Here is a 60,948-nt window from a genome sequence, read left to right on the forward strand (position 1 = left end):
AGAAGACAGGGCCACTTACATCATGATGTAACCTAGCCCTAAATGTTTCCAGTGAGGGAAGTTCCATTATACCCTTGACTGTCCTACCAACTGCTTCATTTTCTTGCTGTAACTCTTGCAGATAACCACACTGTGCCCAAGCTGGCTTTGAGTCAAACCCTCCAAGACTGAGACAAAATGCTCAGCAACTTTCCAGTGTCTTTCAATGGTTTTGTTGAATATTTATTAGACTATGAAATAGCATAGAGTTCCATAGGTAGGGAACTGTGGGCAAATAGCCCTCCCTGAGCTTGATTTTGTTAGTCTTCATTTGCTACTGTCTCTTAATCTCCCTGTGCTGCATGGAAAATTCGAGCTAAACATATCCATTCACTGTGAACTCTCTGAGATCTACAAATGAAGGTGCTAATTTAATCATTTACTGTTATTTCTCAGCTGTAGATATATGAATTAAAATATGTTTTTTAGATCTATTGAACATACTCTGATAAAAGATATACTAAACCAAGTTCCTTTTCTCACCATGGCGACTGAACATAAGACAAATTAGATCAAAAGTGCCACCTAGTGACAAAACCCTTGAAACGTTTTAGAATACATCAAAACAGTTCTCTTTTTCCTGAAATTTTAGCTGAACATGCTGTGAAGAAAACAGAAGCTTGCTCAGAGCCATACTAATATTTCTGTAGATATGCAGGATACCTTTACTGGAAAGAGGTATATACTTCCTCTTTCTTCTCTTTCTTTATTTAATTTCTTTTTCATATTTATAGTTGTTTCGGTTGCTCCCACCATCCCATTCTGCCCATCTTAAAGTTTTGTACTCTCTGAAATCCAAAGTTTTGGCCTATGTAAATTTATCTGATATGTACTTTGTACAAGATCGATTCACTGTTCACTACATTTCTCACAAAAAAAAGATAGTTCGGAAAAGTAGCTGCATTTCATGGTCAGGCACAGTTTTATGGCTTCAAGACATCTGCCAAAACAGACAGATCTTAGAAAGTCAATAAGAGAGAAGCAGCTGTAAGCCGACACACATTAGTCTTTCTGCTTCTACTCCCTCTCTCTGTCCTCCATGGGAAGCCACTGCACCTCACCATCTCAAGATCATTTCTGCACATTAGTGCAGCACTAATTAAGCATTAATTAAGCACATTTCTGCGCTATATTTCATTAATCTTTAAGTCCTGAGGTATGGCCATGAGGAGCAGGAAGGGATGTCTAAGTGCTCCAACATGTTTTCTGTTTCAGGTTCCCAATATGAGCACATTTGGGCTGGTCTTTCATCATCTTTCATTGATTCTTATTTTGCTTGTTAATTTCTAAAGACTAATTCCTGCTCTTTTTGTAGAATACTGTGAAAATTAAAAAATGGTAAAATGCAAAACAAGTTTTAAATCTTCACTGCACAACTCTTACTAAACAATTCATTATACCATACAATACTTCTAAGTAACTATAATAGATATGTAAATATCAATAATACACCTATAAATATCTATAACAATTTACAATACAAAAACCACAGGAAAAATGAATAATTTATTACTCCAGAAAATGCTTGACTAGGAATAGTCAATATTTCATGTCTGCTATTATTGTTCAAAGAGCAAAATTAATGTTGCCCTCTATTTGATGTGGAAAAGAATTTTAATATGTTATAATGCAGATATTTCACAAATTATATGATCTAGCAATGATTTTCCAAAGAATACTCCATACACACTGGAAATTAGGCAGGGAATAAGAATCCACTTTTTAATTCAACTGAGTGAGTTTTCCTACTATAAAGACTGCTGCCATGAATTACATTCATTCTTTTCAGTTCCTTAGTTTTCAGCATCTGAGATGCAGTTTTCAGCACAGCCAAATAATCTTTTTTCACAAAATAAATAAAGCTTATACTAAAAGCTTATAACAAATTATTCCCTTTTGCCCTTCTGTGGAAGCACAGATCTTGCTGGTCTCTGTACATCTTCATCATTAAGAATTTTTAATTTCTCTGGGCAGAAGCAATGAGAGGTATCATGTCTTCTTCCTAGAAGCTAGCTCAGGTCACTTCCAAGACATGTTTCAGTCTCAGACATAAGGCAAAGCAACAGCAATGACTGAAAACACAATGCAACACCAATTTAATGGGAAACTAGTTTTGTCTGGTTTACAATCTTATTAAAATGACTACAATGAAGGCTGTTACAAGCTGAAGAGTCCACTTCAGCAGCTCTGCAGCCTGCCTTATTTTACGATGAACAAATTGCCCTCCAGACTATCTCTGCTTGTATAAAGTGTGCCTGAATGCGACTATAAATTTCTAAAATGAGGGATCTTATTTGTACAGTCTCAGGGCAGACTAATGTTGCCATTCAGCACATCATCAGTGGTGCTTGCCCCTTGCAAGATTTCTGCCAATCTGTTGTGAGATTATGATCTGTATTGATTTTCACTATAACTAAATAGCTGAATATAAGACTCTGCAAGAGACACTAACCATTAATCTAAATAACAACTAAAGTAACTAAAGTGTATAAACCAGGGCAGATTTAAAGTAGAAGGCCAATTTTTTCTTTAATGAGACTGAGAGAGGTTTTGTGGTGGTTTTTGTTTGTTTGTTTATTGTTTCATTTTGGTTTTGGTGGTTTTTTTTTTTTTTTTTCACTATGGAGGGAGAGGAGAAGGGGAGAAGGGAGATGAAATAAAGGTGATGAACTGCCTCTCATTTATGGCAAGTTACTTATTGATATCAGAAAGGCTAAGCAAGATAGCACTTATTAACACTGATACATTTCTATGAGTATAAAGTTCTCATTTAATTACATATTACACTGGTGAATAATTGCACAGAAAGGTCATGTGTTACTTTATGAAGTTTCTCTTAAATGAAGTCATAAGGACTACATATAGCTATCACAAACTCACTCATTCTCCACATAAAATCTGTCCCTGTTACTTACTTTTAGCTATCAGGAATTTGCTGTGGATGAACAGAAAAGTGATGCAAAATTTCATTGAAGAATATCTGCTCTAGATTAAAATATATTACAGTAAGATATTTTATCTGGTCAAAAGCTAGCCATGAAGTATACCTGCTGTCACTGAGACCCCTTACCCCTTCCACAGGAAGAGCTAAGTTTCCTTTGGCAATTTGCTGTCACGAGGTCCATCTCTAAGAAACAAAATATGGAGCTCCAGAGCACTGCAGAGCAAAGCTAGTGCTATTCCTCTTCATTACTCCAATAGCTGGAAAATCTCACAGCAGAAAACAAACAAACAAAACAAAATGAAAGAAAATTAAAAAAAAAAAAATAAACAAAACAAAGAAAAAAAACAACTTACAGACTTGCATTTTGTGCGCATTTGGAAAAGAAGCTGCTGACAACATCATTATAAGAAAGCATTAAAGGTTATCAGATTGACATTGCATGTACTCTTTAGCAAAAACAAATCTAGCTTTTTTTTGTTTATTGGCAGGTGAGGATTTCAGATGATCTCCCAATGGATCGTTAATTGAGAGTTTCAGTCTCTGTTAGCACACTGAAGTATTTCCTTTGTTTCTTCAGCAGATCTTTTCTAGCAGTTTTCACTGCTTCCCCATGAGGACAGAACCACATTTGAATGCCAGAAATGTGGTTGGTTTTTTGTTTGTTTGTTTTGGCTGCATTTATTTTTTTTGGCTGCTTTCATTTTTTTTTCCTACTCATTCCCAGTCCCTTATTTAAGTCTCTGCGTTTTTGACAGCATGTCTGAGAATTGCTGACCTTTCAAACCAGGCTTGGATTAAACAGAGCATGACGACAATTTTAGCCCCCGCCTTTATCTCCCTTTCTACTTCTGCATGTTGTCTACTTCTGCCTTCTCTCTCCACCCTTTCTCCCACTGCATGCCAGACTTTGTCTTTTGGCATCCTCAATACCTACAGCCAGCATGGGGGCTCCCAAAGCAGGAGGCCTCAAGCACTGTGCATCACTCAAGACCATGTCCCTGAGAGTCCACTATGAGGAGAGGGGAAGGCAACGCTCTACTTTCCCTAGATGTGCCTGCAGCACCACCATTCCCTCTAGCCTGTTGTTATATCTAGATTGTTTTCATCCCTGCTTTGAATGTGTATTTTTTAAAAATGAACAGAAAAAAAAGCCCAACACCTTTTGAATACAGCTGTGGCACTGCATGTCCCAGGAACACTCTGACTGCAGGGGCTCTTTTTATAGTTAGATACAATTTTTTGTACCAGTTTTCATTTTTGTTCAGTGTTAGTTGCAAATAAAACATCAAAAAATGAAATGCTGAACTCATTTACAGCAGCTTGATGACTATTTTTCCATTAATTTAACACTCTGAATTTCATGATGTCATTTATTCCTAAAGACTCTGCTGCTGTTGACTTCCACAACACACTGACTGTGGTTGTGCAGCAACCATGAACAGAGATTTACAATGTATTTTCAGCAATTAAGGTAATGTATATGATTAGAAAACAAGGTCATAAAGTTCATCAAAGACAAAAGCAAAAGACAAATGTACCTTTCTTTATGATCCAGTGTGAAATACTACTTACAATAGAAAAAAATAATAATTTTTTGACTGCTGTTTCTCATATTAGTGTTAATTCAGGCCATGAAACATATTTGTTACTAGACTAAAAATAAGGAAAAAAAAAAAAAAAAGGAGAGATAAAGGAGAAAAAGAAACAGGAGAGAGCTGTCTTGATGTTTTTAAGGTGAAACAAATCAAATTATTCTGCAACTAAGGGAGTTTCTTCAATTATCACTGAACTTTTTGACTGGTAATGCCAGGTCAGATTTTCCTTGCCTTCTAATAATTTATCTTAATCAACTTTCATGTAAGTTATTTTTGCATAAGAGCAGAAGTCCCTGCCATCACTGAATTAAACTGTAAAACCCTGGCCTCACTGAACAAGTCCCACAGAATATTATATACTATCAAGATCAAAAGAAATTAATGGTTCAGGTATATTCTTTTTTTTTTTTTTCAGCCAAATCAATGACCAAAGAGTTTATTTTTACTACTGTTTTTTATTTACTGTAAAGTTTGTTTATTCTTGTTTTTCCGCTTCTTTAATCAAGTCTTTTATGTTTCAAGCTAACATGAAACACCATTTAAAAAGCATTAATACACGTCATCGCATTGCTCCTGGAGTTGTTGTTCCATGACATCACTTCGAGCCAGTAGATTACACTCACACTATGTAGTTTTTTCTAGAATCCAGTCTAGATAGTCAACAACTTTTGTATAGACTCCTGGCTGCCTGGGGCGAGCGCACCCTTCACCCCAGCTGGTGATGCCCACAAGATACCACACCTCCTCATGTTTGCATGACAGTGGTCCTCCCGAGTCTCCCTGTGTCACAGAAGAAAAAGACAAGAGTACACAAGGAACAGCTCTCATCAGTATTTCTCTCTCAAAGAAAGCCTTGATAAAAATCAGTATCATTCAGTGTTAACACCAGCATAACTGCCTATTACTTTCACTTATACCTGCTTCAGAGAGTGTCGACGTTTTTCTATTTATCTAGTAAAATTACTTCTAAATACTTTCCAATCATTGCAAATTATTTTCATTTTCCTTTAAGGTTCAAAACTGTTGGGGTTTTGCTCATTTGTTTGTTTGTTTTTGACTTATCTATATTCACTGATTTAACACCCAACAAAGACCACATCAACAAATGAGAAAAATAGTAAATTTGACAATGCTTTTTCTTATAACTTTGTTTTTGGTATGTAAATCTCAGTTCTGTATGTTATCTTGTTTGACTGACTCTGTCCTCCCTGGGATAAAACACATTTGTTTTCCTATTTCAAATTGATCTTTGGGTTCTTTATTGTAGCTGTTATGAACTGTTGGGACAACAACAAGTGTATTATTTTCTTATAACATCACCCCCGTGTTCTGTTATGCTGTATCAGATAAAGATTAATTGTCATTGCGGAAAAATTACTTCCCAGCTCCAAGAATTATTATTCCTGAATACTCAATACTGATAATAGAAACAGTGCATAAATATAGAACACAACTGTTAAATGTTTAAATTGAAAAAATATCTTACTAATCAGACAATATTTATTTTGATTATAATTAACTCAAAATATTTGAGTTAATAGAATTGCATGAGTTTACACTCAAGCAGAGAATTTGGCTCACTGACCTCACACTGCTGTGACATTTTCAATTCTTATAATGAACATCCCAGTCTGTTCAAGCTGTCTTTAGCCTTCCATTCCCCTTATCCAGCACCCTCCCTTCTGGATGATTATGGATAGTGGATGCTTTAAAATAAGCTTCATATAAAGAAATAAAAACATCACATAGGAAATCTGTGTTACTGGAGAAATGTTTTGAAATATTACATTTGCTCTCTATGGATTTCCCATATTTTAAAGGAATACTGTTTTGTTTCCTAACTGGACAAGAGTGAGAATTTGTACTTTATTCTCTCCTTTATTTGCTCTTCACCATTATTATTTTTTAAGGAAAAGTGATATAATTCTTAGGAAAACAATGAATTTTGTCTCAATACTTAACTTGAAACACAAAGTGGGAAGTTAACTTTGTTCCCTTTGTAGGAGACACTAGAGAAGGAATGTATGTGTCTCTCTCTATATACTCAGTATTTTTATCTGGAGACACATAAAATCTATCCCTGAGGATTTCGATGTCACATAAGAAGCGTTCTCCATGTAACTTGATTATCAGTGCTTTCAGCAAGCAAAAGTGATATGTTAAACAGCTATATTTATAAATATATTTTTGTTATGAAAATTAAACATGTTATTATGGTATCCAATTATATATTTGAACATATGTTTGGAATACATTACTATATATGACTTCTTTCCATTACCTTGCAAGCATCCCTTCCACCTTCATCATAGCCAGCACAGATCACATTGTCATCTAGTCTGCGCTTCCGGTATCTTGCCTGGCATTCCTCTTTTGACATTAGGGGAACAGTAACTTTCTGAAGAATATCTTCTACAAGACCTATGCAATAGGTGGTATGATCAGACAAGTGTCCAGTTCTAGCAAAGTAAAAGTTAAAATTGAACTCTAGAAATCTCCATACAGTGACATTGCAAAGTCAGAGGTCAATTGTTTTTAGTGTGCAATTAGACGGTCATGATGATATTTTCCCTTTTTTTGTATGTGTGTTAGTAAACAATGTTGACTGTTTTTGTTTGTTTTTGGAATGTTTTTAAAACACCATGTTACCCGAGTATGACTTATGACCAGGAAAGGTTCAAAACTCTTGTGTGATTTGCTGTGAACCCCTATATGAGTATCTTTTCAGAACTTGGAGTCTTGGAGCCTGTATTCCTACTGAAGACATTACTTTGTACTATTTATAATTATTTCTTAGTAATGTATTACAATAGGGTTGCAATACAATAAGATTGTAATACCTCCCAATTTCCAAATCTGTGCTGCTCCACAGTCTACAAGATGAAGGAATTTCCATGTAGAGCAAATAAAAGTATTTGAGAGCAGCCTTTTATTACAAATTAACAGAAGAAATTATCCCAGACAATATCTGCCATATTTTTTTTTCAATTTCACATTGAAATCTAACTCTCAAACAGGAAGGTGTGGAAAAGAGGGAACTCAGTTTAAGTAGGCTATATGTAATAACAGACTTTGATAACTAACAGCTATTTGGCAAGCCTCCAGGTAAGGTCAGAGTAATTCAACCATATCTACTATCAAATACTATCAAAACACAAAGGTCATTGTTATTGTTCATAAACAACCTTCAGAATCATAAAAGTAACATACTTCTACCTCTGATTCTACCTCTGATTGTTGAAGTCATATGAATAAAATCACATCAAAAAAAAAAAAAAGTTTCAGTTATGTGCAGACTGTAATTCAAGATCCCACAGTTCACCATTAAATCTATTATCTATATCTCAATATGTGAATTATCTGTATTATTATTTTATACTATTATCTCTATCTCACCTCATAACTTGAAGTATCTTTGTAAGCATAAAAGACAATGTGAAACTAGCTAACTTGTAGTGCTCATCTACCTACCACAGGAAAGCCTGAGAAAACAATGTAGAGAATCAAACTAAAGGAGTAGTTATATTCATGTTCGTTGATTCTGATGACTGTTATGGATTCACATAAACAAAGCTGTGAGCAAATGCATGTTCTTTGTGTAGCTTGTGATCACAATTCCTGGATTCAAGACTCAAGAGGGTATTTTGGGAGGTGTGGTTTTGTTTGTTTGTTTAAACACAATTTTTCAAATAAAAGAGCACACTTTAAATATTTATCTGTACCTCTTTCCTTTCTGTAACCCCATCCAATTACCCAACAGTCAGTATAAAGTATGTTAGCTTCTTCTTTTGATGGCAGGCAAATAGGTAGTTGAAGATCTAAAATATAATTTAAAATATTAGTTTGGCTAGTAGAGACAGATACAATATTAAGGTTTTATGGGCATCTCCATAGCCCCTGAAGATAGCCTACATGTTATGCTTTGTACCTTATAGTAGATATCTCCCCCGTCATGTGAATAAAAGCCACACAATTTCTTTTCAACTCCAACAGAATGAGATTCTCCATAAAACCCAGTAATATTAAGGGAAATCATCCCAGTTTTAATGAACTGCCACACCAAAACCAGCCTATATCATCCTGCACATTTTCAGAATACCTCTGAAATACACTACATACCAGTAAAATTCATAGGTTTATCAAGTTTCAGTAAAGCAATGTCATATCCAGTCTGTGCATATGTATACCGAGGGTGAATAATAATCTCTTCCACTTTGAAGAAAGGTGTATCCTCTTTTATTTCTGATTGTTTTAAAATACCAGCATAAACACGCCAAATGTTGGGATTCTGACGACTGAGGAAAAAAAGGCAAACAGTCAGTCTGTGGCACAAAGATTTACACTTATTCAGAGTTTGTGTGCAGCTGCCAACATCCTCTGTCCCTCCCAAGTATAACGTGAACAGCACGGAGGTCACTCTTCCCATTTGCATTTTCACACTCTCAAGTCTAAAAAGGTTTGTCTTCTACTTCCATTCCTTCCACTTCTCGTTTCTTTTGTTCCACTTTCTAGTTATATTTTCATCCCCACATCAGTCTCCCCTCTCTTTTATGTTCAGAATCTCAGTGTCCTGATTCTTTTTCACACTCCTTCCCCTTTTGCCTTCTTTCATTTTCTCTTCTCTTCTTCTTTTGTTATTTTTACCTTCAAGGGCCTAATGCAAGCCCTGAAGAAGTAAATGAGACTCTTCCCATTCATTCCAGTACAACAGCTTTTGTAGTAACCAAAATAGGATTGTAAATACAAATTCAAGTAGAGTTTATTCAGACACTGCAATGAATGTAAATAGAGATTAGAAAATGTAATACCATAGACCTATATGAAAAGTTCTAGTTAACCTTTACGACTTCAACTTTACTTTGAGTACATTTAAGGGATATTTCATTGTGATATTCTCTCATTACGGTAACATAAAAATTTTAGTACATTCTTTGAAGAAAATGTAAAACCTGTCTTAAATGAATTTTTCAAAAATTTTGAAGATTTCATTTATTCTTAAATATCAGTTGGCTTTAATAGTTTCTAATGAGCACAGTCCATATTTTTAATATTAAAATTTAACTTTTCCCCTTGTCTTTTATAGTACTGGTAGCTTCTACAACATCCGATAGCAGGTAGAGAATTTTATTCTACATACAGGGTTTTTCAGAGTCTTTAGGGCATTTAACCACTTTTATAAGGTTTGTCACTGGAACCCAAATGTTGGCAACATTACTACATAAGAAGGGTTAAAGTATGACACTGCTTGAGCAAAAGTGCTGATTTCAGCCCATGTTGCTGGGCCAATGCTCTCTTATTTGAAGCATTTTATCTGTTACCCATGCCTTCTTTCCCATCACACAGACTCAATATACAGCTTTATATTACAACTTTCACTCTGTAAATGACACGATAACCTGCTTTACAGGCAGCGAACATCTATCAAGGGAAATGGTGATTAGATCAGCTCTTCACAATACAAGTGGTTTCACGACACAAATGCGATGGCAATTTTGTGGTCACGATCAACACATACCATATATCTCTGTGTAAATTAGCCTTTATCCTCTAAGCATTCAATGCTCTAAATATTTTCCTTACAGGTGAAATCTCTACTAAAAACAGAGTGTTAATTGACTGACTGGTAAAAATAGAAAAGAGAAAATTAACCAAAAACAGCACAATTAGGATTTCAATGCTTCAGAGAAAGGTAGCTCTTGTACTAGAAGCGACATAAATGGACCCCTAGAGGTTAACATGTGTCCTGGCCTATGCTGAGCACCCTGCTGCTGAAGGTATCAGATTCGTACCTATTGGTTCCCTGTGTGTCACAGAGAAATCTTTGAGACAATTGTTTTAAGTATGTGAAATGGAATACTTAACAACATATTTTCCTTGGTGATATGATATTACAGTAAGAAAAAAATTATAAAGTGTGAAAATGCCTGTTACTGTAGGTATCTGGTGTCTGTTTAGAATTCCATCTCCTAGATGCATTAAAACAATTTAGCATTAGTAGCGCAATACTATGTTTTGAAGGGTTAAGTGTGGTATACCAATTATGTTAAGAATATGAATTGTCTACCTTAAAAGTTCATCTTTTGGTTACATCAAAATACTTTATTTTATTCTAGTCATTTTTGTCATGCACATTTATTTTTTCTGAAAGGTGGATCTCAATTTATCTCACGTTCTGGATGAAATTTTCATTTTCAAATTTACATTTAGAACTCACCTCATGAAACAGTGAGCAGCTGTAAGAATCCACTGGTTACTGATGATAGAGCCCCCACAGTGATGTCTCCGACGAAACAATTTCACATGCAAGCTTACTTGCCATGGCCATTCACCAGGGGAAGAGTCTGTCCCTCCAACTATCCTAATAGTTCTTGCAGAATGCTGCATGCATACTACAGAAATAATTGGAAACTGTGCTTAAGGATAATTTTCACTTGCCCATGAAAAATGAAGATGAGGCTATTGCTGACCTGCGAATAGGGACTGATCTTCTGCAAAGTTGATACATAAGACATTCTATCCCTTTACAATTTTTGATCATAAAGTCCAGTTTAACCAAGTTCACAATGCCACTGTCTGTGTTTATAGTGTGCAGGCTGGGCATACTTCACTTTTTCAGAACACTCTAACTTCACAAGGTGTCTCATTAACATTTCAATTCAACCAATTTTCAGAAAGAAAAATAAAATATGGAGGCTTAGGCTTTCTGCACAAAAATCAGTTAAACAATGTCTCTCTTAAATGAAAGCTCTACTTACCAGTACTGGCCTTTTTTTTACATAATCGTAGTGAGTATCCAGAGATCCTTCCTGGCCCATGTTTTATTTCCACTGGAGATCCATTTGAGGACATTCTTAGATGACACTCACACTTCCTGACAATAAATTAATGCAAAGATTCAGTTTGTACTTCTTACACAGAAGACATACATTATATCCCTTCCCTAAGTTTGTGGAAGGATTCTTTCAGAAATCTTTAAACATTTTTAAATGTATCTTACCTTTCCTCATTGCATGAATCTTGGAGGGGAAAGTAGGTAAAAAATTGGCAGCGGATCATGTCTGTGCAAACCTGCTGACAGGCTTTGTGTCCTTTTGTATAAGTGACATTGAGTTCATCTCCCAAAAAATTCATATGCACATAAGTGCGAGAATTGCAGGCTGTAAAAATGAGTGTGTTCCAAGCATCAATAGGTCTATTAATTTCATTAATTCAAAAGACATACTCTTAATGCAATTTATTACTTACCAGGAAAGTATCTTCTGCAATTTAGGAGACCAAAGCCCGATATTGCATTTTCTCGTAACGTAAGTGCCTCTGGTGTTCCACTTGTTGATGTCATCAGAAGGCAAAGATTTCTGAAATGAAAAAAAAAAATAAATAACTGAATCTGTTATCTGTTCTCACATCCTAAAATTGATATTTAGGTTGAGGTAAGGGATGGTTCTTTCTTAAATGTGCTTTCCACCTCTGATTTCTGTTGACCGTAGTTTTTGAATTCCTCTCACTACTGGATATGAAAGTAGGAATTTCAATTTGTAAAAATAAACACTTTCAAAAATGTTAATATCATCCAAGAACTTTTCAAGTAAATGACTTAATACTGACAGGAAACCAGATGCCTCTTTACAATTTCATAAAACTCAGCTTTAAGTCATAAAGCAATCCCAGATATGCAGCTACAGCACAAGATCCCTGGTCACACTGGAGAACAGATGAAATGCTGACAGAAAACTATAAATGTATGAATACAACACATAAAAAACTGTGTTTTACTGAAAGTAACCCCTTAACAAGAATTTCCATAAATATAATAAAATGTTGGTTATAAAAGGCTGAGGGTTGTTGTTTTTTTCATGGTTTTGTTCTTGTTTTTTTGTCATTGTGTGGTGGTTGTTTTTAATATTTGCTTAGAGAATTAAAAGTTCTCATATTCACCTTTGTGATGCTATTTGCCATTCCTTGGTGAAAAATGTAAAGAACAGGCAATTTGGAAAATAAGTACAAATAGTTTGGCAAACAGAGGTATCGGGAGTGAAAAAACTTGTAACATTCATTCCTGAAAATTCTTGATGTTCAAAAAGGTCCATTTTACAATCTGTATAAAAGAAGAACAGAGTATCAAAATTCCAATGATTTTCTGTCATCTGAATATTAAGATTTACAAATCATTCATTTGTATTTTTTTCACATTTTCCTTCCTTTGTGACTGATAAAATGAAAAGAAGAGAAAAAAGCAGTAAAAGTGAGAGGCAGATCTTAATGTGACTCCTGATCATTTGATGAGTTAAAAAAAAAAAAAAAAAAAAAAAAAAAAACATAAAAAATACAGGACATTAATTATACAATAGAAACACACAAATCAACAACAACAACACTAAAAAAAAAAAAGAGAGAGAGAGTAGAAAATAAGGGTTAATTAATTCTGATAATTAGTAGGTAAGACCCTCTGTTAAAGACTAAATAGAGTTCAGGAGAGCAAATAGCTTTTTGAGGAAATGATATTCAAAGTAGAAATATGGATTTTAGGGACACAAACCCATGAACCTTCAATGGCCTCAAAAAAGGCACTTTGCAAAAGGCAGAATGTAAGACAAATTACTATGGACAAATAATAGCATGAGTGCATCAGGGCAAAATCAGAAAGGCAAAGACACAAAATGAAAGGCCAAGCAGCAAAGAACAAATTCTCAAAAGAAAAATATTTATTCAGTTCCAAATAATTAGCATTAGGAAAGGAGCTGGGATTCTGCTCAGGGAAGAAGTAAAGTTAATGACAGAGGACACAAGAAAAGCTTAAGAACTGCCTCTCTCTTCATGGAAACAAACTGCAGTTAGATGGTCAATAACATTAGCATTACTGAGTAGAGGGAAGAGGATATGTTAGAACAGGAAATAGAGAAATCCCATAATAATGATGATTTCAGTGTTCTTAGAATTTGATTGAAGGAATCTCAAAGTTTCTTGGTAGAATTTAGTTTTTGGTATTCACAGAGGATAGATGTGATTCCCAACACTTTGAAAGGGGAAGTACAGCATCTGTATTTAAAATGATGAAGCTAGAACATAAACAATGTAGGATTAGTCAGCCTAAACAGTAATGAAAAGGTAGAAAAAATACTCAAGTAAATCCATTTCAGATATTTACAACACAAGACAGGAGATGACACTGAAATTTACAAATACTTTTGACAAACCTCTATCTGAACAGGTAGAATTGATATGTCTTGGATTAGAACAAATGACCTCTTTAGATGACCTTGTTATCCAACAGTACTGTCTAGGCTTCTATGATCTCATGATTTATTTCTTCTCTCTCCCTTCCTCTTGCCTTTCTTGCAAGACAGAAAAAGCAAGAACAGACGGGTAGAAACAAGGCTGAACTTCACATGCATTCAGAAATTCTGATTTCATTTAAAGATAGATCATTAATGTCATGTCACCACTGTCATAAACCATACATATCCTTGATGAAGTCTCAAGTGTTTGTTGACTTTATCTTAATATCATATTGTTTGTCCATATGCTATAGTCCTGATTCTTCTCAAAGTCTATCACCAGGACCCTCCAGACTACTGGGATTTTTCTCCTAACAATGAATCTATCTGCCTAGTTCCTCTTAATGAAGCAATTTGTAAAATAATCTTCCTTCCATCCTTTCTTAGAGACAGAGAGAGAATAGCCAAATTTTCTTCTCTTTACAAACCTTTTTCTTCCTTTTATATTCTTCACACTTCATTTTTCTGTAAGTGCACTCATTCTTAAGATCTGAATCAACTACTTTTTCAATAATTTCCAAAGATTATTCCTCCAGTAGGACTGAAAGAGTCTGAATAAAACATGTTGATATAGAAAGAAAGATTCAGCAAGTTTAGGAAATATAAAAAGTGATTTGTATGGGAAAACTACATCAACTGTGAAGTAAAATAAGGCTACATGGAAGTATAATGTCATCACTGTTCAGAAGGGAAAATACCAGACAGTAGGATAAGGTGGAGGTAGAATTAAAACAAACAAAATGAACTGAAGATGTTTTAATTAAGAATAAGAAGATATAATTCATACAGTCTGATCTAAGAGTTTTGCCTGAGTAATGATTACAAGAAGTAGCACAAACACTGCTTTCATCAAAACCACCTGCAGAACACAGTGTTCCTTCATATTAGGCAGTTGTATCAGAAAACTGCAGGTCTTCATTAAAAACTTCTAAGCACATACATGGTATACCAACAGAATTTAGAAAGATTTATATTCCTCTTGTCCTTTGACTTTGATGGGATTTTATCTTTCATTTCTGTATCTATGATGCAAAGATAAACTGCAGTTTCATCAGGCTAATCTAGTGAAAGAATTCTTCAATCTCCAAAGCAGACAACTGTTTTTGCAACACATAATAATAAAATGGAAAAAAATATATATATTTAAAAACTCTTTTGTGCCTGAGAGTACTAACTGTAATTCCAAGAATAAGTTAATATTGTAATTCTTTTATGAAATGAAACATTGATCATGTCAGAGACAGACTGCACCTCATTATCCGTAACACTTGAATCTAAACTAAATCAACAGAGATTTTTAATTACCTATTTCAGAAAGCTGACATGGCTTTAAGGAGAATCCAGACACAACCTCATCAAGCACCCTTATGCTGGTTGGAGTTCCTAACCTGGTATGTTTCAAGAAGCATTTTTCACTGAGTGATAAAGAATAAAGAAAGAAGTAAGACAACAGATCATCTTCCTTAGTCTACATCAATCTTCTGATTCCCTAATTCCTACCATGGGCCAGAGCAACCTCCAGTATCCATAAAAACCTTCAAATGAGAAACATATCCAACTGAACAACGTTTAACATGTAAAACTGAGCAGGCTAACAGCTCAAAAATAGTCCAAGTACATATGAAAGAATGTCTCTGGTTGCACTGATGATGTTATTTTCAATAAGCAATAAGCAGAGCAAGATTTAACTGAGCAATAATGCTGCACAACAATAGTTTGCATTTGAATATCTCCAGGGAATATTTTTTTTTCAGCGCTATAAGTTTGTGTTTCTCACCAATGAACAGATGAAAGCTAACTTACTGCAGATATTTTCCTACCAGTATGTCTGATTAAACATTACAAGGATTAGCAGTCAAGGAAAAAAAATATATTTCCTTGAATAAATTCACCCTAGACTGCTCTGACATTGTTGTTGACATTTTGTTGACTAAAGCACAGCACTGACCGAGAAAACGGATCAAACCTGTATTTACCGAAAGCTTTCATTGTGAAATGTTTTTGAGGCATATGTAAAAAAATGACAGTGGTCATCATTGGTGCATCTTTTTTGACACTGTTGATAGCTCTCAGCCACAGTAACATCATAATTTTCCCCTTCCATATCGAGACCTATGTGGACATCTGGGCTGCAAGCTGTGGAAAAAGAAAGAGACAAAGTTCTGAAAGCATTCTCCTACTCTCTCTCTCTTTTTTTCTTTTTTTCCGTTTTTTCTTTTTTTCTTTTTTTTTTCCCGAACTGCCCAAAAGATGGCAGTTCATACAGCAAAGCCATTGTAATCCTAATGTCACTTCCTGTGCTCACTTCAGCTACATCACACCTCATATATGCTTCTAGTAACAAAATCAGAAGTGTAGGCATAACACGACAGAGGAAAAACTGACAGACTTTGACACTGCCTCTACTTACACCAAGATCAAGATGAAGTTAATCATGCAAGAACTCAGGATTAATACTAAAACACATACTTATCTATTCCCAAATTTATATGATAGTTCAAAACTCCAAATATATTCTGATAAGCAACAGCCATCTCCCATTTGAGCCAAAAGATTCAATTTACATTGCATAAAGGCAAAATTTTGACCATGGAGTTTGACATAGATTTTGCCCCCACAGGTTTCACCTTAAGGTCAATAGGGTCTTTTCACAGAACACATGAGTAAGCCAAACCCTGGTGGGTTTTTTAAACAGGATGGGGTACAAAAGGGCTTTTAAAAGTCCTGAATGCCCTTAAAGGCATGTTCCAGTCAGAAGTAAACATAACTGATCTATCAATAAGCTGCAATTGCGAACTTCCATCAAGTAGAACCCATTTGGCTCTTTAAATTAATCTTTACGACTGGAGGTGTCAGTTATATATCTGCTTCTAGCAAATGAAACCATGGCAGCTGGAGGTCCCAATCCCCTTTTCTGTGGAGCCTTAGCAGTGCATAGTTGAAAACAGTGGAAGATTGTTAAGTTGTGTATGAAAGAGATATAGCAAAAGACATAGATTTCACTGCCTGGCTGCTTCCTAACTCAGTTCCTGTTTTCAAAATATCTGCTACATGATAAAATTCATACATGTGAATAGCTATATCTTACCACTAATTTTGACGTTACATTGTTTTAAAGAATGTCCAGAAACAGCTCCTTCCATATCCACTTTTGGCAACATTTCAGTATCACTGTCTTTTAAGTAGCAGGAAAACCTGTGTTTTAAAATGCAGCAATTCACAGTTTTTCAGTATAACACAGTCCTTCCTAAAAGTTTCTGAGGTGAAATGCAAGCTGATCGTTGTTCCTCAACATGAAAATGAAGACAATAAACGCAATTTAGAGACAGACAGGGTAAAACTGCAGCTGTTCTGTTGGCATTAGCACGCTTGGTGGCAGATGAAAATACATGGTATGTGTGAAAGCTCCAAAAAGTCTCCTTCAAGCAAGAAGCACAGCCCTGTTCCACCACTTGTAACTGGGTTAGAAGGAAAGAAACACACTGGGCACAGAGAGGAAAGGCAGCCTCATCTCAGGCTATTGACACTAAATCAAGAGAAAAATATTCTAAAGAGAAGAGATAGGGAAGAGGGGTGCAATAGAGGGGATCACTGGAGACATAAAATTGGTCACATGGTCTCTCAGCAGTAAGTAAGTGGCACAGAGGAAGAAGTACACTGCAGGTGCTATTTCCTTGGAAGGGTTGGAATGTGAGTGTGAAAGACTCACTGTTGCCAAATTTAATCTTTCGAAGTTCAGCAAATACTCTTCTAAATTATCGTTTTTAAAGATGCATGGTATTGTCTTCCTTGGCAACCTTGTAGCCTTCTCTGCATGCCTGTGTTCTGTCAACATGTTACTGAGCTCCTAACATTGTCACAGGACACCAGCAAAATCCACAAGAATACGAGCATTTTACCTTTCTGCAGGATCTTTAGTCCATGTCACTGGCAAGTATGTGAAGAGCAGACAGGTAGGATGGTAAGTACACACTATTTGACAGTAATTGGCACTTGGTGTGAAAACTGTGGAGAGGTCTCCTCCTTGGAAGTATGTATTTTCATAGATCTGAGTCACACATTCTGATATGGAATAACAAAATATGTAAATTGTTAGAGATAGGAGTATGGACAGTTAATCAGGAGAGGGTGATGCCACTACCCCTTCTTGACATTTGACTCCTTTGGCAGGAGAAGAGGGCAAGGGGGGTGAGTAGAACCATTCCTCTGAAAGTCTCATACTTGCTGTCCAGCCTGGTAGAAATACTGTCTGGGGTATCTCTGTCCTCTCCCTCACCCCACACCCAAGGCTGAAGCAGGGCAGCTTGAGCAGTGACAGAAGCCCTAGCAGCAGGGTCAGCCATGAGGCCATGAGGTAAGTGCCACTCATGGCAGATCTCAGGAGCAGCAGAAGCATCTTCCAAGGTATATCTTCCAGTATAGAGAGCCATTAAAAGGAAAACCAGGAGGATGTACAGAGACCAAAGAGAGTTAGAAAATTGTATGTGAAGATTGTCCTATTGCTGAGTGATGCTTTGAGGCCTGATTCACAGTCAGTGCCACTGTGTTTAGCTTCAGTGGCTCACAGTGTTTTAGATACTTTCAGCTTCCTTACAATCTGCCTCAAACCCAGTCTGACTTGCTTCTTAACAACAACAACAAAAGTACTGATCCAGGAGCAATATCTCAAGAATCTCCTAGAATACAAATAAACTGTATTACCACCTCAGATCTTCAAGAATTCATCAATCCCATATTGAATTCTCTAATAAAGTCCACTCATGCTGCACAGCCATGTGACTGGAATGAAGTACCTAAGTGGCAGCCCCTTCCCATCTTTCCAAATTAAGGAATTTGTCAGATCTCCTTGTTAAAATATCCAGAATAATAATAAATAAATGGCATAGATATTTTCATGACCTTTATTTAAAAACTGGTATTTATTATTCTCTTTAAAAACTGTTATTTATTATTATTCTAATAGAATTTCTTTGCCCAACTTTGCCACTAACAGAAAAGCGTTTTCTATTACTTAGATAACTTTAAATTATTTATGAAGTAAAAGGAAAAGACTATTGCAATTATCTGTTGTATCAGACATTTTGGATATTATTTACCATCTATTAAGGTAAGTTGGTATGCCCTAAAAATAAAAAATAAATACAAAATCATGGAGTTTAATATTATGTTTGACTTTTAATACCACATAAAACTATGCCAGCTCTGAATACCTTAGTTTAATAAAGATATTTATTTCCCAAGCCTTAGATATGTTCCAAGATTTCAGTTCTACTGAGATTTTAATCTGGGTAAAATATTTCTGAAATAATAGTACATTTGTCAAAGAGATTTTGCTAAAAAGCTGCATTACCTCATTGTCCTCTGAGAAAACAGATAACACATTACTGAATGTAAACCTGTGTTAGGCCTTAGTTATAATTTATCAGCACAGGGAACTTCAGGGAAGTGCAAAGCAAATTTTGACTTTTACTAACCAAAGTAAATCATTAACGCATTGAAAAACACACACAGTCATAATGCACCCCAGCACCAACATAAATCACTGCCAGCTTTACAGGGCACTAATTTGTGCAGGGAGGAAGCAGCTTCCTTCCTAATTGGCTGCCCACGTTGTTAGCTTTGCTGTTGGGTGCACAGAACTTTCTGAAGATTGTATTGGTTTCACAGAGAAGAGTTGGATACAGCCTTGGTCTGACAGAAAACTGCCTATAGTATGGTCCCAGGTGCACTGGGCAAGGTGAAAGCATTGGGGAGGTTGGAAGAAAAATGTCAGTAAAGCCCATTAGAAACTTCAATCCCTATCACAGGGATGGAAAAATTAATTAGAAACCTCAATCCTCTGTGAGTTACCCAAAATTAACTGAGTGTAACCCCACTCTCTCAGGACTAGGCTGCACTTAACTGTGTGTCCCCCCACCAAAATCATGCTGCTCTGTAGCTCTACTCACTCTGCATAAAAATGTTTAGGCCATTTGAATATTACTCTTTTTAATCTCCCCTTCCAGATGAGCCACATTACTCTGTGTACCTGTCTTAGGAATTATATATTGACTTACCACCGTAAACTGAAGCAAGTAAGAAAATGAAATAAAAAGTCTGATAAATCCAAATCATCCTAAAAAACACAAAATTATTCTTAGGATATTTTTAATAGATGGCACATATTTAGCTTTACAGAGTACCCCAATGCATATCATGTGTAATCTTATGCTATTGATTCAAAATTATATGCAGTTACAGCATAAATGCAGTCACACACAACAGAAACACAGGTTTAGTCCTTTACTTATGGTTGCAAGAAGTAATAAAGCTTATAAGTGCTTGGAGAATTCTTGCTTTGTTTCACATCAGAGTATTCATTCTTACTTAGACCGAGAGCAATATTCTATCAGAGTATCATTAATCCTGGTAGTTAAATGGATATTATTATCAACACAATAAACAAATGACTCACACTCACCACTTCTGGCACATGTTATAGGAATTTTAAATTTATTTCTATATTCTTTTTTTTACATGCTAAACATAAGCTGAGGAAGACTCAAATCAGCCACACAACATAATCCACAAATAGATCAATATACACTGCATTGTTGTTATGAAAACCTTTCAATGAATATCAATTGCAGTTGTTACATACCTGAATATATGGTAGGTCTGGATGAATGGATAAGGTTTATGTTCCACTGGAAAAAAAAAAAAAAAAAAAAAAAAAAAAGTTTTTTTTAAATATTACTGTGCCTGTGCCTGCAATACTAACTTCTCTTTAATGTTGAACTTTGAATGGGTGCTCATTCTGTCAATATTGTTACTGACCTTGGGCTGTATTTTCAGAGTGCGTATAACCAGCACTGCACTGAAATCAAAGTGCAGGTTAACATCATCTAAGCCTTTGCCTCTTGATGACATTTTAAAATAAAAGGTTTGGAGCAGCCAGCCTCTGCTATTACCACAAGAACCAACATTAAAAAAAAAAAAAAAAAAAAAAAAAAAAAAGATTCATGCTTATATCAGTATTAATCTCAAGAGTAAATCCTGAGCTAACAGGGAATATTGGTGTGAGATCAGCACGAATGGCATCTCAGGCCCGTGTAAATGACACCATTAAGAAACTAATGAAACCGAGGGGTGACTCATATCTATGTTTTCTTACTATTATAGCAGGCATTCCCTTGGCAAATAGCATATCCTTTAGCTATGTATTCTGCGCTGTTTTCCCTAACATCATGTCCTGGTTTCAGTTAGAACAGAGTTAACTTTCTTCCTAGTAGCTGGTGGAATGCTATGTTTTGGCTTAGGATGAGAAGAGTGCTGATAACACCCCGATGTTTTAATTGTTGCAGAGCAGTGCTTATACCAAGCCAAGGACATCTCAGCTTCTTGCTCTGTCCTGCCAATGGGCAGGCTGGAGGTGCAGCAAGAGCTGGGAGGGGACAGACCCAGGACAGGTGACCGAAACTAGCCGAAGGGGTATTCCATACCATCTGACGTCATGCTAAACAATATATAGGGGTGGCTAGCCGGGAGAGGGGGGCCAGACTGCTCGGGGTTAGGCTGGGCATTGGTCAGCGGGTGGTGAGCAATTGCATTGTTCATCACTTGTTTGTACACATTATTAGTAGTAGTACTATTATCATCATTGTATTATTATTATTATTATTGTTATTATTATTTTCCTGTCTTATTAAACTGTCTTTATCTCAACCCACGGGCTTCACTTTTCATTTCTCTCCCCCGTCCCAGAGAGGGAGGGGGGAGGGTGAGCGAACGGTTGTGTGGTGCTTAGCTGCCGGCCAGGTTAAACTACGACACATCATTTCATGTTCTTATTCCTCTGCAGAAACTATTCTGTATGCGTCTTCCAGATCGTTTTACTGTAGTCCTTGCTACACTCCTTTTCTCTTTTGTTGTTAGATGCAGCTCACAACACCTTCAGTTTGCCAGAAGCCAGAAAAAAACAACAACAACAACAACAACAACAACAAAAACACAACTGTTTGCATAGATATGAAATGTAAGTGCACCAACAAGAAGTCAAACTTAATTTAAAGCTGATCTGGTTTTGATTTCCAGCATTCTTTTTAACTCATGTGACAAAAGGAAATAAATTTCAAACTAAAAAATAAATAAAAAACATGGATCATTTCAAAGTGAAATTGCCAAAGGGAAAACCTTTCCCCTGTGTTTCCTCTTTTCTTTCAGACTGAACATGCTAGCAAGACAGATAAATATGTTTGAGTCAAAAAGAGTTCAGATCAAAACATTTCATCCAACTGTGATTGTTTTGAGCATGCTGATGGTTGAAATAATTTCCTTATGACTGATGTGTCAGTGAGGCCTCCAAGTCCTCCTCCTTGCAGTGGAAGAACTGTCCGAAAGAGCCTTTGTACCCTTTGTACCATGTGTCAGCTTGCTTTGCCATCACATGCTTGCAGGAGAGGGCTCAAACACAACAGCCCTCATCTTAAAGTGCTATTTACTGTTATAAGTGTGCCGCAGTGGCAAGGGAGAGTGCTGGAAGGCTTTACTGCAAAACACATTGTTAGTTTATTCTTGCAGTAGGAAGTGTTTTGAGACTACGATGCCTGAGCAGCTCTGACGTTCTTCAGCTCAGACCAGATTTTCCAATGGCTACAGGGTGCAGAGGTATTGTGGGATAACAGCTTTGGGAAAGGACATTGCTTTGTCAACAACAAAGTAATTAGTCTCTCTTTCCTCATCTCAAAAGGGATGATAATCCTTTACACTTCTGGAAAAATTATCACCTTTGAGTTACAGAATTCTCATATTCCTGAATGAAATCATACACACAAAATAAATATATAAATAAATAAATAAAAGTATCAGACTATTTATAACCAAAACAAGCTTTTGTGTTACTTAACCTACATTAGTATTCTATTAAAACTTTGTGGTTATTTGGGTGCATTTAACTCGGTGGCAAAAAGGCTTTAAAACGCACTTGGGGCTTTTAAAAGCCCCAAGGGCTTTTAATTTCTTCATTTCATTTCTCAGCTGGGTTTTCCATATTGTGCAGTGCTATTTCAGTTCATTACCACTTCATTAAAAGAGAGAGAGAGAGAGAGAAGAAGAAAAAGAAAACCCAAATACTTTTGGAAAAATAAGTCATATAGTTCAAATGGGCAGAAAAAATGGGGAGATTGATAACAAATTTAACCAAGACCATGCTTCTTGGCATACAATATCAATATGCAATCATATAAACTCATCAGAAGCTTCTACAAGATTCTACAAAAAAACTTTCTTTCTTAAAGCAGCACTTCTCAAATTTATGTATCAAATTCCTTCCAAAAGCATATTTCATTTTAAGTACATCTATGTGTGCATCAATTGGATGTGATGGTAAAACTAAAAACTAAGGCAGCAAGGCTATTTGAAGAGAATCATAACGAGCACATTCACTTTGGAAAATAAAAACATGTTCTTTCAGGGGACCCATTCCTACTCATGTGACCAATGTTGCCTTGTTTATTTTGGGGCACTGTTAATCAAATCAGCAGTTGTACCTCTGTACAGAGAAAACAATGAGCTACGAACTGCTTGTTCCTGAATGAGCTATTGTTCATTACATTATAGGGCATGTTTATAACAGGACAAATTATGAAATATGCTGAGACAATTTCTTACCTGGTACCAGATTATGGAGCTTCCATAGATTTCATGTCTTATGTTAGGAGAGGATGTAGAAATTCAGTGCAATTCTAAAAACATCTCATACTCCTTAGGCTCGTAAAGGCTTCCTGTAACATTAGAGCTGCCTGAATTCCCTCATTGTGCTCATTTATCCACCAGTAATATTCTGGTAACTAACCAGGATATTGTAATTAAGAGTTAGCAATTCAGATGACAGGGTTTAAAAGATCTCATCAAAATATTTTGATAAAATTGAAACATTTTCGATGATATAAGTGCAAATTTCAGATGAATTGTCTGAAACAAAATGGAGTGCTTGTGTCTGTTTTGACTCTCCTGTTTCATCATGACTTGGTACTAAAAAAACGCTGCTTCAGCCTAAACTGGCAGCAAGTTTGTTAAAATTAAGTCTCCCTTGCTGTGCAATTGCTTACTAATTCGATATTTTTTTCTGCTGATTCCAATCATGATTTATGCAAAATCTTGTTCATTAGCAATAGTGGCAGGAAAAATCACTTCTGCTGGGTGTCAGGAATTGTTAAGTTGTGCTTCTCTGGAAATTAATAACTGCACACTGCTCTTAATCTGATTTAGGTCTAATTCTGCCTGCCAAAACAAAAACTCACATTTCTTACAGCAATCCTATTCAAAAAGCAGCTTTGACATGGGAGAAGAAATACCTCAGAGATCTGTGAGTATCTAGCCTCTGTGATGAGACACCCCCAAGTCATAACCTGGAACAAGAGAAAGATTATCTCAGAGGAAATAAAGAAAGGAACCAGCAAAACAGTAACAGTGCAAGGCCACGTTTCTATATGGCTTTGTGGACATCCTCCCAGCTGAATAAGGGTGCTACATCAGTATGACGAATATGGTTCTGAATGCTGCAGCAGAAAAACACAACTGAAAATTCTGAAATATTCTCTCTGTATCTTTAACTCTGTGAGTTATAATTACATATACAAAACAGGCCAGAGTGTGATACCAAATGCTGTTAAAACAGGTTCTAAAAAACTCAATCTTTCCTTTTTACAATAAAAAAATCTGGGGCATTTTCATCTGTGTCCAAAACACATTATCTGAGTGAAGAACCAGCTTTCTTACTAGGCCAAAGTCTTTTCTTGATTCCATACAAAAGGGCTGCAAAACAATGGCTAGAAAAACTAGATCTTCGATTCATGGGAAGTATTGGACTGCAATTTATATTGAAATAAAAGCAGCATAGTAGTTCCATTTTCTGAGATTACATGTCAACAGTAGTCTTCCTAGAAATACAGCCTAGGAATAATTGCACTTCAGATGTCAAAAAAAGAAATCAATGCAGATTAAAATCAGGTCATAGAAAAAAAACAGAAGACAGCAACGAATACTAACTAACAAAGCACTACCAGATTTGTTTTGCAAAATGCTTTTTGTTTCTTTTTTCCTATAAATAGATTTATTTATTTTTTTTTCTTATAAATAGAGAAATACCTAACTGCCCAACTCCTTGCCTCTTGCTGCTAAAAAAAAACATATGCTGGACAGTGTTAGGCATTAGAGAAGAAAGAGACACCATTTCAACCTACTGAAGGGTCCCAGTGACTTGACCAGGCCCTGTAAATCTTGGCCAATGACAATCATCAAGCAGTAACTATTGAGGAAATTACGTGTTCCCCTAAACTACTAGCCTGGGGTGAGGTCTACAGGTTTGGGCATACATTCTCTTATTACTGAATAACTGATTACCTCTCTTATTATAATTGTATTATATATACAATATAAATATTATATATATATATATATATATATATATATATATAAATTATATATTGAATGTCCTGAGAATTAAATTCAGGAGGGTGTCTAGATAGCCACCACTAGTCTAAACATCTAATTGTCAGGATCCCAAAAAGCAGTTTGTGTCAAGGTTAGAAACCCCCAGTGCCTCTGAGACAGCCCTGGAGGAACTTAGAAGCAGCACTACCTAAGTCACGCAGAGGGTTTGTTGTCAGTTTTCTTCATAACAGATACAAATGATGATCCAGGAGCATACACATACATTCTTTTTCAGTCATCCCAGTAAAAAGTTAGGCCCTCTCTGTCACCAGATGGAAGAGCTTTTTGTATGAGTCAAGGCTTCTTACAGCAAGGCTTATACTTCAGAAAGGGAGTAGCACCATCCCATCATTAACCTCAGTGATGCTAAACTTCATGAACCATTACTCAGGAGTAATATTGGAGTTTAGAATTCAGCCACTACTTTCAGATCTAAGCATCAGCAGATGCCTAGCCATCAGAAAAAAAATCACAAACATCTATGTACATGTCATTTTTAGTACACATTATCTTATTGTTAATTTACTTTATCGGGAAATCTGGCATAGCTGCATTGCATTCCTAAGTCTTAAAGGTTTTTGTTATTGTTGTTTGGTTTTGGTTTGTTTGTTTGTTTGTTTGTTTGTCTTAAAGAGTAGTCATAACCAACAACTACATGCCACATGACTCAGGTTAATAGGAGCACACACTCTACATAACACAGAGTGCAACATCTACCCTGCCAGTAGAAAGTTCCTGTCCTTTCAGCATTGATTTTGTCAATGTTTATTTCCTTAACAGCCTCAGCTTGCTTCAGAATCAGTTTCCACAACAAAAGATGAGAGGTCACTGCCTTTTCAGAGCAGCTCTGAATATGAAGAATACAGAATTACATTAGTGCTCATCTTGGCAAAGAATGTATGTGCATTGTTAAGTATGGATTTTCCTCTGTGGTAACCTTGCACCAGAATTTGAACTTGTGCACTTCAGATAAAGAGTTCTTCATTACAGTTTTATTCATTTTTTATCTCAATTATTTTTCTTGTTCCCATCAGAGGCTATAAAGAAATTACAGTTTACCTGAGATCCCATTATATCAGAAAAGTATGAAACAAAAATAAAGTACAAGCAAAAATAATGTTTGTTGTAGATAGATGTCACAACAATTATTTCCTTATTGAGACAATTGTTACAGTTTAATCATTTTTAAAGACTGCATCTACAAAATAGATCTCACAGAAGGAAAGGAATTAATATTATTTCTATTTGTCTCGAAAGTCCTCAATTAAGGAAATGGTTTGACAAACACGAAGTACCTCTCTAGTTTTCAGCTATATATTTAATGTCCTGAGCAAATGATGTACATCTTGTATATCTGCAAAGCTAATGTCGCCAAGTATCCAAAAGTGTTAAATAATTCCTTAACTTAGTGTCTCGTTAGAAAACCTGAGGTCTCTTTTTTTTTTGTGTGTATTAATGTAAGAATGTAGTCTCTGAAATTTATCTCATTATAAAGAAAACAGTTCTTACAATCAGCCTGGTAAATTTAAATTCTTGTTATTGTCTAACGGTGAAACCTGTCTTTGAAAATGAATGCTGAAAATGTAACCATGTTATTCTTACATGAGTTATGTTTTCTTTATGGCAAAAGAAAGGTAGCAATTAAAATAAATTATTTGTCAATAATGCCTTGTGGAAGAAGGAAAGGAAGAAACTTAAGTTTCTTGAATCTCTGAGGGACACCTCTGGATACAACTATGAATTCCAAGTTGAGGATGGTTATGAAACTGTAATACCATTGAATGAGTCAACAAATCATACATTTCCCTTGATCTCAAAGGAAAGAAGGATCAAACGGATTCCTGCAGGCTTGACAATTCTCTCTGAGTTCCTCAAATGTATTCAGGTAGACAAAATAGGAAAAAAAAAAAAAAAAAAAAAAGAATTTCTATAAGAATATTACTTGCTGTAGCAGTTGTTAACAAAAATGCTTGAGAAATTTCTAGGTTCTAGGCATATCTGTCATCATTAAGACCTTTGAGAGCAGCTTGACTGCTTTTTGTTTCTGTTTGAGAGTCTTTAAAGAACAGTCAGAAATTTCCACAGGCACTTCATTCCATTACTGTAATTCCTCTTTAACAAGAAACAGTTAGCAAGAAATTCTCCGTGTTGATTTTATGACCCCAGAAGGCATGAACAGACTGGCTCTTTGTTTGAGCTTTGACTAACACAGTAAAATCTCAATGATGCATCACCCCACAGGGGACTGATGATAAGAAATCATTATATAATTATCCACCAGTAACTTACCAGACATTTAATTTTTACAGATACAATTTCATTTAATTCTGAGGCACAATAGAAATTTATTCTCCAAACTTGTAATACATTGTTTCTGTCATTATGAAATCCTGTGTGCAAATTGCACACTATCTCATTCATGGTGCAATTTATACAGGTTGATACATACTGTATAATTTCCTAAAAAACATTTCAGAGTACTTGCCGCTTAAGAACTAATGTAAATGCTTACAAAGGAGGAGTAAAAATTATGGGAGATTTTTGCTTTGTCTTCATAGATGTAGTCATCACCAAAACAGAAAAAAAAAGCTGTGCCAATGGAAGACATGTTCACTTCTACCTTCTGAAGACAAATAAACCTTAAAAATACACAAAACTTTGAGACCATTGGTTATTTCATGGATGCTATGAAATAAAATCATCTATCTCCATCAGAAACAATACTGTTGTCAATACCATCATTTCAGAGTTTTAACACTGTTGCAATAAAACAGCTTCATGTGAGTAGATAAGGCACTAAGATTTGATGTTGAAGGATTTGCACTTCAAAGATGAACAAGAAGCTCTCATGTACTAGAAAAGTAGAACAATTTATGGATGTTACAACATCTTCTTTGATTAAACAACCAGTAAAAGCTTTAACTCCAACAATTGCTGGACTGCTATCAGATCATCTGATTTTAAAACATATCTCAGCCAAATTAGCTTTAAAGCTTTGGGAAAAATGAAATGTTGAATTTCCTTTCATTCTGGTACGGTGTTTGGCCTCCTCTTCAGCTTAACCCAGATGCCATTATTTGGACGAAGAATTAGGTCTCCTGCCAAACCAAGCTCGTCTTGCTTTTGACAGGATTCCACCCAAAAGCGCCGCAGGATGAGGGCTAGAAGAGTTTTCTCTTCCATTTGTGCAAAGCGCTGACCTATGGATTACAGTGCAGCAAAAAAGGTGTTATTGTCAGGTTGCAGCAACCACTGTTGCATTTGTGTGTTCTTGGTGATACCCCCCAGGAACACAGGGCAGCAAGGACCATGTGCCTGCCTTGGGAACAGAATTAAGTGGGCCAAAAACCAAGGTCATATGGATACTACTGAAACTAGTGCTTCTCTCCGCATGAGGCATCTGACTTTCCTGGGCCAACCTATAGAACATTTTTCTTCCCATAGTACACAATACTCAAACATCGAAGGGGAGATATTCAACAGTTTACATGGTCTTAATACAAAACACAGCCTTGTCATGTCTCTTGGGTGGACTAAGCAGGGAAGAATGGATGACAGATGAGGGCAGCAGAAGATGCAACACACGGACAGCACGAAGAGAGATAAATCCCACTGTTCTACATATGCAAGGAGGAGAAAAGGAGATACAAGTGCATCAGAACCAGAGGCAGACCATCCTTTAAACACTGTGCACATTGATGATTTGCTAGCACAGAAGCCAAAGTTCAATTTAGATTTTATAGAAAGGTGGAGAAGGAAAGGGGAGAACAGAGAAATAAGAGGGAAACCCAACTAAGCATCACAGTCCAAGTAGTTCACTCAAACTAAATTGAAGATAGCAACAGAACACAAAACCCCGGTGTTCTAAATATTTTCTGTGCTCTTCTTTGTACAATCTGTACAGATGGATGTCTGTACACATGTACTCTGTGCTGGACTTCTGCAATGATATTAATAAACCACCTACCACGCACTCTCTGGCTGTACACACTCCTGTATATCTAGGAACTAGCTAGTCACATAATACTAAATTAGGTTTCCTCTTTGGAGCGTGTGAAGACCTGGTCTGCTGTTCTTCTGGGAAGATCATCTATTCCCACTGAGACAAACTCCAAAAAATAAAATGAAAACAGAACATGTGTTTCCCATTCTTGCAAATGGCATGACAACTGTTGAATGTTCACCTTTTGCACTTACGATCAGTGCAGAGAACAGCCTTTCCACATGTTCAGTAATATAAATAATGATGTCTCTGTTCTGTGCATTGACAAATACCAAGTGTCTCAGTGGTACCTGAAGAACTAAGAAGTTCTAGGAAGACAGCAAAAACACCAAAGCAACAACAGTGTCAGAAAAAGAGAAAGAATACATCCTTTGCAGACTGCATGTTTTGGACACCCAGCTGAGACGATCAGATAGACAGATGACACATTTCCAGAGCAAAGTAACTGCAGAACATTTGCCTTCTCTCACTCCACAGTGTCCTACAGAATACAGATCAGAAGACTGTAAGCGATCCTGCCATGATACAGGAGCCCATTCACATGCTGCCATGCAGCACAGGCAGCAAGAAGAAAACACCAGACTGTGCACTGGGCCTTGGGAAGAAAGGAAACCCTTGGGAAGAAACAAAACGTTGCAGCTCGAGCCTGACAGGAGAGACAGCACTCAGAAGTCTGGGATGTCACCAAAAGGTGCATCAAGACTCCAGTTTCTGATACTCTCATTGCTGCTATGGTCACCACACCAAATGCAGCACTGGTACATCATGAAATCTTTATCTTCAGGTACATACCAATACAGTTCCTGGGACCAGCTGAGAAGGGCACATAAGCATATGGGTGTCTTCCCTTACTATTTTCAGGGAAAAAGCGCTCAGGCCTGAATTCCTCTGGCTCAGGGAAGATATCGGGATCTCTGTGCAGCACATAAGTTATGATAAGGACATTTGTGCCTTTTGGTATCTTATATCCTCCTGAAAGAAAACAGGGAGAGGAGGAAAAAAATAACAAAAACACAGCTGGGCAACTTAACAGCAAGAAAAATGACTTCCTATAGACAGACTCATAGTAAAATATACAAAAAAGAAAGCCCTGCTCTTTACTTGGGAAACACCTCCACTGAGATGCTGGCAGGAATGGAAGTGCACAAGCAGAACAGGATCCCACTTACTAATACAGCAATCCTCTGCCACAGAACGGGCAAACATGGGAACTGAAGGGAAGAGTCTCAGGGCTTCTTTCACAACACACTCAAGGTATCGAAGCTTCTTCAAATCATCCACTGTAACAGGACGTTCTGTGTTGCCTGGCCAAATACAGATAGGGGGGTGAACATGATGGACACACCTCATTTTTGTTTAAACAAACACATCTTGACTTCCTCCAGGAGTTGGGACCATCATGTACCAAGACCACGCATTGTGTTACACAGATATTGAATACATGCCTTGTCACAAGGATGTAAGGTTGGCTGTAGTCTCCTACACACCCTTCCAGTACCTCTCCCCATCACCCCTAACAACTGAAAGCTTCAGCATGTCCACAAGGTCTGTTCCTACATCCCCTTCTACCTGTAGGCTTATAATGTATCTATAACAGTACCACCCACAAATACAAACACCACCACAACCCCAATGAAGGAGTAATAGAAACGTACCAAACACCTCATCCAGTTCTCTGTGAACTTTCTTCTGGACTTCAGGATTACATCCGAGCAAGTACAGGACCCAGTTCATAGAAGCTGCTGTTGTATCATGGCCCTAGAGGTCCAGATTTACAGAGATTCACTTCAACACTATACATGAATGCGGTATGTTTAGGTATGCTATATAAATACTTAGGTATACAGCTAGTAAGGAAAGTGAGATAAACTCACTACTCCAAGAACCACAAGAAGAAGAATTAAATAAAATAAATAAACAAATAATAAGAAAATAAAAATCAAGTGTTGAACTCTATCCCACACTGATTAGCAGGATTTAAGATGATCCATGATCCTGTAAGGTGCATGAAAACTGACCAAAAGGGAAAAAGCATTGAAATAACCCAAAGATCCTTTTTTTTTTTTTACTACTCCACCTCCAGAAAACTGCATGAACTACCTTTTGTTTTTGTTTTTGTTTTCCTTGTATTTTGTCTCAGATAGTGACACTTGCTGCTTGCTCTTCTCTCCTTTTCAGGAATTCAGTGACTGACTACTAATAGCTATACATAGGTTAACAGCTCTCACTGTTTTTCCCCTTCCAAAGTGTAATCCGTAAAATAATCCGTTCAGAGAGGTGTATCAGAGCAGTATCCCAGTATGTCTACACAATGAAATGGATGTATAGTCATCTTTTTGTTTACTGTCCAGTCAGTAACATAAGAACTTGGGTGCCAATGACTGGTGCTAATGACTACCACAAAAAGGGTCTAATGACACAGTAGAGTAGCCACAGGAGGGAATACTACCTGGCTTCCTATAAGTAGGGAATCAGCTATCACTGTTCTCAGAACTGTGTAAGAGCAAGGAAAGGAAAAGAAAAAGGGAATACCCTCCCCCCCCCCCCCCCAAAAAAAAAAAAAAAAAAAAAAAAAAAAAAACAGAGGGGAACATAAAAGGGAAAATATATCCATCGAATTATTTTGATACTTAAAATGGCCACTTATTATGAAGTTCAAAATGCTATGGAGTCACTTAGGAATGGTAAAATAGCAAAAGAGCTTCTCTAGATTAGAGCAACATTAATACATCTCTGAACTAAGTTCTTCTGTTACAGATTTCAGGTCCATCTAATAGAATTGTGTAGAAAACAGTCTTATTTAGATCCTTCACTGGAGAGGGAACCACACATGCGGAGATGGTACCAAGAAGACACTACCAATTCACAATCGTGACAGGACCACGAGGTTACAGCCAACATGGCAAGGGTTAAAATGTGAGAACTGACAAAATGCAAGGCAAAACATAGAATTCATTTAGAGTTCTCAATGGCATGAATGAGGTTTGTAGCAGAGGCTGAGATGCCATATCAACCATCAAACTGGTATTGCACATCTGCTTGTATGAGTAAAACCTGCTGACATAGGCAGGACCTGCCACATGTATTGCCCAATATTTTGTCAGGGCATACAATTCTAGATCAATAGTTTTTTCTCCTACAGGAGGGAGTTTGTCTCCTACAGGAGTTTCCTCTTAGGCTTCCAGGGATAAAATAACTTTATATTAGAAGTTGCTTCCTAAACTAAGAAAAAAAGAGTGTCACTGCCTGTAAATGGTGAATCTTAAGTTCTGGGAAAGAAAAAAAAAAAAAAAAAAAAAAAGGCAAGCACAAATAAATACAAACAAAAAACCCCAAACCATTGGCTCCCTTTCGTACCTCAAACATGAAAGTATCCACTTCTTCACGAATGTCCTTGTAGCTCAATTTGTTCCCTTCATCATCTGTTGCATTCAGCAGCATGTCCAGGAAAGCTTCTCTCTTTTTGGAACCACTTTCTTCACTGTTCACATCAGTATCACATTTCGTTCGTTTGGTGTTTTCAAGTTCTGCAGCTTTTTCTGCAATGACCTGAGATTAAAACCAGTATATTAGATGTGGCATGCAGTGTATGTGCTGCATAAATCACACAGGTCCATCCTAACTTGTTAAAACAAAAATATCCATCTGTAGCAGTCTACATGAGGTAGGCCTAGTTAGCATAGCTGTTACCATTGGCTTGTGATCTTAATCAACTTTTTATTTTAGTAGATGAAATATGACCAACATCTTGTCCCAAGCAATAGAATTAACCTTGAAAAGATTTTTTCTATTCAAGAAAACTGTTCAATGTGTTGACCATCAAAAAGTGTGAACACATCAAGAATATCTGGAACAAGCTTATTGTGAATGCCAGCAATGGCAACAGCAAGTCAGAAAACATCACCACAATTTGAGCAGACCAATCACCAAGAATAAATCTACCCAACCCAATAAATAAGGAAAGAAACATGTTTCCAACCTCTGGGGAACTCAGGGGAATGAAGAGGAAGACACCAGGGCACCCCAAAAACCTACATCAGGACTACACATAGCATGGCTGGAACCACTACACTGAAGCCTCACAGTTTTTCTTTGGTATCAGAGCAATGGTTGACCTTCCTCTTTTTAGGTCAAAGCACAGCCCCAGTGACAGATGAGAAGTTCCTGCCATCACCATCATTGCTGTAACAGCACAATTAAGGTCTTCAGTAAACCGGCCAGTATCACTCTCAACTTTTTTTTTTTAAAGGTTGTGTAATACTTGATTCAGTTCAGAAGAAGCACTTAATGGGGGAACTATAATTATGCACACACGTCATTTCAAATATACACTTATAATAACACATGCAAAAACACCTCATCTCTTCTTTCTGTCAGCACCTATGCTAGGTGATATTATTATTTAGTGTTCCTTTAGTGTTCCTCTTCTGAGATTTGGTGCTTTATATCCAGTGCACCAGCCCAGCATGGAAGGACAGCAGCAGTATTACCTTAAGGCTCTTTCTCTTGCTTCATTGCTGCTATTTCCAATAAGAGGAAGCAAAATATAACCTAAGGTACTTAAAAACAACTCTAATGAGAATTTTACTCTGACAGAACACAGCATGATAGAGATGCCCATTTCTCTGTACACTGCAGGAGTGCATGGTCACTATGACTCATTATATGTACTGAAATTTCAGGGACTGTTTCTTTTGCTGTGGGCAATGGCACTGTGGGGTACATAAACACTTCCAGGAAAACAGACTCCTGGTAACATCTTAACAGCAAGCTTGGGAGGGCAGCCATTGGCAAGAACAGCACAGAGGCTATTTACTGAGAAAAAAAGGTGTTCTTTTCACAGTCTAAAATAGTAAGAGAAGACTGCATTTTATGCAAAGTCAGTGATGTATGTTTTATGGTTTCCATACCAAAGTGTTCTACTTTTCATGTGGGGACCCATGAACCTTATCAATTCACCTTATCAATTAAGTCACCTTATCAAATAAGTCACCTTATCAATTCTTCTCCAAATGAAGGAAAACAAATGCGGGCTTCCATATCTGAGGACTGGACCAAGTGTCATTACCAGTATATTTGTTTTACTGCTACAAACTTGGCAGAGAACTGTTATAGGCAATTAAGATGGACAGAACAAGAATTTGGTGAACACCTATTGTTTATTTCAGTTGTCCAGGACCAATGAGTCCTGTTAATACTCCTCTGCTTAAAACTGAGACTGCCTTACAGAGAAGATATGTATTGGCTTCATTTTAGGGGATTCCTCAGCATCCCAAAGGATAGTTCTTTTAATAGGTGCACAGTAAGAGTGCTGATTCTCATCTGCAATTTGGAAGCTAGCTACTAAGTGCAAAACTTTTTTAGCTACTAAGTGCAAAACTTTCCATCAACTAGAATGTGGCATAAGTAAAAAAAAATAAAAATTAAATAAATAATAATAAAAGGCCATACTGTATCTGTAAAATTGTGAAGGATCTTAAGATTCCTCTCATGCTCTCTTCCTTCCTTAAACAGAATATATACAAGATCATGCCAAAGCCAAGGGCTCTTCTGTCGCTGTTGAATTAGATCACTCATCCTAGAGGCACAAAAAATTACGTCACATAACATTTCTTGACAAAAAGTAAATTCACAGCACAATTTCAAGAACCAAAAAAGAAGTTGTGCCTCCCTCTACCTCTCTCTATGAAACAGAGATAAACATGTTGTATGGGTTTAAACACATTAATCTGAAGGTAAAACTGCTATTCTTTGCTTTCTGATCTCAAAATCTGTCATCCACCCCAGCATTCAGCATCACTATGACATCTATCTTTAAACACTGATCTTTGAGAAGGAGAGCATACGTCCTTTTAGTGGTGATCCTCTTGAAGCAGGTATATTCAGTCACCCAGTCCGTTCCCACCCCCTGTCAGTAAAGCATTGACCACATATCCTGAAAAGACATACAACTTGTGCTAGGTCTCCAAATATCTGTCCTGTGACCTCAAACAGCCATCTGAAAACATTACATTTCTACTTGACTGTCCAGATGCTGTATATGTCAGACATCACATGAAAAGTACTGGAAATAAAGAATCAGTCACAATATATGGATTCAAGGACACTCAAAAAATGGAGTATATGTGAAAGGGCTGACTGTCATGGCTGTTCACCTCTTTTACATGCATTTGGCAGCAGAAAGAGACTCAGAGGAATTATAAACTCCAATACCAATGGATTAACTGAATAGCAGCTGACACCTTTTCATAGCCTTAACCTCCCATTGCATACACTCACAACAGAAGATGTCTTTAAAAACTTCAAGAATTTTTCTTACCTTCTTGGCTTTCTATATCTACCTGTGTCACCCCCACCGCCACCCCAGCTCACAAAGCAGATGAACTGAGACTGGCAGCAACAACTCCAACCCAACTATAATGTAGCCAAGGAAAAACCTCCATTTACCTGTAGATAGCACGAACATACTCAGAATCCTTATTCTCCTGAGCACCCACATTCCTTCCCATCGCTGTTTCTAGGAGAAGGAAATCATCAACATTTCACAAGTGCAAAATGAAATGCAGAGTCCCTGTATACAGTAAGTTAATATTGCTTCCAGACTTTGATTGTCACCACACTGTCAGTTTGATGCATAAATATGCACAACCCTTTCCAGATGAGAATTTTGCTTTTCCTTTCCATGCACAGGAGCCATGCTCCTTAAGAAAACCTCCCTTCAGACTCCTACCTCTGTCCTGCTCATGCCACAAACTAAGCTCACCACTCACCTGATCAGAGGCATATGAGACCCTAAGAGAAAGGATGGCCTTGGGAGGATGGCAATGCATTCACACAGTAAGCACAGATACTCCCATATCTCCTCACACAATATGACACAGCTGTACTCACAAGCCTCTGCACCACTCACAGCATCACCACAATAACTAAGGAGGACTTACCACAGATGATATCAAGGGCACACAGAGTGACATCCAGAAAGATATCAAATGGTTCCTTGTCAACATGCTTCTCAAGTTTCTCCAACAAAACACCCCCTTGCTCATTCATAACCTCAAGAAAGTCATTTAAAATTGAGAAGTGGAATGTGGGAGTTATCATCTTCCTCCGTGACCGCCACTTGTCTCCAGTGCTGCAAAATTGACAGTGGAGAGGGACAGGTTAAAACTCCAACTCAAAGATAAAACCCTCCTCATCACAGAAAGCACACAGTAAGAGCTGCCACCTGGAGCACCTTCACAAATGGGCATGCTGTGGCTGACTTTTCAATATCTCCACAGCACTCCTCAGAAGGAGCAAATTGGAAATTTTTCTTATTCCATCTCTCTCTGAAGCACAAGCCAACATTTCTATATCTGCTGTCAACAAATGAAGTTGCCAACAGGTCTTCAAACAGTACACCCCGTGGTCACTCAGTGCACAGGCTGAGGGAGAGAACAGAAGCCATCTGTAGGACAAACCAGCTCTTCACCATCAAGGTCTCAACTCACCACAGCATCTCTGTGAATCACAACCGGTGCTTGCCTATCCACTGAATAGGAAATGAGGAATCTAGGAAATTAGAAAAATAGGAAATCTAATCTAGGAAATGAGGACCAAGGAGAACTAGGGCACAGGGATGCTATGCCAATGACTGCTTGAACTGTTTCCTCAGAGGCAGGCAACAACCTCCCACATGTCAGCGAATGAGCATGGAGCCACAGCTGATGCTACTGGCTTTCAGGGGTTCTTGTTTGTTTTCCTGAACCAGGTGCCCCATAAGCACACAGCTGGCTTCTCTGCTTACAGAGCAAATCCTCGCATCACTTCTCTGGCATTGGACTAGCTTATCAGTTGTCTTCTACTACTGGCCTTAATCAGTAAAGACAGGAACATTATCCTCTCATTATGTTTTTGCAAGCACAAGGAAGTCAAAACATCTCTAAAAGTCTACCTGGAAAAAAAAATAGTAAGGAAGGAACACTAGCAGGAACCATCCACCACACCTGACACCCAGGGACCTCAGCTCTGCACTTTGCTACTGATTACTGTCCCCCTTGCTTGAGGGGCACAAACAAAACACAGGTAAAAAGGCATTCCTTATCCTCACACATATACTTGCACCTTCCACACCATGATTGCAGCTGGCTTTTCCACCAGCGCAGTCCCATCAAGAAGCACGAGAATGGCACTTGTGAGAGCTCCAAACAGGCAACAAAGCTCCACTGCTAACAGGGAAACCTTGACACACAGAAAGACACAAAGTTACCAGAGCCACTCCATACTTGTGTTGTTCCAACTCTTGAATATCTACATCACCCAGACCAAAAACTTTCCTCAACCCTACCAAAGACTGAAGGACACCAAAGACTTTCTTTTCCCTCTCTCCATTCCTTTTTTGCACTCATCCAGCCTCACTTATGAGCCTCCACTTCATGAGGGAAACAAAGAACAGGGTACAGATACTCTCCCATCTTACCCCAAAGCATTGCCAACCTCAGGTCCATCACGAAGGTTTGCAGCTTTACCAGCTGAAATAAGCAACACAGTCACAGTTCTGCCACAGTAACATTACTCCACACAACAGTCAAAACATCCAGCAGGTATCATGGCAGACTAGAAGACACCACTAGCCACAGGATACAACTTTTCAAAAACTCAGATTCTTCCCAAATCTCTGGTCAAAAATGTATCAATGGTAAATTTTTACAAGAAATAGATAATACAATTATATTTGTGTTGGGCACTAGCTACTAAAGAATAACAAAGACTATCACAAGGAATAAGATTTCTAGAGCTATCATCCACATCTTTGCCCAGAGATACACACAACATTCTTGCCACCGAGCACAATTTCTATCATACGCTCTGCAAATTTTAAGACAGCAGTACACCTGCATTTTACTATACCTTGTCAGAAGTCCAGTCCCCAACCATGGATGCAGAAATTTGTACAGGAATGATTTTTCAATATGTTTTGAACTACTCAGAATAACCTGTCAGAAAACGAAAAGAGAGGGAAGAACGTTACTTGTTAGATGGAGAGAGATATCTTCAGCTGACATAATTTCACAAAACTTCAGTTTCTCCAAGAAAATATCCTGAGCCTCAGAAAATGCAAATACACAAGCTGGTACAGAGTAGAAATATACAGTCTACACCCTCAAGTCTTTCTGTAACTATCCCAGTCCTGAAAAACAGGGAAATAGTCAGAGACTACAACTAGAAATCCCCTTACCTTTCTTAAAAAGAAAAATCTGCATTACAAAGTTACCAGCAGAGCTCAGAGAAAACCCAGTGGTTTTCAGCCATAACCGAATTCACAGTACCATCTCTTTCATCAGCATTTGCAGAAAAATTGGCTGTCTGCAAGGGCCTTTCTTAATAAGAAGAGAATCCAAGCTCATCTTCCCTGATAACACCACACTGAAGGCCTGGAACAACAAGCTCAACAACCTGCAGCCCCTAAACAGGCATACACCTTTATTTTCTCACATAAACAAAACATCACTACACAATGTCAGCAGGCAACAGGGTGAACTCTGCACTTACTCCCTCATAAAATGAGTAGCTTTTCAGCACAAACTAGTACAAGTGGTACATCCTGTATCTTTTCCTCCGAGTCATCTTTTACACACCAAATCTTTGTTCTCCACCTTGCCCTACACTTCTGCCCATTGATTTCAACGTTGTATCACCACCCAGTGTTCAATACTCACTGTATACCATAACAAGGAAACAGTTCTGTCTTCACAGTTCATGAACAATCACTGTATAGAGCTAAACTAACATCTTTTCATGGCATCAAGATAGACCCATCAAGTTCTCATGCAAAAGTCAAACAGGCACAAGCACTGCAAAAAGCATTTTGTAATGTTTTACCTCTATTCCAATGGTCCAGATACCCTTCTATTGCCTTTTTAGTTCTGGTTTGGAACAGAAGGTTTAACAATTCAAAACAAAGCTAAAGGAGATGCTTCATTGTACAAAACATACTTACTCTATGCTTTCATTTTGCTGGCTCAACTTCAGTATTGATTTTCTCCTAGACTAAGCTTTTTTATTTTTACACTTTCAGCCTCTCTTTAGCATTGGCTCAGAGGATAACCTCAAGTAAAATCAGTTCAAGCCCTTTTTTGCAAAAATTACATTGATCGAATAGAAACTAACAGGTTAGACACTGCTCTGCCTGAGAGTGGTCTAGATGGAAAGGAGACAAGCACACTCACCTCCACACTATCAGGATGATACAAAACAGTGATAGGCAATGGTCCTAACCAAATTTTGAACAACGGCTGTTTCCTGAAATCTTCAGCATACTTTTGTAGTTGTTTAAAAAAGCCTGGAATAATAAAAAATAATAACAAAAAAGCAGGTTAGAATTTTAAAAGATTTATTTTCTGAATAAGCAGGACTTCTGCAATGGAGTTTTTTATAATATGCATTATAATTATATTTTTGCTGTAATTTTATCTTGCTACCATGACAAAGCAGCTTATTTTGCACCTGTCAATTAGCTGTTCTGCAGGAGCACTTTTTTATGGCTGTGCTCTTGAAGGTGCTGTATTCTAGAGAATCCCCTCCACACTGTAGACAAGGCAGTTTCATTTAAGCTTTCCCAGAGCTCTGCAGCATGGGCCTGTTGCAATACAATGCTCTTTGTCATAACTTGAACCAAATTAAACTTTATCAAGACTATGCTTATATTTTGGTTTACCTGACACTAACCAAAATACTACATCAGGACATTTCTTTAGTTACTAAGTAAGTACAGCATCAAGCCTTTTCCCATCTAAGACTTGGTTCACAGATACTACACTTGTGATGCACAGACAAGCAACATAGACCACGGTAATGGCAGAGCACAGTGCAGGGACAAGTATCACTTGAAATGTCTAGTTTCTGTTAGCTGGACTCCTGAAGAAAATCTCTGGAGCCCTTACACTTATTGTTTGCCTGGAAAAAAAAAAAAAATAATTAAAAAATATATTTTTTTTCTATTCCTGTGTGCTTAAATCTTCTCACTCTCTCTCAGCCCTAATTATCAGTGATGGTTTGCCATTCAAGCAGAGGCCTTTAACATCTGGCTATTACAGGATTAAACACCACCCTCATATTTTAAGAAACCTTACTGAAGGATAAGTGATTGTTTAAAAGGCCATCATGGATTTAGCAATTCAAATGTCCCTATCTCTAAGGGCACAAAGTTCATAGGATCATTTATATCTGAATCATCTGAGAGATACCACAATTGCACAGTCACCAGTTGGACTTCATAGGGGTGAGATTGACAGTCCAGCCAGTTCTTGACACACTAATTCATGCTCTCATCTAATCCATATCTTGCCAGTTTAGCTACACAGAAAGAGTGGACGGTTCTATCAAAGACTGAAGGCACAGCTAAGTCTGAAAATAACCTAACAACTCAGCATGCTAAAATTCCCTTGCACACTCATTGGGCGAAAAAATATTGTTAAAGTCCTTTTTCCTCCCAAGTTAAAAGCTCTGTTTGGATTACAGCTAATAGCTGTGCTTAGTGTTACAACACAGTGCTCAGTGTTAGTAAACAAGTACTTCTTGTGAAGGCAGCCCAGCGCCCCTCCTTCTTGCAGAAATACAGACCACAGCATTCCCCCTCCATGTCACTAACAACCTGAAATGGGCCCCAGTCCAGCATCAGTGGTTGGATCCACTATCAATCTGAACTTCCAACAAATCTTTGACTAATAATAAATGCCACATTTATACAGTTCCTCTCCTCTTTCCCACAGGGCTGGCTTCTCGCTCAGTTCTCCTCTGTAGTTTGCCCATGGCCCCAGAGCGACCTATAGGCAATGGCAAACCCTACAACCCACTCACCCACCTGAGCACCTCCCGCACCAAAACCCCTCACAGCACCAAGACCCCACAGCTGGGAGGTAAACTGCCCCTACCTTCTCCCTTCCGCTCCAACAGCAGAGCATTTCCCAGCACGGGATAGCAGGGGCTGATACCCGGGATGGGCTTCATCACCCGCCACCGCCACCAGTAGTCCAGAAGGGAGGGCAGGAAGCACATGATGACAACCGTCAAGAGCAGGGTGACAGCCCCAGCCACCCAGGGCAGCAGCTGGGTGCCCCCCGCAGTTCCTAGCACGACCTCCATGGCTGCCTTGCAGCTCCTGCTCCAAGCTTTGCTCCCCGCTGGCACGATCGGGGCACTGCGTCAGGCCCAGCTGGCGCTGCTCACAGCCGCTTTGCAGTGAGCAGACAGCCTGGATCCAGGCCCTAAGAGCAGGAGGCGGAGCTGATAGACAGGGCCCAGAGGCACAGCTCGGAGAGAAGGAAATAAACGATGACGTGATAAGCAACTGCACAGAGAGGCTGCCTGCCAGCAGCTCATGACAGCAGAGCAGCCAAAGGGAACAGCGCCGCTTCCCTGTCCTCAGCTGAAGAGTCACAGGAGCTTTCAGAGGCCCCACACAGTTTCTCAGAAGGAAAAGGACAAATGGCTGTCAAGAAAAAAATCTCTGCCCTGATTTGGGGAGGACGAATGTTTTCAATAGTGCTTTCCTCCATATGTTTTCAGATGTTCAGGGAACACAGTTTTGCTGAGCAGAACCTCTCCAGTGCTCTGCAGCACAGTGTCTGAAGGCTGTGAAGTGCTTAAGATGGGGAAGCATCTTCCATGGGTAGGCAGCCCAAAGGGTTTAGACAAATCAGAGCCCATACAGACCCATGATCTAGAAGAGCACTGCAAGACACACACATGATTCTCCGCTCAAATGGCTTTTGCTGATCTCTCTACTGAATGCTCAGCCACCAGCTGAAGGGTGACAGTGACGCGACTTGCAGCACCAGCACATGTGTCACAGGCACACTGACCTGGAGGCAATGCAGGCACCCAACCACAGGGGCTCTTCTCTGCATGCTGAGAGTCTAAGTGGACCCGGAGGAGGGGGGGCGGGAGGGCTGAAATTAGGCCAGCAAGCAACTTGCACAGTGCTTGGGTAGGAATGGTGCATCATGAAAAGAAGCAGAGCCAGAAGGTCAAGGGAGGTGATTCTCCCCCTCTACTCCACACTCATGATACTCCACCTGGAGCACTGCATTCAGCTCCAGGGTCCATAGCCCAAGAGGACATGGACCTGCTAGAACAGGTCCAGAGGAGGGCCATGAGAATGGTCAGAGGGATGGTGCACATCTCTTACGGAGACAGGCTGAGAGAGATGGGGATGTTCAGCCTGGAGAAGAGAAGGCTCCAGGTAGACCTTATTGCAGCCTTCTAATACATAAAGAGGGCCTACAAGAAAGATCGGGAGGGACTCTTTACTAGGGTGCATAGTGATAGGACAAGGGGTAATAGCTTTAAACTGAAAGAGGGGAGATTTAGATTAGATAAAAGGAGGAAATTCTTTACTCAGAAGGCAGCGAGGCACTGGCACAAGTTGCCCAGAGAAGCTGTGGATGCCCCGTCCCTGGAGGTGTTCAAGGTCTGGTTGAATGGGGCTTTGGGCAACATGGACTGGTGGGAGGTGTCGCTGCCTATGGGAGGTGGGGTTGGATCTAGACATTTTAAGGCACCTTCCAATCCAAACAATGCTATGATTTTATGACTCTACAATGACAAGCCCTACTGCATTTCCTACTTTTGGAAGATATTAGCAACTCAGAGAAGAAACACAAATAAAGAAAAATCATCAGAAGCTAAGGAAGCTGATGACCTTTGGTAGAAGAATTGAATAAGTGTCAGCACTTTGTTTCTACTGTCTCCCAGCCAGCACTTTATCATAAAAGCTGACTGATGCATTTTTCTTCACAGTAAACACCTGGAAATGAACTTTGCTACTATTGCATGGAAAAAAAAAAAAAAAAAAAAAAAAAAAAAAAAGCAGACAAATCACCTACCTTGTAAATACTAAAAGCAAGCTACACTGCCAACAGTATCCTCTTATCTTCAGATGACATCTCATGAAGGATGGAAGTGTGCAGGACTAAGTGGCTCACCTTCTGCCTATGTGATCAGCTGGGTAATTATATTCTTTTCTTTACAAAAACCTTACTTTTTTTGTTTATTTTCATGGAGCTGATAAGATGAAGTGCCAAATCATGATTTCCGAGTCAACAATCTGTGTTTCTGAGTACTGATAATTTCTTGTGCAGGAAAACAAAAACAAACAAACAAACAAAACAGTGAAATAATAAAGGTACAGTGAAAAGCCACAGGAGAAGCAGTAGGGAACACAGCAGAGCAAACTTTGCAGGTAGCTGCCAGCAGCTGGCAGTGGTGATGCTGCAACAAAGAAAAAGCAGCAGATGGAACAAGATGTAAAAGATTTACCCAGAAAGAAGAAATGAGAAATCTGGCATCCCTAAGGCCTGACCATGTTGCTGAGATTTGTAGTCATCATGAACCTTTGCTATAAGTTTCAAAGGAGGATGATCTGCAGGAAAGGCACACACTTAACAGATTTTTCTACAGGATTACAGTTAGCATGTGCAGCTATACTTTTTTTCACCCAGAGAATCATTTGCTCAGTGTTGTGTTTCAGCAGACACTCTACCACTTCCTGAATTTTTGCTTTCATAAACGCACATAACAGTGCAAATCTGCTTTCACTCAGCCTCTCACTTAAGTGAAAGTCTATTTGCCTGAGTTGACAGAAGGCATGCATCCTGTCAAGCAAACGTAGCAATCCGCAGCCACTAATGTCACACAGGCTTCTGCTGGTCTCTTGCAGATAAGGAAATCAATGAAACTATCATTACTGACCAAAAATAAAAACCAAAAGCCTAAAGCAAAGCAAGGATAAAGTGGATCTGGTATGACAGAACATCAAAAGAAAAGTACACAACATATTCTACATATTCTGAAAAACTGTGGCATGTTCTATGTTCTTTACATTAGTTCTTTACTGCAGCCAAGGCATACCAGATTTTTGCCATCTCAAAAACAAAACAAAACAAAACAAAAAAACAGCAGTCGGGGTAAGAAAAACTAGTTGCTAACTTAGTAATCACTACAACGCATTTGCAATAGAGAACAGTTTTTCTTAGGAAGGTCTCCACTCTTTCTCAACATGCACATGATTACAACAGAACTAAAGCAGGAAACCTGAGTAGAAGGTATTCACATTGAACAACAAAAGTCATAGTGTAGTACACAACAGCACTCACCTGCTCAAAGAAGATACCGCAGCACGCCTCCATTTGAAAACACACAGTCAATGCTGAAAGGCTCAGGAATCCCACCATCCTTGGAGAGGAATTTTAGGGCCTGATTATCAATTTACTATGGTAACTAAGAGAGGTCAGCAACCTTCTCTCTTTCACAAAGTGCCAGATGACCTCTCCACTGAGGCAGCTCCCACTTCTGCCATCATACAACCAAACAGGGACATATTCCTCTTTTCATTTATTTCACAACCTAAAATCTGGGTTGCCATTAAGTGCCATGTGATGGTAAAGGACGCATTTTACCATCGTTTCCATAGTCTTGTGCATGTTTATACACAGGAAAGAGCACTGAGAAGAGCAAAATTACATTTCAGACGCACCTTTAGAGAATACTGAACGTTGAACTTATATGAAATCTTTGACCTGAGATTTTTGAACAAAATGAATCAAATTGATGTGCAGCTCCAAAGCAAAAGCATTCTGCTTTCTCAGATAGTATACCATAATGTCAGCAGTGAATAAATAGTGTAGCCAAAGGAAAAAGCACTAAACCAGGAAAGTAATTTAAAAATGTTTTCATTTACTCAAAAGAATACAGCATTTGATGACCATTTATACAAACCAGAAATCTCATAAAAGTACAGATATAAAATACATATATTACAAAATGTTTTTCCTTGGATTACCAATCCTTGAACATTTATTAAAAAAAAAAAAAAAAAGTGATGAGAAATGGCATTTGTTTCCAGCTGGAAGAAACTGATTCTATTTCTACCTGCATGATTTGGGCAAATAACTAAATTTTTCTCATCCTTGTTTGCAACAGCTTTTCTGCCACATCCACGTAAACTGCTGGTTCTGATGGAAGGAGGAATCACTCACTGTGCATGCACACAATACTAATACCCAGGGACATGATCAAGGCTGCGATCTCTGGGCAGAACACAGTTCCAACCTCCTCTTTGACCTTCTCATTTGGGCCTACACAAAGAAGTATGAAATAATGCTTTCATTAATAAGTACATATCTTTGTGTTAAAACTTTGAAGGTGAAGGCTTGGATTTAAAAAAAAAAGTCTAATTTGTAAAGTAGCAGACAATATTTCATAAAAAATATTAAGAAGTAAATGTCACCATGCATGTTCAATTATTCAAGATCTACAAATATGTTTGGCCTGACAGGGAAAACACTGCTTCCTGTAAACACAGTTTATCCCAGCAGTTCTCCAGTAAATGACACATAGAATTGTTTAAGAAACAGTTAATTTTATATCAAAAGAATTAAAGGAAAAATAGAAATTAGGGACAGACAATATTTACAAGAGATCAACTGTAATAAGCAGACAGAGTAAAAATTCAGAAATGTTAAAAATAGGAGTTAAATAGGAGATGCGTCAAACTCCTGCTTAAAAGTACAAGTTTTATATATGACTGATGTCTGGGTGGACCGGAACATCTTTAACACTGAGAAAATATGAAAAAAAATGTGAACAGGACTTCATGGCCTGAACATAACTTATTTGCTTCTATACGTAGAATAACAATTCCTTAAGGAAAGGCAGAAAGAGAAGGAATGCCTGAGAAGAAAGTGCAGAAACATCATCTTGACTACAAAAAGAGCAGTTACCTGAAACACTGGGATCTCAACCATTTATTTCATTTTGCTCTAATTTTTAATCTAACCTCTGGTCAGACAACTTTAGAACAAGTCAATACTGTAGCGAGGTGGGGGTTGGTCTGTTCTCCCACGTGCCTGGTGACAGGACGAGGGGGAATGGGCTTAAGTTGCGCCAGGGGAGTTTTAGGTTGGATGTTAGGAAGAACTTTTTTACCGAAAGGGTTGTTAGGCATTGGAATGGGCTGCCCAGGGAAGTGGTGGAGTCACCATCCCTGGAAGTCTTCAAAAGACATTTAGATGTAGGGCTTAGGGCTATGGTTTAGTGGGGACTGTTAGTGTTAGGTCAGAGGTTGGACTTGATGATTTTGAGGTCTCTTCCAACCTAGAAATTCTGTGATTCTGTGATTCTGTGAATACAGGCATTCTGGATGATCACAAGGCTCCGCAGAAACTGCACGTTTTTTGCCACACGAGGTACTAGTTGGCAAATTAAGCATTTTAATCTTCCATTCAGTGCAGAAGGCTTCTGTTTCTTTCTAAGCTACATTAAGAAGCAATCTGAAATCTCTTGCGTGAGGTCGAAGGATTTCTCTGAAAGGATTTGTAGTAATGCTGTGAGCCTAAAAAATATAAAACTCTGTTAATTGTGGTAGAATCTGAAAGACACTCCCATACAATATATGAGTTACTGCCATCAGCCTCCTCAGATCAGTACTTGCTGATCCATCTTTATTCTCACAGCACCTTTTATGTGATTATTACAATCAGATAATTATTTAAACTCAAGGAACTTCCAAACAAAAATTGTTACCTACAAGCACTTAAATAACCTTGTCATGATTGTAAATATTTTTACTGAGATTTCAGTGTATAAGAGGAGGGGACATCATTTTCTCCCAAGGCATAACAACCAAAGGTGCTTTTGAGGGTTCTTAGCAGTCAGCTTGGGCCATCTCAGACCGAGTAGTGAGAATGAACATCAAAACAAGGCACAACAGATCCTACCAAGTACATCCATTCTTTTATAATGAGATGAGTGCTCTCCCTGAGCACTTTATTTCTCCACTGTAGAATGAGTTAGTAGGTTTTATTGACCTTTCACTTTCCAAGTGATTTTTACCTGGCCTACCTATCAAAAATCCTTACCTGTCCCTCTATGGTTAGCAAAATCCATGGGAGTCAGTGATCTTTTCTGAGGTGTGTCTGTCTGTAAAAAGGAATGAAATACTATTAGATGGTACAGTATTCTTACCTGCTGAAATGGTTTGACAATCTATTTTTTATGGTCTAGTCCAGCACAGTCAGCCCAAAGTGCAAAGCTATAAACAGTACTAAAAACTGCACACTTCCATGCAGATTGCCTCAAAGGATCTGTTTAGTACATTACACCCGAGGAAATCTCTTCCTCATACACTGGTCGTGCTTTATGTTCATATTCTCCCAAAGCCTTTTAACATCCTGCTGTGTAGAGGGAGCAGGAATCCACGTACACTGGAAATTAGGAGACACACATTTAATGAGACCTTCTATAGACCAACAATGGATATAAGTGGACATTCTTCACTTTTCCATACCTCTAATTACACTGTAACATACCCTGAATGTATGAGTTGTGTTGGGCCTTGAAAATTGATCAATAACAACAGTTCGTTCTCTGAGTGGCCGCTGTTCTGTACTGCCAGGCACTGCGCTTGACACTCTGCTATAAGCATATCTTCCTCGATGCTGAAAGAATTAGAGAGAGAACTGAGAGAATGCAGTGACTGAATTTTTAAAAAAAAAAAAAAAAAAATGTTCTCACTCACCATGAGCACTGAATTAAAGTCATTTAAACCTACTCATGTTTTTCATACAGATTTGAGCCTTTACCTATACACCAATCTATAAACCCTGAAGGCTTATATTAGAAAAAAACAACTCTACGTGTGTCTCAATTGAAAACAGTGTTCAGAAGTGAAATAATATCACAATGCCAATTTAGTTCTGTTCTTGTTACTTATTATTTTTTCTATTCTTCATAAGTAGGCCAGAATCAATTTGATTTATATTATTTCAAGACAGTATTATCTTCTAGTTCTCACAAACTAACAAAAAGAACAAAATACTGAAAAAAGCTATTTAAATCTGGATACACAGAAATACAAATCTCGTTGTTTGGCTATTTGTTTATTTTTTTTACTCTGTTTTCAGATAAAAGTTTTTACTATTTTTTTGGTTTTTGTTTAAGGCCTTTGAACTGTTGTCTCTTGCATTTAAATGTACCCCAATGTACTACACATTAGCACATTAAGACCAGGTATTAGGTAAGAACCAGCCTGAACTGTAGAATTGCTCATTTCAACCAGTGATGCAGAACAATTTGCTTATTTTCAAACAGCTTGAGGTTCTTTACAAGTACAAAACAAACACTACTTACATAGTTCTGTTGTAATCGAGGGACTGAAAGATACTGTTCAACAGCCTCTGAGTTTATTGGTGGTAACTTGTTTTGGGCCGTATGTGCACCACCAGAAGATAAACGATCCAAGCCAGCAACCCTACAGAATTTTAAGGGATTCTCTTTTACAAAAATTCACATTTAAATCTTCTTCACTGCAGTAATGTGAAATTATTAAGCAGTTCATTTCTTAATAGAGCTTGGCTACAGAAATTAACAGCACTTAACACAGAAACAAAAAATAAAACAAAGTGCCTCTCCTCAAAAACCACAGTTCTGCATGCTATATTTTTCTCTCTGAATTCTAGTATCAATAATAAGTCTTGTGCTAGTTCTCAAGGTTTTTGCTAAATCCTTCACTATTGAAGGTTCAGTAAAGTTCTGAGGAAAGCAAAAAATAAAATGAAAAAACTCACAATTTAGTCCCCCTAAGGATTTCATCATTGTACATATTAGGAGCTTTTGAGGAGAGTTGGTCAGAAGTGAGAGAAGGTAACCTACGATGGCTTGGTAGCTTCCTAGAAGATGCCGGCAGTACCCGAGATGATGAGAGAACACAGTTATCAGCAATTCTCTCCAGTCTAGTACGCACTGAATTTGGAGCACTGGAGCCATTCTTGTGTGGTTTGTCTTGCTCATTCCTAGGAAAAAAGAAAGGAGAATGAGATATGGAAAGATGAGAGAAAAAGGTAAAAGTATTTGTTATATTTCTTGAGCATCATTGTAACCCTCTGAAAATCTAAACATTGTCACACTGGTGATGCACACAAAGATGGATGACTTTTTAGACCTGCAAAACATCTTTCATGTTATTTGAATTATGCTGCATTTTAGAAATTTTCCTACCAACACTTACTGTATTTTTTCTGCTGTGGCAATGTGCCTCTGTTGGAGTGGTTTTGCTTGAATTGTCATCACACCATTCAAATCACTACAGAAATTGCTGGAGAAACGGTGAACCTAGTAAAAGCAACAAATATGCATTAAATTTTCTTTTTTTGAGAGAAGATCACAAGAAGCACATACTTAGAAGATATTTTACTTGTTTATTTAGAGAAGCTTCTGTTAGAATACAAGTTAGAATTCTGTTAGAATACAAGTATCAGGTGAAGCAAATACGTTGTTTTACTTATTTCAAAAAATCTTACAAACAAAAGTTGGGGAAATTAGTTATTGAATTGAAATTTAATTTGCAATATAAGCTTCAGTTGAAACTGAAATTCAGTTCTCAGACTTTCCATTTTCCCTCAACACAGTCCAACTCTGGGGTACTGAGTCTGAGCATTACTTATCTGAGCATTTTACTTCTTTTGGCTGCTGGGACCACTACAGAGCCAAGTATGCCAATGTGTTATGCAATCTCCTCTGCGTTTCTTATCTTGTTACCTAACAAATGTTGAAAAAGATCAGATGGAATAGAATGAAGTTGCTTGCACTGAATGCACAGACAGAAAGAAAAAGAAAAAAATAAGCCACAGAAGCAGTGGTTGGAAAAGAACAAAAATGTGCAAAACCGGAGCAAAGGGACAAGGTAGGAGGCAGCAAGCAGAACAACTACAACAAAAAAAAAGTATTTTACCAATACAAATACAAGCTTCCATGAAGACAGGTATGCTCTAATGCCAACACTGTGGTGTACTGCAAAGTCCTCATTTGAGAGAAGCAAAGGAAAAGAAAAGGAGTGAGTTTGAAATACACAGGGTTACAGCAACTGAAGCTGCTGTTTCACATCCCTGCAGTCCAGGGAGGAAATTGAATTTGTTATTTTAATTCTATGAAGAGCATAAGACTCAACCACAATAAAAGCAGAATTGTTTTCTCAGGAGGGAATACAGACTTTTACAGAATACAATTTGAAAAGAAAAATAAATAAAATAATCATTCCAAATCAACTTCAGCAATATCTTAGTGGTAATGGTGCCCTTAGGAACCATAAAATAGGAACAAGCAATAATGGGAGAGAAGTACAACTTCCCAGAATGCTGCTTGAGGTTATTTTTACCTGCAGTGATGAAACAGAATGAGATCCAAAAGATACACTTCGTGTTTCAGAGCCTCTGGAAAGGGGGACACTGCCAGCATCTGCTGTAACTCGACCAACAGGCAAAAGTGGCAGTTTGCATGTAATAGCTTTCAGTTTCTCCACCTGTTTGTCCTCTATACAAAAAAAAAAAAAAAAAAAAAAGCAGAGGGAATAAGAGCAAATAAGGGAGAGAATGTGTTGATCCTAGCAATATGAAACTTCACGGTAAATAATTTCTTATTAATTTTCCATAATATTTAAGTTGCCACAATATTTAAAAACCTACCATAAATATGTTTTTTTAAAACATGTCCTATTTGTTTATGCTTTCTCTGACAATGAGAAACAAGCTGATCTATAAGGATAAAGTTTGGGGTTGTTTTTTGTTGTTGTTATTTTTTAAAAGTACTTGTAAAGATTCTTAGAATTTTATTTTAAAATTCCCAAATAATTTTTTCAAGCAGAAAAAAAAAATATTTACAGAAAAAGAATAATCCATACTAAGAAAAAGAAAAATCCATACTACAGAAAAAGAAAAATCCATACTTTTCTGTCAGCAGCTAAATACTTTTTTTTTTTTTCAGGAGGTGGGTATACATCATTATCTTATTTCTATTATAAACTCAAATCACAGAATCACAGAATGGTGGAGGTTGGTAGGGACCTCCAGGTATTATCTAGTCCAACCCCCCTGGTATTTGGTAAGCTATGGATTTGTTATAAGGTGATGCCCTTCATAAAGATAAAGGATCTAATCTGTCCTCTCCAAACTATAACATTAACCTAAAATACATACTTGGGGTGTGAAAAACCCTTTTCTACTTCATTTAACATATGAAACATGATGTTTAGGTGCTGAAAGTATTCTGAAAAATTCTGCCTTTTCTTTTTTTTTAGATTTAAATTTGAGGCCATGTGTAATTTCCAGTGCTTACACCCAGATATTCTTCTGCTATTGTCCTTTTAAAATATATTGAAAGAACTAAAATCTCCCTCAGCCTGTAGCAATAACGTATGCACACCGAGGAATAGTTTCACTTCTACTTAGTTTTCCTAGCTTTTGCTTTTCTTGACCACAGTCTGTTAGTACTCCAAAGGGTATATATATATATTACATAATATACATTTTATATATAAATGTATATATGTGCATCACCATTTCTTCATCCCACATCAAACACTTGAACTCCTGCACTGTCAGCAGGGCTGTCTCTCTCTCTGTAACAATCTGACTGTGATTCTCTTTATTAACAAAGCTCAAACACTGAGAATTAGAAGACTTTGATTCTTACATCCCAGATTCAGACCAAGTTGTCAGTGAACGTCTTCTAACTGTGCCAATTGGTGATTATGATTTAAAACCAACCAAACAACAACAACAACAAAAACATGGTCTCCAGAAATGGAGTTATTTTGGTCAATCTTATGCCTTTTTTTAAAAACACTTCTAAAGCAAAATTCAATGAAAAATAATAGATTTTTTTAATTATTATTTTGTTAGGTGCATTTGTGGGTTGGCTTCTAGTAAAGCATTACATACATTATAATGCTGTACTACAAACACAACTATCTTAAAATACTCACATTCCCCAAGCTTTATTCAAGGGAAAAAATATTTTTGTCAAGTTAAATTGTATCAACAGTGTATCTCAAAATATCATATACCTCTGATATTGGTTTCCCATTTTTTTTTAATCAGTTCCTCCAGTATTCCAATTACATTGCTCCAGATATGGTCAAATACTTCAGAAGCCACAACATCTTTGATACAGGCATTGGGAGAAACAGGGGGAATGCCATGCTTACTCCTCTTCTCAGCAAGATGTATACTCTTTTGTTCCAAACTCTCATCACTAATAAATGAAGCCATTTGAAACAAATTACCAAGGATTTTGACTGTTTTCTTTTCTTTCTGACATACTCAATAAATAGAAACATACACATGGAAGAAAATAGATGTAGATCACCAAAAATAAAAAAAATTAAAAAAAAATCAAACATACCAATCACCTATGCAAACAGTACCAATCAAATATATATCATGTTTTCTATTTCTTTTGCTTGCAAGTGAATAATAATATATTTTAAAAATCAAGGTATTACAACAGAAAGAAATGCGGCTCTAAAAGAAACAACTCTAGAAGGAAGACACTTATTCATTTGAGATGAAATCCTATGCCTTTTACCATAAAGGAACTATTGTCTGTTGCATTTGGCAGGAGGACCATCACACAAAATACTTCTTTTTTATTAGGTCCTGTGTACCTGTATATATCTACAGCACTCCGTTAGTGATCAAAATCAAACAACTTTAAAGGATTTCTGCTGCCTCACATGAATACCAGAGCCCATGACCTCTTTTCTTTCCCCTACTGTGTGGACAGTTACTTTTTTTTCTTCCTATTACATATGGAATTATGGTGTAGCAACACTTCCTAATTTGGTCTTCTAATGCACTTCCCAGGAAGAAAGTTTTAACCTATACATATTATATATATATATATTATATATATATATATTACGGTATCATATTTTCTTTTAAGGAAATGCATTTTTTCCTGAGATTACAAGGATGATCCCAAATTCATAATGGTCTCTACTACCTCCCTTCCTATTTTCAGTCACTTCTTCCTCAAATTGGACTGCAGTTTGAGGACTGCATTCTGAGACTTGTCTGTATGGTCCAACTCACAAAATGACCAAGCTATTTTCATAGTACGCTTTGTAATGCCTAATGTTTTAGTTAGGAAGAATAAAAATATTTTGGGATTGCATCTCAACAACAAAACAAGAAACATGATATCAGGAGTCATGGAGTAGAGAAACACACCTTCATCTGAGTCCCTCTCCCAAGCTTTTTGCTTACTCGGTAAAACAAAGTGATACATCACTTCTAGGAGGACTTTCAATCCTCATTTCAGCTTCCAAAAAGGCAGGTGCCCACACCCTTTCTTTCAAAAACAGGATTAGAAGTGTCTGTCTGGATCTCGCTTTGCCTGGTTCCTCAGTTTTTCGGAACAACCATATATTTTCCTGTAAGTGTCTCAAGCTTGAGCACAAAAAGTTATGCTTTGTGCTCTACTAAAGGTTCCTCCTCACAGAGGCCTTTTAGAAAACAGACTGTAACAGTCTTTCTTCTACCCATTTGCCTTCTTGCTTGAAAATTCAACTGGCCTGCCACAAGAAAACTTGGTTGCATTTTTGAGAAGACACTTGCATTACTCATCACTCGAGAATGTCCTAAATGCTGGCTGTATCCTGTGTCTCTTTTTGTAAAGATGTTCTATGATGCACAAAAAGGATTTAAGATTCATTAGGGCAGACTGAGAACAGATCCATTGCAAAGACCCTAAACAACCTGGTGGTCAAGGCACTCACCTGCAGAAAGGGGATTCCGTCATTCTACTCCCTGTCTCAAAATTAGTCACTGTATTGAATCTCCATGCACAAAATACCTCAAATCAACCAGTGGTTAAGGCATATTCCTCTTACAGGGGAGATGTGAGTTTTAAACCACTAGAAAGACAACACAGCTTATCTTCCACATGCCTAGTGAGTGCTTTGACCATTCTGCTATTGAATACAAGTACAGAAGGAACCATATTTTACAGAAGAGAAACCCATTTTATGAACCCTGACCAGACTCAATGACAATTTTTCATGATATTCAAAAACACATATATCTGTTATTTACAGCTCATTGTTGTCAAAGGCAAGATATTCTTCTACTTTTCCATCCGCATCATAGATTTCTTCTACCAGGAACGAATACATGGACGAGTCAGAGGCAGAAATCATAGTGGAAACTAAATCTAGTGATTTGTGTACTGGAGGTGCTGTTGGAATCAGTTTAGAGCCTGAAATGCAGAGCCTGAAAAAATATCAACAAAATTATAATTAAATAATCAAGGAAAGAAGAAAGTGCCTATTTAATTATACTGAAATGCTTCAGTAATATAAAAGTAATATTAGTACAAAATTTCTGAAAAGAGAAGATCAAAATTAATCTTAAAAAAAAATGACATACTCTTTTATATTAATAGTACATTCACGGAGGCCAGGTAAACACTTAGTATTCACAGAGCTATCATTTGGGCTCTCAAAATGCTGAAAGCCTTCATCGTTTGGTGACAGGAGCTGCTTTCCTATAACCCTGGGGAAAAAAAGAGGAGTGAGAGAGAGAGATCTTAGACGGAAATCCACTGCAGGTGCAAATATCAAAAATACAAATATCTGTAAACAGTGGGCAATGCAAAAGCATAGCTTAATTAAAATTGCTTTGAATAAGCACAGTATGGAGCAGCCATACAATACACTGCCCAGTATTTAAGTCATTAAAGTTAATCTCATTTATGAAGAGGAGATGCTAGCATACAGCTTTTAAGAGCAAATAAAGTCAAACTTATCAGATTGCTATAAAGGTGGATGAAGTAAAAAAATCGTTCTCCATTTTATGGATGTTTATTCATAATTACACTTTATGAATGTTTATTCACTTTTACAGCATCTATAAAAAGGAAAAAGTGGATTAATGCTAGTGAAAATTGCCTCAGATTCACTTGATAGGTGTATCTTATTCCTAAGAAAGTGTGACAAGCTTTCTTAGTAGATTGCAGTTTAATTTGCAGAGGCTTATGACTAGTAAATACATATAAAAGCATTAAAAACATCACTGTTATTGAAAAATTCATTTTAATGGTGTTAAAAATTATTAACTAGAATATAGGCACATGAAGGTCTATGTCTAGAACAGCCAAGAGACACCACACCTCACTAAGAATGACATGCCATCACTTATGAAGGCAGGAACAGTCCACAGCAGTGCAACACTGACTTCTGTCCTCTATACTGTAACAAGCAGTCATTGCTCTACCTGGACATTTTTCACATCTATGTAAAACAATTCTCATTAATCATACATGCATCCTTGTATCTGTTCAGCTAGGTGTTGCTGGGCTAATATCATACATTGTTTCACACTGATATATATAGCCTACATGCAGCATATTTGAAGCATGTGGTTGCCTTCATTTTTTATTTATTTTTAGGAGAATCAATAAAAGAATTAGCACTAAATTTCTTGGGATTTCACAGTATGCCTTCACTTACAGTAAAAACAAATGTTTCTTTTTAAGATGTATTCTTTAAGTAGAAAAAGTCATTATGAAAATGGTGCATTATTTTCTTCTTTTCATCTTGATAAAATATCTTTGCTTGCAATCATTGTATTAATCAGAATAAAGCACATTGACTGCTTAGTGCACAACCCCCCAGAATTACTGTTTAACTGTGGCACAGCTCAGTCCCAGAGATCCACATTTGATTGCAGAAGTGTTACTGATACAATACATCAAGAGCAGTTCATATGAGGATAGCCCAAAAATTCAAATTAGAGGGATAACTGGTTACAACAAGTACCAGCAAGAAATTTCCTTACCTTAAATGAAGAGACCGCTCAACCCAGTCTGCACATTCTGCCTGCAGGCTCTGAGTTTGGGAGGTCACTTTTCCTTCAAACAGCATTTCATCAATATCCCAAAATAGCTGTTGCACTCTCTGTGTGTTGGCTTTATCAAATTCCTAGAGATAATAATAGTTGCCAGCAAACACATATAATGATATTAAAAAACAATATTTGAAGAACAGGACAACTTAGACTTGGTAGGTATCTCAAAATGGATCTTCAAACCACCTGCTTTGGTTCATATGCTGCAGTACAAAAAGAAGAAGTAGGTGGCATGGTGGCATAACCTCTTCATTTTTTTTTAAAACATATCAACTGCACTGATTATCAATTTGCAAACAAAACTGTTTAAATATTCGATTAATGTACTTAATCAGAAGGTTGTTATGGTTGAAAGCAATTAACTGTTCTAATAGGATGTGCTGCATGTCCATTTTCTGAAAATAAATAAATAAATAATAATAATAATCTTTTCCAGAATATTTAAAATATACTGTAAAAGCTTCTTTGACATACATCATCCCTCCAGGAGTAAACAGAACTTCTTTCAGTAGATAACCCAGTAGTACAGCTTTTTATTTCAGACCAAGAATTATTCAAGTCTGTGGGTGTTGTATGACCACTAGATGAAAGCGATGAAAGCGTTTCACTGTGAAAAGAAGACAAATTAAAATGAAGAATACAATGGTTTTCTATATAAACATTTTAAAAATAAAGCAACTGATCCCATAAACAGACAGTGATACATATTCCTGTTGGGTGCATGACTTTCAGGACATGCTATTAGAGCTGATATAAAGAGTTTTAAGTGAATGCTTTTAAGCACAGTGCAATGGGTACTTGCTTCTATTGGTACCAGTTAGTGCCTTAAAGGCAATTTCTTCTACTGTATTATGCATTTGTATTTATGTATACCATTGTAACCATAATGACACTCTAGAATACGCACAGATATTCCAATACTTGCATACATACACATAGATGTACCTACATTTCCACCTCTAACAATTATTTTGTTTTCTTCAGTACAGTTAATGGGCAAACAAAAACTACATGTTAAAGATAACATAAGCCCTCTTTAACTCCATTAGAAGCTATCACGAGAAAATGATACAAAACCAAGCATTAAGTCTCTACAAATGTTTTGATTAGCATGAAGCTACATATCCATACAAAGTGGCTTTTATTCTGTTAGACCTGGTAGACTTTAAAACATGAGCTCTGGGATTTCAGCTTCTCAAAGCTCAAGTTGGTTCCTGCGAGCCACCACCAACTCTGGGATACAGCAAAAGCCAGGGCAGTCAGACACGTGGGCCTGGCAAATCCTAACCAATGTCAACTGGAATGAAATTTCTTGAAAGTTAACTGACCTGCAAAGCTGGTTTGCGTCATTTGCATTTAACCATGAAGTCTGACTTCCCTTCCAGGCTTAATTTCTGCCCTTCATTATCCTCTGAAAACATGCAAGCCCATAACACAAACCACGAGTAAAATCCAAGCCCACTAAATAATGATTTAGGTCAATTAATACCCTAAATGCTGTGTGATCTGCACATTTCTATACGTTAAGAGGAATTACCCAGCTGTCAGAAGCAGAAAGAGAAAACAAAACAACATATTCTAAGCAGGAAATATACAAAATATTAAGTAATTTACAGAACGCAAAGGTAAACAGATGTTTTCTTACTCTTACAAAAATAAATAAATATGACTAATATTTAGAATCCTGAACATAGCTATCTCAGCTGATTAAACTGCTGTTTTACTTGCTAGTTCAAATAATTTCAGAAGTCAAATTCCTTACTTTATAACTGTAATTCATGAGAATGACTAAAAGCATGACTGGTGAAAATTAATACCAATCTTGAAGTAAATATTTAAGCCAAGAGTCCATTAATGAAGTACTTATTCAGAAGTTAATGCATACCAAGTGTAGTTATTGATGGCTTCCTGCACATTTCTCTCAAAAACTGCTGGAAGAGATTCTCCACTTTTTCCTGAAAGACACTGATTTGTGGAACTTCTGAACAGTCCCTTCCTTAAAAGAAAAAAAAAAAAAAAAGACATTAAAAATAAGACATAATTTCTTAAAATTAAATAAAGTAAATTAAATTTCTCCACTGGAGAAAGCCAACAGCAACTCTTGAATTTTTCAATCATAGAATGGTTGAGGTAGGAAGGGACCTCTGGATATCATGCAGGATACCTGGTACCACTTGCCCAGGGCCATATCCAGGTGACAATCTTATTCATCGTAGATAAATATTTGCTTGAAACTATCTGGCTTTAAAATGGCTTTTATTTTACCTTATTTACATGTAAATTGAGACTTATTTTACTCCACATGTATTCTACTTCAATTTTGCACTTCAAACTTTGCAATGAAGCACAATTGCTTCATTTGCAATGAAGCAGCAGCACCTCACTACTCCCAGAACAGAGCATAGGCACAGAATAGCAATTGTCCATACAGTAATTATTTAACTGTGTTTCTGCTTGACCATTAACCCAAAGCCAGCTTTCTCAAATGTACATCTGCATAAAAAGCTACATATATGTAAAAGCCAAGCAAACAGTGGTTTTAACTAAGACTATGAATACTCAGCGTGGCTGTCCTGTATAAGTGAACTGAGCTGTTAGTACAACATCAAGAAACATGGGCATATACAAATGGGCTCAATATAAAACCAAGCCAAAGGCTTTCTATTACTATGCCTTTGAAGCATAAAATAAAATATCATAATAACAAATAATAACAAATTCTAGAACCTGAATTTTTGGTTCTCCAAATACCTGAACACGTTCAAATTTTGAAACCTTATCTTTCAAACCACACTGATGAGTAATAAAATGCAGTAAGGAACAAGAGTATCTCCATCTTTATTACTAGTCTTAATTGAATACCTTTTAAGAGAGGAAAAGACATTTAGCTGACACTGTTAATAGCTATACATTTCTGTAATTCGACTAAATTCCATCCTAAATAAGCTAAACCCATCTCTTCAAAATAAATATATACAGATGTGTCAAAATGTTGCTCAGAAGCACTTTTAGAGTAACAGATTACTCCACCTGTGGAACTGCCTATTTTCATCCCATAAAATCCTCAGGTCATAACCATGAATAGCAGCACGATTGCATCAAAGTACATTTGTGAATGAGTAACTGTATGGAAACAGCCCACAGTTTAGGAGTTCTCTTGATTTCTTTAACCAAGAACTATGCACTGGCCCTGCGACGGTTGGGATTTCTCAGCTTTCTTCCTATTCCTTCTTGTTTTTGTCTTGCATCTACACAGACTACAAAGATACAGACCTCAAAATCCAACTGCACACTCAAACAAACCACATCACACATCATCCTACTCCTGTGCCTTGGGAACCCACCAAGAACCCACCATGTTTGAACTTCTCATCAGGGAATAAACACTCTGTCTTACAAATCCTTGGAGGCTGGGACAACAGCAAGAGAAGGCATCTTTGTGTGCTTGCTCTGACCTTCCTCCCTCATCCCTGCGCATCTGCTTTGGGCCACTGTCAGAACCAAGGGGCCCCATGAAGAGTGGCAGAGCACAGCCCCATGGAAACTACATGTTTCCTGACACCAAGCCCTACCTCGCCAGCAATAATGGTGAGCCCACAGCCCACCTTACCACGTGGGAAGCTGGTTCACTCCACCCTTGTGCATCCCTCTCTGCCATTTCATTTGCCACATTATTGCCTGGGCAGTTTTCCACAGTCTTTCTCAATTTTTTCATAGCTGATTCTTGCCTTTAGTGCCTTTCCACAGCTTAGTATCACCACCAAGCCTTTTCATGTCACTGCTCACCCCCTTACCCGGTCAACTAGCTTGAATTGCCCAGGACCCAGCACAGACCCCTGTGAAACACCACTGGAGGAGGGAGCTGTGTGCTTCCTGCTGCAGTGACCTGCCCAGGCAAGAAACCCCTCTTGCATCCCAGCTGCTTCATTTACTGGGAAGTCTTTCAGGAGCCCCACTAACCACATCTCCTGGATCTATAAGGATCTTCACAGAACCTCAAGTGCTTTTCTGTTGGCTTCAAGGGCAACCTGAAGCTACAGATGCACAAAACAAGAAATACCAATGAAATCTCTGTGAAAAGATACATATAGATGGCATAGAGCGGGGTATAAGATGTAGCAAGAAAGCCTTCCTGCTGCATCACCGCACTGCACACACCCGTGTTACTCCGGGGAGCACATGACTCCAGAAGCCGAGCCAGGAACTGACTGCAGAAAGCCCCCAACCCCCCCCATAGCACCCTTCCCCAGCTCTGGGACCAGCAGCAGCCGGTTCCTGACAGCTCCCCGGCCCTCCCCGATGTCCCTGCAGCCGCACACAACCCGGGAGCCACAGCCTCAGCAGGCGGCGGCGTTCATCTCCCAGCTGCAAAACCCAGTCTCCCCACGGCCCCCTCACTCACCCCACGACGAGGAGCCCCCGCGGGTCAGCGCCCCTGGCCCTGCTCATGGGTGTGGGCACGGCTCGGCACGGCTTAGCACAGTTTGGCACGGCTCGGCACGGCTCGGCAGCAGCCCCCGCCAGGCCTTCGCACCGCCCCCCGGCCCGCCCCGCGCTGCCTCGCCTCGCCTCCCCCCTGCTCCTCGGGCTGAAGAGGGCCTGGAAATGCCCTGCTGGGTAAAAGTCCGGTTGCTCCACTGTTCTTCGTGGCAGCAGAACGTTATTTTTCAGGGAAGCACAGAAATCTGGCAGTCATTGCCCCGCTGCCTTCTCTCAGACGTGAAGCCAGAGCTGCGCCCAGCGCTCGAGGTGTAGCACGTTGCAGTGAAATGATGCTTTCTGCCCTGCTCCACCAACTTATACGAAAAAGGTAAATTGGAAAAAAAAAAAAAAAAAAAAAAAAAAAAAAAAAAAAAAAAAACAATACCAGCTGCATTTCTCTAAGCCAAGCCTTTTCTTTTTC

The 60,948-nt window shown here is 37.8% G+C and overlaps 3 protein-coding genes across 4 annotated transcripts; all 3 read right to left on the bottom strand.

Annotated features, from left to right (window-relative positions):
• Positions 1-5,053: 5,053 nt before the first annotated feature.
• On the bottom strand, positions 5,054-20,534 carry LOC116488670 (coagulation factor XI-like). Its single transcript, XM_032186410.1, has 15 exons — positions 20,494-20,534; positions 19,910-19,968; positions 17,753-17,915; positions 16,942-17,048; positions 15,830-15,989; positions 15,159-15,268; positions 12,514-12,673; positions 11,824-11,933; positions 11,576-11,735; positions 11,334-11,449; positions 10,793-10,967; positions 8,698-8,873; positions 8,301-8,396; positions 6,860-6,999; positions 5,054-5,358 (listed from the first exon to the last, which is right to left on the bottom strand). Exons 2-15 carry the CDS (start codon positions 19,965-19,967, stop codon positions 5,203-5,205), a joined length of 1,887 nt encoding a protein of 628 aa, XP_032042301.1. The 5' UTR covers position 19,968; positions 20,494-20,534; the 3' UTR covers positions 5,054-5,202.
• Positions 20,535-27,414: 6,880 nt separating this feature from the next.
• On the bottom strand, positions 27,415-41,539 carry LOC116488669 (cytochrome P450 4V2). Of its 2 annotated transcripts, XM_032186408.1 has the most exons (11): positions 41,241-41,539; positions 39,537-39,649; positions 38,218-38,303; positions 36,270-36,460; positions 35,776-35,845; positions 34,780-34,906; positions 32,686-32,877; positions 30,984-31,086; positions 30,498-30,632; positions 30,121-30,300; positions 27,415-28,525 (listed from the first exon to the last, which is right to left on the bottom strand). In XM_032186408.1, exons 1-11 carry the CDS (start codon positions 41,449-41,451, stop codon positions 28,350-28,352), a joined length of 1,584 nt encoding a protein of 527 aa, XP_032042299.1. In that variant the 5' UTR covers positions 41,452-41,539; the 3' UTR covers positions 27,415-28,349. The 2 variants fall into 2 exon arrangements, with proteins under 2 accessions (XP_032042299.1, XP_032042300.1); XM_032186409.1 differs by lacking the exon at positions 30,121-30,300 and having other exon boundaries at positions 41,241-41,538.
• A 4,905-nt stretch (positions 41,540-46,444) lies between these two features.
• FAM149A (family with sequence similarity 149 member A) lies at positions 46,445-60,528 on the bottom strand. Its single transcript, XM_032186995.1, has 14 exons — positions 60,448-60,528; positions 57,931-58,041; positions 56,520-56,652; positions 55,977-56,119; positions 54,567-54,692; positions 54,234-54,410; positions 52,205-52,392; positions 50,519-50,673; positions 49,373-49,476; positions 48,933-49,157; positions 48,496-48,616; positions 47,676-47,804; positions 47,226-47,286; positions 46,445-46,699 (listed from the first exon to the last, which is right to left on the bottom strand). Exons 1-14 carry the CDS (start codon positions 60,492-60,494, stop codon positions 46,626-46,628), a joined length of 1,794 nt encoding a protein of 597 aa, XP_032042886.1. The 5' UTR covers positions 60,495-60,528; the 3' UTR covers positions 46,445-46,625.
• Between the last annotated feature and the right edge of the window lie 420 nt (positions 60,529-60,948).

Source organism: Aythya fuligula, chromosome 4 (assembly GCF_009819795.1).
Source record: "Aythya fuligula isolate bAytFul2 chromosome 4, bAytFul2.pri, whole genome shotgun sequence".
Taxonomy (NCBI): Eukaryota; Metazoa; Chordata; class Aves; order Anseriformes; family Anatidae; genus Aythya; species Aythya fuligula.

Coding starts and splice junctions, on each gene's coding strand:
- LOC116488670 (XM_032186410.1), bottom strand. CDS start 19,967: ATGATTTGGATTTATCAGACTTTTTATTTCATTTTCTTACTTGCTTCA. Junction 15,990..16,941: donor ATGTAACGTCAAAATTAGTG/GTAAGATATAGC, acceptor CTTTTTCCACAG/CTTGCAGCCCAGATGTCCAC. Junction 12,674..15,158: donor ATGTCAGCTTTCTGAAATAG/GTAATTAAAAAT, acceptor TCTTTTATACAG/ATTGTAAAATGGACCTTTTT.
- LOC116488669 (XM_032186408.1), bottom strand. CDS start 41,451: ATGGAGGTCGTGCTAGGAACTGCGGGGGGCACCCAGCTGCTGCCCTGG. Junction 35,846..36,269: donor TGCCCTTGATATCATCTGTG/GTAAGTCCTCCT, acceptor TCCTTCTCCTAG/AAACAGCGATGGGAAGGAAT. Junction 30,633..30,983: donor AGAACTGGATGAGGTGTTTG/GTACGTTTCTAT, acceptor GTATTTGGCCAG/GCAACACAGAACGTCCTGTT.
- FAM149A (XM_032186995.1), bottom strand. CDS start 60,494: ATGAGCAGGGCCAGGGGCGCTGACCCGCGGGGGCTCCTCGTCGTGGG. Junction 56,120..56,519: donor TTTACTCCTGGAGGGATGAT/GTATGTCAAAGA, acceptor TATTATCTCTAG/GAATTTGATAAAGCCAACAC. Junction 46,700..47,225: donor TGCTAACCATAGAGGGACAG/GTAAGGATTTTT, acceptor TATATTTTTTAG/GCTCACAGCATTACTACAAA.